Source organism: Diachasma alloeum, unplaced genomic scaffold (assembly GCF_001412515.2).
Source record: "Diachasma alloeum isolate Michigan unplaced genomic scaffold, Dall2.0 Dall_scaffold_00534, whole genome shotgun sequence".
Lineage (NCBI taxonomy): Eukaryota > Metazoa > Arthropoda > Insecta > Hymenoptera > Braconidae > Diachasma > Diachasma alloeum.
Window position 1 is genome coordinate 346025 of NW_021680666.1, and position 64139 is coordinate 410163.

The following is a 64139-nucleotide window of genomic DNA, read 5'->3' on the forward strand; positions in this document are numbered from 1 at the left end:
TGCTCATCGTGGGAGCGTCGGTTATTACTTCCCCCCAGAGAGACACATAAATGTGCGAGGGAGGTCTCGCTTTAAAAAAAATAAAAAATAAAAACAACCCAATGGATTTCTTTGAAAAGGACCGGATCGTAAATCGCGTGACCCTGTGCCACGCACGATGTGCCACAAGTGAATCCTCTCTCTCTCTCTCTCTCTTTCACCGAAGTACGGGTGTGTATTATACGCACGTCGAAGAGGAGCCGCCAGAAAGGAAGCTTGATTATTTTCACTTTTTATTTTTATTTTTTAATTCTCTTAAATCTTTCTTTTACATTTTATTTTTCACTCTTCGTTTTGCTACACCTCTCCGTCCCAAGTACATATCGCAACCGTGAAGCTAATATATATATATAAAAAAAATAAATAAAACAGTTGAGAACGTTAAAGTTTGTAACGAATGGACGGCATTAATCTCTGGCACCTCGTGCTACGCGCACGTGCGAAGTCGCATAATTATTAGTGTATGTGTGTACGATGGGGGGGAAGCATTAAGCGTGGGTGGGGGCGGGGGGGGATACCTTAAATAAAATTCATTTCGACTGGACCCCACTACCGCCACGACAAGCAATCACTTTCTTGCTTGCTATTAAAAAGTTTAACGCCCATGAGAACCTGCGTACGCAACTTTATGCTGGGATTAAAAATAATGGGGCGATAAGTTTCAACTGCGATTTTTTTTCGATTTTTGGAAGAAAAAAGAAGGGGAATTCCCGATTCTAGTGAAATTTCAAGGTATTTTATAACGCAAACGGTTAATTTTAATTCAATTATTTCATGAAAATTTCATGAAATTAAAATGTTTTCAACACTGAAGCTTTCCATGAACAAATCAAATTTGTGATTTTATTGCTAAAAATAATGTTTTGAAATGTTGAAAAATAGAGATATTTCTCAAATGTCCTGATATGAATAGAAATTATCAACCTAGATAGTCTACAATTCTGGAAAGATTAGAGCCGAAGCCATTAGTACTATTTACAATGGGGAATTTTCCTGGATTTTCAAACGCAATGAATCACCCTCATTATTCCAGATAACTTTCCCTTTTCTGTATTTTATCTTATTTTACGTAGGTGAATTTGTTTTGTTTCCGGATAAATTTTAAAAATGACTCAGAATACAAAGAGTAAACACATGAAATGTGAAAAGATTCGGTGAACCCAGGCCCTTTGAAACACAAATAAAACCCGCAGCTATGCAGGAACACGTGCTACAAATTTTCACGAGTCTTTTGAAAATTCCCATTCATACCTCAACTAAACGTTTTTTTCCAGAATTACTGCATGTGAGAGTCATTCACAAGTGTCAGAGTTCCAGTTCGTGACCAGAAGGGAATTTTAAAGATTCAGGAGACGTGGAATTTTTCAATTCGAAGCAATTAGCGACGAAGATCTCGTCTCGTTTTAGATTCAAAAGGTCTTCATCATTAAATAAATTGCATCTTCTATTGGAGGTTTATCATGCTTCATATCCACTCCATATTGGAAACACTCAAGCTGAAGATGTCCTTTCAATAAAAAAAAGAGGAAAAATTAATGTGCAATTAGGAGCCCCAGCTAATTACTCAACTTGTAGTTCGAGATTACCAAAAAGCTATGCGCAACTGAAATTTCCGGCCATTAATTCCCCCAGAAATAGGAAGTGAGACTTACCACTTAATCCAATGAGCCAACTCCATCCCAACCATGAACCAGACCAAAAAGAGTGACTAAAAGTTGAAGAACGAGGGCACAACCACTTCGCCAACTTCTCCAATTTTGATTATGAACTTTATGTAGTCGAGTGTCTGGAGATAATGCTCAACCGTAATAGCGAGAAGAGCTGAGAAGACTAGTTACTCCCTGATTCTCATTTGGCAAGTGGAAGCAGACGAAAAGATAGTGATGCTTCTAATGGAATTCAGAGGGAGAGGGTGAGGGATACACTAGTGACCGAAAGAGACACTTCTGTTATTTCCGGCGCGACATTTCATCCATTATGTCCAACCATACCACCATAAGGTCATCAATTGCAGGAGGAAATTCTTCGAGGTAATTGAAATCTTATGAGCATTGCAAGGGAAATTACTGTGGATTCGATAGTACGAAGAGAAATTTATTAAGAATTATCCCTAAATGAGTGATTTTTTAAAAATAAAAACTAGGAACTTCTTTTCTTTGTTACCCTTTTCAAAAATATTTGATATTGAAAATTCGAATGTTCAGGTAACGAAAAAATATTGTTGAGGATTATTTTGTAACGGATATTGTAATTTTTTGTATGCGGTACATAAGATTATGGTGATTTTCACAATCATAATTTGTGAGAATCGGAAGCAGTTCTACTAACCAAAGGCCAAAAGTAAATACGACTACTTCCGATAATGGGATTCTCTATAACATGATACCATAGTTGCAAAGTCATCTATACTAGGCATTGACATGTGCGAAGAGTGAAATTCAGATGGGAGGAATAATTCAACCGAATGCCCCTTGTGTTTCAAATTGTAGAAAATTTTGCTCAAGTTTTCCGGCATAACGATCGGGAAATTTTTCCAACAAAATCTCATGCAAAATCCCTCTCGTTGCTATGTATGCAACAAAAATATCGAAACATTCTAGACACGTTTGGAGCACTCGGAGCCTTACAGCTGGAAAAATAGAGAAGGATAGAAAGGTCCCAGATAAAAGGATATTTAGCGATCCGGGGATTTTTTGGACCAAAAAAAAAATTGTTTTTTCCCATTTTTGGGGCGGCACACGCGGGGAAGGGAGCGACCGCCATACACATAGAAAACAGTGGATTAGCTTTAGAAACTAGTTCCTAGATTTTAGAAACTCTTGTTCTTAAGCGTTATCCTTGATGGGATCATAAAAACTAACTAATTTGGGGATTGTTTTTAAGAACTAATATTTTCTAAAACCAATGCTCAATTTTTCTCAATTTTAGAAAATTTTCAAATACAGCTAGAAAATTGCGGCCGAGGAATTTAAAGGGCGTAAGTGCCCCATACATAGGAAGGGGTGGCTAAATATCGGGAGTTTCAAATGTGAGGAGGGCGGATTTTGCAAAGGGGGGGATGGTGAGGAGGGGGGATCAAGTACTCACAACCAAAAAAATGGAGTCGGTGAGTTTTTCCAAAATATTTCTGAAACTAAGGGAAATGGCGAATTTTTATGAAAATTTCTCTCCCCAATATTTTGTAAAAATTCGCTATCTCCCTTAGTTTCGAAGATATTTTAGAAAAACTACACCAAGTCCATTTATGAACTCACCGAGTCCATTTTTTTGGTTTTGAATTCCGAATGCACCCCACCTAGATTACAGTTTCCATAGATTTGAATTTCTAATTATGAAAACCACCCCCTTTCCCCCCCAAATTTTCGTAAAAATTCGCTGTCTCCCTTAGTTTCGCAAATATTTTTGAAAAACTCACCGACTTCGTTTTTTTTTGGCTTTGAATTCCGAATGCACCCCACCTAGATTACAGTTGCCATAGATTTGAATTTCTAATTATGAAATCCCTGTGACTAGAATTTCCAACAAGTGTATCGAAAATTTCAGGCATAAATGTTTCACAGTGAAGGAAAAAGCTACATTTTTTTATTCTTTACGTCAAATATTTCAATTTCCACTTAATGCATTATTTTCTAGTTTCGGTTGAAAAAAAATCCATCTTCTAAATTTTTAGAGCCCCCTATACTAGCAATCCCTGAAATTTCCCTGTCAAACGCAACATAATCGACAGGATCGCCTCTATTATTCACATCCCGTGCCCGCATAAACTGCCTGAGGGTAAAAAACGAGAGTGTTCTACTCTTTAGCAACGAAAAAAAATAAGAGAGGCTCGAGTGAAGGTAATTGCCGGGTGGCCCATCGAATATTTCGTGTGGACCATATTTAACACCACTACCCACCCAGCTGCATTGCGTAAACGAGTCAGACGAAATTTGCAATTATGCAATTAGAATTTTTCATGGCTAAATGTATCGACAATTCATGTTTCAATTTCGAAATGAACTCCTCACGTTGGACAGCATCAAATAATTTTATTTATTTACTCTGACTTCAATTTCAACAACTTTATATTTTTCTATTCGTATTCCCGTTGTGTTCTTATCGCCATTCCATTCGTACTTTATTTTTAGTTCCTCCTGCCATAAAATCCCAGCACTTCTATTAAAAATATTCAAATGAATATTTTTTGTTTTCAATGGAAACATGTAAATAGAAGACAAAGGGAATGCATTGTCAAGAGAATACAGAGAATTCTCCATAAAAAGAGAAGTAGAATGTTTAATTTTTTGAAATTCTATCAATTAACAATGCGAACTGAAACAAAAGGTGAATTTTCAGACTTTTTATTTTCCCTCCTATAATGCCAGTACAATTTCTCATAACCGCTCAACAGTACTACTCAAAAGGAGAGTACAAAATGAAGAAGATAGTGAGTAACAGGAGGATGAAAATTGTTAGGAGAAGCAAAGATATATTTAACCTCGAGTTCTCGACCAAACCAAGTAGGAGGAGCACATGCTCACTTAGACTTCTCTTATATTCGAAATATACGACGCACTTGTTCCCCCTGGATTTAAATAAAAAAAAAAATTTTAACGACAGTGGGATCGAATGCCGGTCATTGTTTTGTGAGAGAGAATGAGTCGACTCCTGAGACAAAAAGAAGCGACAAAATTATATAAATAGATCATTAAAAAATAGGCATAAAGGAGTCAGTAGTGACTCATCTTTATTCAGAGAAAATTGTCTGAGAGTCGTTGGACTCATCCTCCTGCTGATACAGGACAATGTCAGTGTTGGAGGGAAATTGTAATGAACAGTAAATTGTGGATGAGAGGTATTTGCAACATGTGGGGTACTATAAATTCACGGTGAGTTTCAATTATACACAACGTATCCAATGCACTGAGGGGAGTCATTAATTTTCCCGATCATAGCCAATGCTTTATTTTCTCTCGATCTTCGTTACCGTTAATTAATTTTCTTTTCGATTGATTGTTGTATTTTGCAAACTAAAAAAACTAATTCCAAGCAAAGTTCAGTCGTAATTTTTAAAGCATTTATGCATGATGAATTGATAATTTATTTCACGTAATCAAAATATTTTCATTGAAATAAATGTGTTGATTAATTACTTTTAAAAAAATGAGTCTAAAAAAAGAGTTTCATTTGACTAAAATGTGTCATTTCGATGAATTGAAATTATTAGTCATTAATTAGTGAATGGAGTAAAACGGTAATGCCAAAAATATTTGATGATTTTTATGTTTCCTCTCCACCTGGAGTGTCATTCCCAAAATCATCAACGGAAGGTTGGAGTACGTTCAAGTGGCATTCGTGTCGAGTGGTTGACCAGGCCAAGAAGCGGATAGCACTCAGACTGATATGGAAAGACCAGAAAAAGACGGAAAAATAGCCGGAAAGAAGAAAAAAATGAGGAAGTTTTTTTTATTCTACTTTTGATTCCTGTGAGAACAGTGGGCTTTATGCCGTTGATTTTTAATTTTAATTTTGACCGTCCCGGCCGTGAGAATTCCCATCATCAGTCATGAGGGTCATAAGGGTCTCAAGGGTCAAAATAGGACATGGATAAGTGTTAAATCAATGTTTTTTTTATTTAAAAAACGACTGTTAACCCCAAGGAATTCTAGATTTCTCTGAAATTCCGAATATTCCTGTCACCCCAGCCGTTCAATTATCACCCGAAAGCCGAATGAATGAGGAATGAACAGTCATTCCTCGAGAAATTTCATTTTCGAGAAAAAAAAAAAGAAGAAAGTCATCCGGATCGTTTCAAAGTTCAACGCCCACCAGTCTTACAAGAAACTTGAGGATAGCCTTGAGAAGTTGAAGACATAAGTTTGAGGATTCATTCATATCTTCATGATGTATTAAAATGAGTAGGTTGAAATATCCACAACAATTCGAATTAATTTTTGAATTGATAAAGTAATATCTCCATTCGCCGAATCATTCCATCGATTTTTAAACGTTTGAGGCCATGATTTATTATCCACCCTTTGATCCCACTGTGCATTACGAAAAATGATATCTCCCTGACATACGAGGAATCTATTTTAACGCTATCGTGCAGGAAGTAGATCAAAGAAATAGAATAAAACTCGACAGTATCGAATTTAGAATTCTTTAAAATACCGTTAAGGGAGTGAATAAAAATAAGGAATTGTTATTTTTTTTTTACTCAACTCATAATATTTTAACCACACAACGAGCCTTAACAAAAAATAATGGTGACGGTAATGACGCTGGTAATGGCAATATACTCCTCGTGAAGAGGATAAAAAGTGCCAGCGACCTCGTTCATCATTCCCTGGACCCAGGATAATTGTCTGACTCGTTAATTGTCCCTTGGTTCATTCTCCGGGAGTTTAACTGCACCATTGAGAAGTTCGGAGTAAGTACGTTAGGGATTATTTTATGCAAAATATCATCAAAGTCATTTTTATTCACTTTAAGATGTTGAAAAAAAATAAACAAGTCCATATCTAGTAAAAAAAACTTATATCTAACTCCACATAACTAACTCCACATGCACTGGGTTCGTTTTCCGGCGATGAAAAAAACTTTCATCACCGGGACTCGAACCTGCGCTACTGGGACGCTTTGGTTTATAGGGCCAGCACGCTGATGACGAGCCCAAAGACGTCCTCAAGTCCATATCGAGTATTTTTTTATCAAAAACTTGAATTTCATTACTTCATCCCGTGAAAAAAAAATTCATGCAACATCTCATCTCGACCAGTTTCATCATCCAGAATCAAAAAATGAATGAGTAATTTCATCCATTAGAACAATCAGAAGAATGTATCGCCTAATGGCCATCAATTACGAATGCCCACTAATTCAGCCTCAAAGATGAAAAAAAAATCCCACAAAATTATGATATGAAATATCTCCCAATTTATCAACGTCACTCCTGAATCCCCTCATTACCCCGAAAAAAACTCCCCATGTGGGTCATCCGAGATTTGATCGAAAGTACGTGGTACCATTTTTATGTAACATATCCCTCTCCATTCCTCATTTCAAGTTTCTACAGTGAAAATAATGATTCTGTAGTCTGGCTTCCACAATGGGGGGTCGATAAACCCGGTAAATATTGACGGTTCTCTCTTTTTCAATTCAACCAGCGTACAACAGGCCTCGAATAACTCGCTCTACCCCTAAAGGAAGCCGAAGAGATGCCTCGCATAAACTTGAATAAAAAATTTGCCAAGTCATTACCCAAAAATCCCATTATGTAATAATTTTAATAATTTTAAAATAAAAACCGTGTTCAATCGACAATATCTCGTTGCCCAAACGATACAATTTCAAAAAATCGCGAATCATTTTGAAGCTTGAAAAATTATTTCGAGAATGGAAAAAAATTGGCAAATTCCACTCAGCCATTTTCGATTTATCGACGATTGAGCAAGCATGAAAATCGACATTCACTCCTCCCCCATCCCACAAGATGCAATCTCGTTCATGAAATACACACTTTGATGTGCATTGTGAGGAGCAGACAATCAATCGGCTTCCACGTCTCTGAAAAAACAAAAGTGATAATGCGCGGGGGGGGGGNCAGGGGAGGGGAGAGGAGGGGTGTGAGATTCATATAACCCGTCTCTGAATAACCAGAGACAATAGGAGAATCGTTGTCTCTCGGGGCGTCCCGGGGATGCTATTCTTTACGAGCACTTCAACGTTTGAGAAATAAAAAAAAATAAAGTCTACGGATATTGCGAGTCTATGGAGGTGTCGAGAGACACTCCCGTGTACGTGGGAAAACATGTAGTATTGGGTAATACCCATGCCATTTTAACATTTATGGAAAAATTATTAATCATGAAAAAACAATTTTTTTTCTTTCATTTTCCTCCCCGAGACGTTTTATTCCGATTTATTCGAAGGAATAGCAGAAAGCGAATGATTAAAATTCTCAACGATGAATGAATAACTTGTTGAATAAAAGAAATTAACATCTCAAAGTTGAATGAAACAGAAAAAAAACAATTAGCACACTAATTTGCCGGGGCAGCCTCAGCAAATGAATTACTGTCAACCAATCAACATATTTTTTTTTCATGCAGCAACAAATATCGATTGTCGTACTGCGACAAGGAGCACTGGGGTTGGCACTGGTTGAGTCAGGCGTTCCCAAGCGCCAGTACAGACCAACCAAGCACACGCTGGAGATCAAATTCACCACTCAGCCCCCCCCCCTCATCCATTGAATTGTCACCAGTGCTCAATTCCAATAGCACGTAATACGATTGGAGTGGCTGGGCGATAATGAACGACTGGCCGTATGGCGGATTTGCCAAAACCTATCCATTTTCAATTCACCCCTCTTCCATCTACCTGTTTCGATTAATACCCCTGCCCGTCACTGACAGATTTCATTTCGAGGGGGACACGGGGCTAGAGTAATAAAATAATTGGCTCTTTCGTCAGGACAAAAGTGTAAAAAAAAATGGAGATTGAAATCAATGCATCGAAATAATAATGAAATATTCTATTAGAAAAAATTAATTGAAACATATTCAACTAGAAAAAAATAATAATGTCTTAATGGAAATGCTTCTTAAGATGATAGAATGATAGATAGATAAAAAATCTCAGACCGTAATTTGTAAATAGAAAGATATTTCAAAATCACAAAGGATCAGAAGAGTCAAAATGTAAAATTTATTGTGATGTCGTAGGTGAATAAATCACTAATCAATTGATGAAAAAATGTTGTCTTAGAAAAATCTACTTCGTATACTGTTGAAACTAATAACAGACTCGAATGTAAACATTACTTCATCTCCAGGCCTTCGTGATTAACACCGGAAGCACGTGGAGATATCGGCCCCTGTGAAGTTCAATTATTTCAACTTCCATTTCTTTTCCTCCTCAACTCTTTTATTTAACCCAGAGGCCCGATCGAAAACACCTGTAATTTATTAGAGCCCTCGTTTACATTTTTTTTTACATTTATTTTCGTTGCTGAGCATACCGTGAAGAAACAGAATAAAAGGGACTCCGAGTCAAGAGAGAAATGTTTCATACACGCAAAGCGGATGCTGGCATACACGCCAACAATTTAATAAATATCGTAATAATAGTTATCGATAACCTACGTTTATTATCCCCTTGAGACTGTCATTCTCATTGAATATAAAATTAAGGGGAGGGGGGGGGGATTTTTTGTGACCTTGGAGATGCAGAAAGCGAGAAGATAGAACGAGGTATTGATAATTCATTTCCAACAATAGTTTCTTTTCAATGGGAAATAAAAGGATAATTATGTGTTGCATAAATGCGGTACTGTGTTTATTGACTCGAATCAGTCACGTAGAATCCACTAGCTGCAATCAACCTCCTAGATCGCTAAACAATTTTTTGAAATTAAGAATTTATTGGGAAATATGGCATTGAGAGTTTGCACCTATTTCCTGCGCAATTTTTTTCACTCGAATCAAGGGAGATTGATAATATTCATCGGTCGTAAATTCTGATTATGTTTTTTTTTTTCAGCTGACTAATGAATGGCTTTGCGTAATTATTCGTGAGAAGTGGTCATTGCTATCATTTAACACAAGAGTTGCAATTTTTATTTCGCAGAATGTTTTCGTAGAAAAATGGTAATTCATGAAATTCGCGATTTTTTTTGGTTCTGCTTTTTGTTTATCTGGGAAACGAGTTGGCTTGGAGGGAAATGTCGGCAGATTAATTAACGGGATAATTCAACATTCAATGACAAAAATGAAAAATTAATTTTCATTGAGTTTTAATCGTTTCCTGTTGCTTCTTTGTTTCAAAAAATAATTTCGGAGCGTAAAAAAGAAGAGTTGAATGTCCTCAGACATTTCTTGGAAATAATTCAATTTCTAATAAAAAGTGTCCCTTGATATTTTTCTATCAAATCCTCCATTATGTAAATAATTACGTATTTAAAAAGTTGCAACAGAGAATCTTCAAAAAAACTGAATTGACAATTATGTATTTATCTTCTAAACTATCGAGTTTTGGAGGAAACGTCTCTTTACCTTTTTTGTAGAGAATTGAATTTCCAACAAAAAATATCTGCTGACATTTTCCCCTCAACCCACTCATTAACGCATTAATTCAACATCAATCAGCGAATCATTAAAAATCACCTTGCATCACGTTTTACTTCCCTGCCATTAAAAAAAATCATTTCGAAGCATAAAAAAGAGAGTTAACCCCCACCAATAGTTATGTGCCAATCGTCTATGCCCGTATCACTTTCCACCCGGTGTACCTCTTCTTTCCAACCTCCAAGTTTGCGAAACCTGCCTCACTACAGTCCAATCATAAACTACTTTTGTTTTCAATCCACCGACAAATCTTCCCAAATCCCCCTGAATCACCTAATCAAGCCCAAAAAAAAAGGAAAACAAAGAGAAAAATTTCCACCGCGAATTCCTCCAGAATCCGCAGCGTCCGTGCGCCCTGTGTAATCGCGCAGCGACACCTGCGCACGTCGACAACTTCGAAAATTTAAACAAAAAACTCGACAACAATAGTCCCTAAACAGTGTTCCAAGCAATTGGCAATTGTCACTCACCATGCAGGCAATTTTTTTCCTCCACTCCAGTGAGAATCCCTCTGGTAAACCAATGATGATCCACGAGTCCACAAAAACCAAAAATATCCCCCCAAGATAACTTGTCTCCCCGTATTTTCCAAATAATAAAAATCACTCCTAATTAAATCTCACGTTCATGCACGGCAAATGCTCCGAAAACAGCCGCTATAAATCCCGAATTTTTTGCTTCACGACACAAAAACGATGACGAACAAAAAAAAAATGAACGAAAAATAAACAAGAACGAGGGGGGAAAAAATCCTTCAACGAATAATCACAGACCACACGATCGTGCGGCGCGCGGGTTCAGCGGCCGACTGAAACACTGAAAGGATGCAAGTTGCTTCAGCGAGTTTTAGCCCGTCCGCCATGGGTATACCGTGGACCTACGTTGCCCCCTCGTGGTGCGCTAGTCTCTCCGCACACATAAGCTTCTCCCTCTCTGCCCCACCCCAAGCAACTCCACAATCAGACAAAGCCGTTGCGCGCGCATACACTTCACACACATACATGCACACGGCGACAAACACCATTGGAGAGATGAATATTTTCTTTTTTTCCCCCTTGGCTCACGGGTTTAGCCTCCCACCGGCAAAGCGCCATCATCGCCACCAACAAAACCCCCCCTGGGTTTATATGCACTCGTGTGTCGGTGTCGTACTGTCGTTTCGCCGGCTTCGAAACCTCTGACAAAAACCCTCCACTTGGCCTCTCTTTACCGAGGGCTTTTCCCTCGCTTATTCTTTTTGTTTTGCGGTTTTTCTTAACCCCTTGTGCTTAGAAAGAGTGTTTACACGTGAGGGGATACCTCTTGGATCGAGGGGGTGTCGTTTGCCCCGGGGGGATAAGGAGAGGATTAATCATGGATTAGTCTGTCTTCAATGGATTTTTCGGTTATTGTTCGAGGGGAGACTGTTGATTGTCTCCACCGACAGGATGGGTTAGGGGAGGGTGGGGTGAAATGAACCTTTCTGTTATCTCCTCAACGAGCGATACGATTCAAACGACTCAACTGGGAAGAAACCTCTAAAGTAAAAAAAAATCGGTAAATTTTCACTGTTGGAAATTCAATGTCACTCGCCTGAGAATTACGAGCCGACTGTCCATGGAATTTCAAATTTTTTTCTAACAGTGCTAGGGACTGAAGAATATCCGTGTTAACACCTATATTGTTAATCCCTTCCTTCTTTCTGAGAAAAATATCCCCGTTTAGCGTTCTCAGTTGTTTATTTTATTGGGACTCTAATCTGTTCATCGACAATAAATCTAAATTTCCCACGACTTCTCTCCATCCCTCAGGAACATCGTCGAGTATTATTGAAACGTCTCCCTTACTCTTTTTTTTATTCAAGGGTTGAAACCATTGCACGTCTCAAAGACCATTTTCCCCAGTGGAGCTATAAACCACTGGCTCTTTGCGATCGTAAAAATGTAATGGTTCTGGCAGGACATGGATATAAAAATTATATTCGTGGGTTTGAGGTATCAATAGAGGACTTCAGGGTTTTTCCTGTTTTTTGACGATTCCATTTTTTTCACCTCAACTGAGTTCAAATAGTACTTTTCAAAATTATCCCGATCAGCATTTATAGGTGCATAAAGTGGCTAGAATTTTATGCTTTGTTCGTAATAATGAAAAATTGTGGAAATTTGTGCATTTACTTCAATGTCAACGATTTGTATTTTATTACAGACTATTTTTTTGCTATTAATCCCCGTGGATTATTCACACTCCAGCTATTTCTGCTAGAATTTTAAACTCTATTTTGATTTATTGCTATTCCCTCCAGTCCCTCATCAAACGTATTTTTCTCTTCACACTGGATAGGAATCCAAACTAACAGGTTCTATACTACTCGAGAAATTTTTCGAAATTCTTCGAGTGGAAAATGGGGGAAACGCTCGACACATGTTGGCAGAATGTTGAGCATGAGCTGTGAGAGCGCGATGATGAGTCTTGGGAAAATTTTACGACTTGAGTGAAGAGAGATATGTACCAAGGGACTACCAAGAAAACAACTTCATCTCCATTATTCCCTTTAGTCACGAATTGTTTCCAAGTTTCTCCGTAAATTAGCAACTGATTTGTCAACAATTTCATCACAAATAACGGCAATTATTCATGGAAGCTTTAGATAATACCTCACCACTCAGGAATTCGTTATATCCGGCAACTGGTGTCAAACGACATCAATTTAGTGTACATCATATGCGTGACAAGTACAGTGAGAAGTTGATTAATTGAGATAATAGCATGGAATAGACTGAGAACGTTGAACGATGACGCTGGGGGGGGGGTATCTATGTTTGAACGTATCTCACTTTCCCCTCGTCTATTACTTCTTATTATAATAGATGTTATTTCAGGAATAATAACTCTATCAGAAACTTAATTTTTTCACGCTTTTCGGGTCTAAATTCACTTGTAAAATACGAAAATTTCTATTCGACCTTTGGTTTTGGTGACTATTTTCAGAATTGTGGGAGATGATGAATTTTTCGCAGGATTTATTTTAGTAGCTATGATTCTTCTTCCCAAGAAAGGTATTCACAAAAATTTCGCTTCCTTTCAGATTAAAAAATATAAAAAAAATAATGATTAATTAGAACTCACTGAGCTTTCAATGTTTTGCATTTTTGTAAAATTTTCACATCTCACTTCAATTCCAAAAATATAGATTTGAAACAATAAAAGTATCCATTTAATTTAAAAAAACCCTCCTCGCACATTTTCTCAATAATAAAAAAAAAAATACAAACAAAGAATTGTAAAAACTCACCGTCAGTTGAACATTGTTGAACCATTGTTGGACACGAGAAGTCGGATGTCCAGGAGACCTGTCGTCCACTCGAGCAAATCATCATCAAGTCCTTGAACCCCTTGGAATCATCCTCAGCAACAGTTCGCAACGCAACACTCGGTACTCGTTCAAAAAACAACACTCGGTAACTCACGCCCCCGCACAAGTCGTTCACATCACTTCCTGGACATCGGACAGTCGATATTTTAGAGAATCCACGGGTTAAAACACTGCACATATCTCCACTGATCGATCACTGACTCGAGAACAAAGGAATCACCACTGTGTTACCAGCCCTCATCCCCACAAACAAAGAAATCCGTTAAAAATACTAATAAACTAATCACCATCACTAAAATCACAAAAGAAAATATTTCACACCCCCCGGGTGACCTTCTGCAGGTCATACCGTCGGTACAGGAGGTGATCCCCCACGTACAGCTTCTCCAGCCGTCCACAGAATCCACCAGTCGATAAATGCATCGAGAACAAAGGAATGAAGATGGCGTCGTGCATGCTGCGCGAGACAGCTGCGCAATGGGAAATGCCTGGCAGATGCTTCCAATCGCCAATAATCGAATAATAATGTAAATACTTGAGAAATTACGGGAAATTAATGTGTAATGAGGCGCGGGGGCACCTCCTGCACACCAGGCCGACGATTTTAACTCGATTTCAGGGGAATTCACGGCTACAACAGCAAAATACGTCCGCTCGAGCCGGCAGTCGGGGAATTGTGCGAGAATCAACATGGCGTCGCACAGGCTGCGCGAGACGGCTGCGCAGTGGGGGACGTGACTGCCGAAGCCTGCGCAATGGACAGAATACTAATAATTAGATGATTTAAGGACAATTGCAGGGATAATTCAGGAAATAAATGTTTACTGAGATGCGGAGTCACTCCCTGGACGCCACGTCGACGGTTTTAACGCGTTTTCAAGGAGATTTCATCGCTACGCGAGCGAAATACGTCCAAACGATGCGAATCGTGCGTCGGACAATGGATCAAGATGGCGGTGAACGGGGTGCGCATGGCAGATGCGCAGTAGGGGAAATCGAGGGCGGGGCATGCGTAGAGGGAAAAATGAATGCTTTACGACCGAAATACGAATAAATAAATGATTAGATACCGATGATTATCGAATAAATACCAATAATTACTTATTAGATATCTTTTAACGATTCTTGAGAAACTTTTTATCAACAATTCATGGTTTTGAACATCACAACAGCTGATTGTCGACGGGAGTTCACAGAATCACTACTACGTGTCTCAACTAGTCTGCAAAACCATCATGGCAGTCAGGATTATCAATCACTCGTGGGTCCACGAGTTCCGCAAACACAATGAGACATTTATTCCTGATATTATCGAGAGCCTCACACAAATCGTCAGTTGTTCTTTCACCTGTTCAGCACACGGTTCGTAACATTTCCTTGCGTTTCGTCTCCAGAAATGACGGGTGTTCTATCAGCAATGGAACAGCATCAGCTGTATTATTCCCTCAAAAAACAGTTTATCGAGGGATTGAGAGGACATTTTCCGTCTCCCCGGCTCTTGGGAAAGTCAAGCAGAAAGCTGACAAGAAAAAATCTGGAAAATCTCAGAATGTCGACATGAACGAACTCTCGGAAGTCATCAATGTTGATAAATTCACGAGGCAGATGGATTATGCCGTTGAGGAGATGAAGAAGAACTTCATGACGTACGTCTCTCTCAGGTCATCCATTGGCTCCATTGAACAGGTTGTTGTTAATTTCGAGGGGGAGGATTTCATGCTCCAGGAGCTAGCGCAAATCTCCAGGAAACCGAAAGTCGTTGTCCTCAACGTCACGACTTTTCCGCAAGCTATTCCCCAGATCCTCGATGCCATCAGCAAGAGTGGATTGAATTTAAATCCTCAACAGGATGGAACGACTGTTTTTGTGCCAATACCAAAGTATGTACAATACAAAACAATTTTTTTTTCAATTCCTCTAGAGTTGAGATTACGTTTTGGAGAATATCTCGAAATCCATACGAAATAGGTAATTTTTTGTTAATATCTTTTTTATAGAACAATTCAAGAGCTACAAAAAAGCTTCTGACAAAAAATTTGATATCGCCCATAGATTTTGATTTATTCACCAAAAACTGTTGGCAAATTCGTGAATTCCACAATTTTCCAATGAAATTTTCAATTTAACAGTTTAAAAATATTATGAATATTCATTTACAGTTTTATTAATTGTTATTTGCAGAATAACAAAAGAACACAGAGAAGGTCTAGCGAAAAATGCAAAAGCCCTCTTCATAAAATGTCGAGACAGTCTCAAAGACGTCAGGAACAAAGAGATAAAAGACCTCAAAAAAATCCCTTCAATCTCCGAGGATCAAGTGCGGAGGGTTCAGAGTCAACTCGAAGCCATCTGCGATAAATACGTGAAGGAAGCTGAAAACCTACTAGACACTAAGCAAAAAGAACTCCTTAGGACCGAATAAATAGACTCGTGTAAATTAATACTCTGGTTTGTACAGTTTTTTTTTATTCCAAAAATATAAGGCGGTGGAGAACTAGGGCTTCTTCATGTGGTTCCTCACGTAGTCCAGCATCCCCTCGCACAACTTCTGAGCTGCATCTCTCAGAGTTTCCACTGGATGGAATGAAAAACTCAGTCTCAGGAAATTTTTAGCCTCTCCAGTGTTGGAGAATCTTGAACCTGGTATTGCAGTTACTTTGTACTTTTCGCTGCACCATTTCATGAATTCAGATGCATCGCATTCTGAAATGAACAACCGATTTATTAGCTTTTGATTCACTGCACTTTTAGGGAAATAATTAAATCATTATTAATAAAATTTGAAGATGAGATTTTGCCAACTAACTTCAATTTTCAATAAAAACATGAATATTCAGTACAAAATTTTGCCGAATTGTAAATTCATTAAAAATTCAAGACTATATTTATCTCTATAACGTGATAAAAATTGTTCTTTAAAATTATGGAAATGTCGAGTCACCTGGTGGAAGTGTAATCCAGACGAAATATCCCCCCTCTGGCTTATCATAACTGCAGCATCGAGGAAGATAACGATCAAACGTGTCACAAACTGCTGCTAAACGTTCCTGAATCACCAAATTTCATCAAAATATCATTTCTCGTGAATTTTAAGCCATTACACAATTTACGATATCACATTTTACGTACTGCATATGTCCTTTGAAGTAAATCCACATGCTCATCTGCATATTTAAGCTCAAGAAGACTAGTAATGACTCCAGAGACATAATGATTAAGTGCTCCTCCACTTTGCAGAACTCCTCTACAAAAAACCACAAACAAAAATAAAAATCCTCTCCAACAATTTCGTATTGTGAACGTGAAGCTCTTACGAAGTTCGTAAAATTTTGATGACTCGTGGAGGTCCTTCGATCCACCCAAGTCGAATAGCTGGTGACAGAATCTTCGAAAATGATCCATTCGATATCACATTGCCTCCTTTGTAATCTGAATCCTCTGGGGAATCATGTGCCAATAATCTTCTAGGTGGGGGGCCCTCTTTGTAGTGAAGAAGATTGTAAACGTCGTCACAGGCAACTGCTATTGAATGTTTTCTAGCTATTTCAACTAGCATTTTACATTTATCTGCAAGTAATCATTGTGATGATTAATCTGTGAATTTAATTCACACGAATATTGCCGTCGATTTAAAAAATTAATTAATTATCGATGAAGACATTAATTCAATTAAACTCACGAGTGAAAAACATTGTAATTAAAATCAATCGATATAAATATTAATAATTAATATTGATAATGAGCACCTCGTGGTAGAACCATCCCAGTGGGATTATGATACGTTGGAATAGTGTAAAATATTCCCCAAAAAATTTTCTGATCGCTCAAGTAATAATTATTCCTCCCTTTCTCCTCCTCAACGATTCTATCGAAAGCCTCGAGATCAACCGTTTTCTCCTTCATAGGGACTAAAATCAAAAGAAAAAAATGTTCAGTCACTCCTCGACGCAACAATAGCACCTGAGAGACGTGAATAATCACTTGTAACGATTCTTATGAGAGGAAACTGTCTGAAGGCGTCTAGAGCGATCATATAAGTAACTTCTTCCACGAATATAACTCCATTCGGTGATAAGATTGTTGTCAATAATAACTGCAATCCGTGAGTCGCGCCACAAGTCAACACTAGGTTCTCTCTTTTAACGGGTGAGTCTTGATAACGTCGAGTTAGAAATTTTGACAGCTCTTCTCGGCATTCCCACAGGCCTGCGGTCAGTCCGTACTGGTAGAGATAATGCATTCCCTCTTTCTCTTCCTCTGCCTGTATTTGTGAATGCGAAGAATTATCTTTCATATATTTTATTTTCCTCGTTTGCAAATGGAAGCGGATCATTTATTGAATGTCTATGAATTCTAATTAAATTCAGAGAATTCAGGAGTCATTTTTTGCATAAGATAATTTGAAGAATTCAATTTATTCGCGAAGAATTATTATTTCTTCACGAAATGACTCGATCTCATTTTTTTAAATGGGCAAATAAATAGTTGGAATTAATTAATGATTATGTGTTAAGAATTAATTCTTGAATTCAAAGAGTTATTATCTATTATTTGTGGAGATCTCGATGAAGACATCACTCAAATTCATGAACAATTATTGCTAGACTGATTATTGAATTTAAAAAAATTTTGAATCGAGAGAAGGGTAAATAACTGATTCAATGGATGGATTGATGCACAAGTCGTTGGAATTGTCTTGTTTACCGTTCGATGTTCAGTCGCCTTCAGCATCATTTTCCCGCAATTCTTGAGTAGGTCAGGTCCCGGCGCTCCCACTGACAAGTTGACAATGTCTTTTTTATAAACATTGAAGGCTGTATTTCCATCGAATAAATGACGGAAATGTGGATCATCTACTTCGTCGCCCTCCATCATCTTATCTGTCACGCAAAACTAACTATAACAATTGTTTCATTAATTGAAAACTTCAGAATAGTCATCATGAATAATTTAAATAATTAAAATAACGTGAACAACGTTATTATTATTGAAACAATGCGAGAAATTAAATAGAAACGCTGGGTTTTTATTTCGTTTCAACGGATTATTATTCAATTATTTCAACCGAAACTTGTGATGTAAGCGAATTATCAATACGAAGTTCTTGAAATTCACCTTGTGAGGTCTCGATGGGAGGACGACCGTCGATGGATTGCGTAGTATGACGCCCCGAGCGCGACTGATTCCCCTGCATACGTTGAACAATGACCCACACATGCTGAAGTAAACACACATGCGTGGATGTAAAATAATCATTCGTTGTCTCAAGAGGATTATTTCCAACAATTCCCCACGCGTAACATTTAAAATCTTTATCAACTCGAATATAAAGTAATAACAATTGCTTATTACTGAAATAAAGCGTAGAATTATCCCTGCGAATGATTTGACGCAAGCTTAAAATAATAATTCATTGTTTCTTCATGTGAAAAACAAAAAGCCCCATCCCAAGAGAATTACGTCAAACAATTCCCCAGACATATAAGTTCATAGCAATTCTTATTTTATTGAAAGAGTGTCACCTTGCAAATAACAATTGCTTATTATTAAAATAAAGTGTAGAATTATCCCTGCGAATGATTTGACGTAAGCTTAAAAAATAACTCATTGTTTCTTCACGTGAAAAACGAAAATCCCCATTCCAAGAGAATTATGTCAAACAATTCCCCAGACATAAATTACTAACAATAATTTTTTTTATTGAAATAAAGTGTAAAATCTCTGCAAAGAATTTGACATTGTCTCTACAATAAATTCTTATTTTATTGAAAGAGGTTCACCTTTCAAATACTCGAGTGGAAATTGCGACAAATACTGGGTTACGATCCCCGTACGACTGAACTGCAGTCTCAATCTGCAATTTCAATCTACTTGGTGGAGGTTCATAGATACGACACAGGCACATGAATAGAAAAAATGATAGTTGATGCAACTTAGTGCCGTTTGAACTTAACTTTATGGAATAATTTACTGAGTTTGATTTTTTTCCTTATCGTTAATCTTCTTTCTGGTTGTATTTACACAGGAGGGGTCGATAGACATTTCATAATACAATATTTAACATGATCTTGGAGATGACATAATCTGCTTTTTTATATTTTCCAATGCTTTTTCGTTGGGATTTTTAATCTAATCAGGGAATTTTATGGTTTTCAACCTTAAAATAAGTTAAGAATGGCATAAAATCGTTAAAACTTCATATTAAAAACCGTAAATTATTCGATTGAATGAAATTTGAAGTGAAACAAGAGTTCCTTGTGGCATTGAGTAAATTATTAAATGATTGAAGATGACGTAATCTTTCGAGTATATTTTTTATTGATTTTTACTTATTATACAACAATAAATTTTGTGGTTTTGAACCTTTTTGATCACTTGCATAAATATAGTTTTTTTAAATCTTAGAAGATGATCTCTTTTTTTAAATCGTTAAAACTTCATCCGAAAAACTGAAAATTAAAGCTCGAATGTGTAAAATAATCGAAAATAATTTCGTAAAAGACAAAAAAATTGGCGACAATTTCGTTGGTAACAGTAAGTTCTTTGTACACTGACAGTCATGAATGATTTTCTTACTATAAATTAACGCTAATAGTTAAAAACGTTTGTATGCAATCAATCATAGCACGTTCGTGAATTTCGCTCTTCGTCAGATGGAAAAGAGTAATATCCTATCACAGTCAGCGGTAAACCGCATTTATACATTTGTGGTCGTAAAATTAGGGAGTAATAATGTTTGCAATTGGTCGTTGTATGAAATTTTCTCATTAAGACATTTTCAGAGGCACAAAAATTAAATGAAAACTATTCGAGACGTTTTTTTTATCTTGAAGACTGATAATTTTAAAAATTCTCCATTATTCATCTAATAAAAAAAATTAATATCTGATATTCTTCATTCATATTTCGTTACACTTGATAATGAAAAAACTCCATAAAATTCCAATTGAAATATATCGAATAAAGACTTACGAATTAATTTTCGCAAAACTATACACATTTTTAAAAACTCTCCATGTCTCCACGTTATGTACAAGCCACATTGTAATGGCACGTTCAGAATATAAGTTTTTGCAGTTGTTTCATTGCACGAAAGATCCAATTGTCACACCCTAAGTACTTCGAAGAAATTCGTGACGACACAGAAACAATTTTTTTACTAAACAGTTGTTTCGTTTTTCTTCAGCGGCTGCAACTCCCGCTCTAGTCGATCGAAATCGTTGTAGTATTCGTGATCAGACTCCTCCTCGGAATTTCTCTGCCGCACTTGTGCACCAAACCCATCATTCGTTACGGCTTTATCGAGATCAGGCGTTGGCATTCCTTCTGATTGAGGACTGATGCTATCGTCCTGGGACATGTACTCTGGGTTGTCTAGGGATGTGTTACCGGTAATCCTGAGGAATTCCAGATTGCGGTAGCCATTTTGCAACCTCTTTGGTTCTGAATCTGGAGAATTAAAACGTAAAATAATTAATTTTGAGTATTGACTGCTGGAAAAATTGAAGAAATTAATGTTTTACCAGTAGATTTAACATCGCCAATGAGATCCATATACTGCGATGCATTGGGTAGTTTAGGTGAAGGCATGAGATAATCGTCTTCATCTAATGGGAGATCAAGCTTAAGATTGCCGACTTGGGCCTGTTGATATTGCGGGTCGAGTTGTACTGTGAAACAATCGTCTGTTGTATCACAATCTGCAGAATAAAGAGAATAATGAGGAATGAATCAATCGAAAGATGAATAAATTTTTGTTCGAATGTAAGAGCACATTAAAAAAAGCAATAGAAGACCTAGAGAATTGGCTAGAAAATTCTATTGGAATTCTCTGGGGTTTTTATAGGATTTCTATTTGAATTCTGTTAAAAAATTCCATTTATTTTTTGCGCTGATTTTATTGGATTTTCGATAAGAAAAAGTCAATAGACTTTGAATTTCTGTTTGAATTTTTCTCTTGAGATTTTTTCTACAAGAATGCTTGGGCATCAATTATCTACGTTTTTTCGACTGGGATTCTGTAATGCAAAACAAAAAAAAATCCAGCGGATTTTTATCGTACGTGAGATGTCTCACCTCTGACATCCATCGTCTTCAGAGGGTCCGAGCAGTACCTGGACCCCTCAGAAGTGCTGCTCTGTTCACAGTGGCCATTCGAATGAGTGTAATTTGAGCTCTGGCCAGAGACACTGGGCTCATGAGAGGTGCTGCTGGCCCCATGTGTTGCATTGTATCTCAGCATCTCCCTGTCGAAGTTCTGTTGGTTCTGAGGGGTGGGGGAGTCAGTCGTGAGGGAAGGAACTCCACTGGGCCAGCAGGATTTTATTGGCGTGCTTCGTGGAGACCCTGAAGTACTGGAGGATGAGACTCCTGGCAGGTGAGGACCTCTTGGTTTCGGTTGGAGGTACTCGTCAGCTTCGAGAACGGCCTCTGTACTGTCCTCGACAGCAGCCAAGTTCCTGATCATCTCTTTTCGGTCTTGGATTGTATACGCAGGAAGTCTCATGTACTTGTCGCCCTCGATAGCGAGGTACCTGCCAGGATCCCTCGACATTTTGGCGAAATTGTCGGCGAGCTCTTTGAAACTCGGTCTCGATTCCGCATCCAGGAACCAGCAGCTAATCATGATCATGTAAACGTCGATTGAACAGATTTTTGGCTGGGGTAGCCTGTCACCTTTCTCTAATAATTCTGGAACATTTCTCGCAGAAATTTGTTCATAGGGCCTCCCACCGTAGGTCAAAATCTCCCAGATGGTGACACCGAACGCCCAAACGTCAGATTTGTGAGTGAAGACCCGGTGCTGAATGCACTCGAGTGCCAGCCACTTGATGGGCATTTTCCCTCCAGCAGCCTTGTACTGATCCTCATTGATGTCCAGCAGTTTCGCTAAACCAAAGTCCGTGATTTTCACGCAACTTGGAGTTTGAACCAGGACGTTCCTTGCTGCAAGATCTCGATGAACGAGTCTTCGCTCCTCCAGATACGACATACCACGTGCTATTTGTGTACACCAATTGAGCATAGGTTTGGATCCAATTTTGTCCTTATAGGTGCGAACAAAATCGAGAAGACAGCCCAGTGGCATCAACTGAGTCACCAGCATCATCTGGGAGGTCATGCAGACCGCAAGGAGTTGAAGTAAATTCGGATGATCAACACTAGCCATGATGTACGCTTCATCCAGAAATTCTTTCGACATATTGGCACCAGTGCTGTCATGAAGTACCTTGATGGCCACTGGAATCTTGACATTCTCACCCTCAGGCACCCAAACCCCTTTGTACACATTCCCAAAGGCACCGTAACCGAGTATCCCACCCTTCCTCATCTCCTCCTCCTTAGTAATCCTCAACTTGGCAAGATTCGGCTTGACACCAGTTGGATGCAGTGGCTCATTGTCGTCCAGCCCAGTCAGTGCCATCGTCATCTTCACTGTATTCTCTTTGGCCTTCGTCCTCAGTCTCCATTGCCACATGATTATAGCGCTCACCACGAAGATCACAGCCAAGATGCTCCCCACGCCCATCAAAACCCCAGGGGGAATTTCCTCCTGTTGATATGCCGAGCCCGCTGCTGCAGCAGAGCAGTACGGCTCCCCCTCGTCCGGATAAATCTTGTGAGAATACTCTGGCGGACACGACCCAGTGCAATTGAACACCGTGGAATTATCCCCAGGGTCACCATTCTCATAAACCCTCAAATTCCTGCACTCATAACACTGATTGGACTCAGGCCCATAACAACTTCGACATTCAGAGGCACAAGGGATACAAAGCTGAGTGCCAGACTCAACATAATGATCAGCTGGACACTCGTCCTCGCAGTGCTCCCCCCGTTTGAACTTGATGCACTCCTGGCACGCCTGCTCATGCACCCCATACCCAGTGCACTTTTTACAACGTGGGTGGCACCTCCTGCAGGCCCCAGTGCCAGCCAGTGCCTTCAACGGTCCCTGCTCCTGCGGATCAATCCACTCGTAGTAGTAACCATCTGGACATGGATCTTGCTTCTGCAAACACTCCCCTGGTACATCGTCATCTATTATGGCTTTCGCACAGGCATTGCAACCCCCTGGCCCTATTTTATTCTCTCGCCCAGTGCATCCGTCAGCACAATTACTGTGGCACGGTCGACACTCCCCATTCTCCTCGTATTTCAATGCTTGACAGTGGGGGACGCAGTACTTGCCATCTCTAAAGTGCTTGCAGGAGGTGCAGTGTTCAGCAGAAGGACCTGAACACGTACCTGCGCATTCTTCGTGGCATTGTTTGCAGAGTTTAGGGCCGGCTTCATAAATTCTAGAGATATTGGAATGACAAATTGATAGTGAACAATGTGGAGAATATTCAATGTGGAGAAAATTAACAAGTGGTACCTTCAATCCTGGATGTTGTTAGCAACAATAGTAATGGAATGAAATGTAATGCAATAGTAATTGAATGAAATAATGAAACTGATATTGATTCATGTTGACCTACCCTGGTAACGCATTGCAGCTCTCAAGGCAAACATTCCCCAGTATGAAGTTCTTGCAGAAGAGGCATTGAGAAGGTCCAGGACCCCAGCATCCCTCACTAGAGCACTGTTCATCGCACACCAATCCCGCCTTGACACATTCGGTCTCATTCCTGTTATTGGACAAGAGATTCCCGTATTCCGCAGACTTTCGTATTCTCGTCCAGTTGATGCTTTGCGCGTAACAAAGCTCCTTGTTTTCGAGAATGGCGAAGCAGCCCGAGGATATCCTCTTGAGGGAACTCAGACCGAGTGAGACCAGCGACGTCTTGACGATGTAGAGGGCTGCGAAGTGCTCCGTCAGAGTTCGTCCGTCGATTATCTCCAGGTTCCTGAAGTACGATAGATTCTTGAAGTCCGGGTGGGCTCCCTGGATGTTCAGGTACCCAGTGATCTCTCTGAGGGTGCTGAACACTTCTAAACGATCCGGATGCATCGGCCCATATCTGGATCCAAAAGTGAAGTCGGGGTTGACGCTTTGGAAGCCGGTGAAGCTCTGCTCTAGGATCGTGATGGAGCCCTCGATGACAGTGCAGTCCTTGAAACTGTCGATGTTGCCGGAGTGCACTTTTTCGACACCTTGACAGGTTTTTGGGCAGGGCCCGTCGCAGGGCACGCACTCGCCGTTTTGCGCTTTTTTCTTTGGGGGACAGGACCTCACGCAGGCCCCGTTATCCTTCAACAGGTGCTCCGGGCATTTCCTCACGCACGTTGCGCCGTAGGCGTACTTTCCGTTGGGATTGGGTTGCCAGGAGTAAGTGTCTGGGTCGTACCTGTGATACAACGAAATGTTTGTGGAATGCATATTTTCAATTATTGAGTGAGTGTCGCTTGTTGGGGCAAAACGTGGAAAAGAGGAGGGGGAAACGTTCCACCAGAAAACGTTTAAGTCTAGAAATATTAGGATTATAATAATAAAATAATGAATGGGAATTTTAGTCAAGCTGAAGACCAATTCTGTAGTGAAGTGGTAAACTAGGATAAGTGCAAATTTTTGGAAATTTTTTTTATTGATTTAAACGACAGTTCTCTTAAACCTGGGAAAATTTTTTAAATCTCCTGAAAAAGTTCCATTTTTGCACTTATTCTAGTTTACCCCTTCGCTACAGAATTGGGGACTGTCCAAACATCGGAGAAGTACGCGGCGTAGTTGAGGGACCGATGACTAGGGTATAAAATCATAAAGAACAGATGATTCGAGTCTGAGGGTGGATGCGGCATTAAGTATATTCAAGAATAAAGAGAGTGATGGAATGAGTGAAAATAGATTGAGAAGGAATGAGTGTAAAATGGAACGAAAGGGACGCAGATAGGACTAGCGCCCTTTCATTATTTAGGGATGAGTGGAAGTGCGAATGAGCCAGTAGATAGTTAAATTTCCAGGAGTAGAGTCGTGGTATTGAAAAGTGGATTGTGTATATATTTTCGATGTATTAGAATATTTTCTTCAAATAAACTTAGTCATATTCTATAACAAAACTATTGTCATAAATCTTACATGTCTGATGGAAAAGAATGAGCACTGATAAAAAAAAGGAGGAGTTGAAATTTACTTTCTCATCAGCGAGAACGGTAGAATGTGGGGATTTTATAAAGTTTTACTCACGTTTGCATTGGTGGGCACTCCTGCGTGCAGACACCATCGTCGAAGAAGTTTTTGCAGGCAATACAGTCACTCTGTTTGGGACCAGTGCAACCGCCGGCGCAAAAGAGGTGACAGCACTCGCGGGGATTTGGCCCGAAGCATCTGCCCTGCCAGCATTGCGGTGAGCAATTGGTTTTAGAGAATTTCTGACAATTCTCTGGTCCCTCGCCCCAGCACCCCTGGACACAAGTTGAATCACACTCTGGGCATGGTCTCTCGGGGTTCGGGAAATTGTATGCGTAGACGTATTTTCCACCGGGGCCCGTTATTATCTCGTCCCAATTGATTGTCTTGATGTGACACAGATTGTAATTGTTGTACATTCCAACGCTCCCATTGAGAATATCCCTGAGTGCTGGCATCTCGAGATCATGCATATTGCACATTGTAACCAGTAGTGCAAAATCGACGTCGTGAATGTTGAGCTTGAAGAGTGTACGTCCTCGGATAATTTGGAGCCTAGGTAGAACGACTTTAATGTCTACATGACTGATGAGCACGTAACCCGTGACTTCTCGAATGTATTGGAGAAAACTGAGGTCAAATGTCTGATTCTGCAGCCACGAAATCTCCAAGTTACCGTCCACGTAAGTACAGTTGGTGTATCTGTCTCGGAGATTTCGGTAGTGATGCTGTCGGTCTGATGGCACTGACATGCGTCCGTTTGTCCCAATGCAGACTGCAACAAAACAGTGAAATTCAACTTAACAATTGATCTCAGAAGAATTTCCAAATTCTCTTACTTATGCCATAGGTGTTGACGCAGGGGCAATGATTCCAGGAATAAATAAAACCGAAAGTTTCATAATTATTTCATTTATTACAGTAACAGTCTATATTTACAATTCACACCGAAAATATAAATTTCTTCAACATACAAAAGACATGATTTTGAGTATATCGCGTAACTATAAAATTTACAATTATCTATATATTTTCGAGAATACAAAATATATTACAAAATATACTTAAAATAGGAATTACATCAGTAATACCTAAGGCAAATGTACAGTGGTTACAATACTCATTAAAAATGCAGTATCAAAAATTTCGTATTGTCCTTCGTGTCAAGAGATTTATAAAACCTGGAGAGCATGGCACTGTCCAATTTTGTCGTAAAAAACTGTGTAAATCCTTTTGCTCGAAAAAAATTCATTTCACGATCCAATTGCATTGGATCCCAAAAATACGTAAAAAATATAAATGGCATGGACACGTAATTTAAGTAGTGCTTCGACTCCTTCGAGTCCTCTTTTTATTGCAAATTTAAAATTTAATTTTTCCTTAAGTCATGATTTTGTTTATCCTATCACAGTCAGCGGTGGCCCGCAAGAGGCTATCTGTACAATTAATTCGTTGTAGAAACCTCTGTTACGTCGATAACATAAAATCATTTCTATGAAATGCAATCTCCACGATTTATTCACTCGTGGTATAAACAGTGTCCAAACACCTCACGAAATGCAAGTATTAGCTCTTCATGATCAATTGCATTTTCGCATTAGAATCCGTATTTACAAGCCACAGGTCCATGGCACATTAAGAAACCCTTCGTTCCCTTTTTTGCACTAAAATTCATCAAAAATAATTTCTCTACATTTTTGTTCGCTTTAAGATTAATCACATTGGCGAGTTGTTTTGTCACTCCTAAGTACTTTGGACCTACACTGTTCAAATTTTTCTACTGAAATTTCCGGTACACTTGGAAGCCTTTATCACATTACAATTCCACCAGAATTTCAAATAATTTCGTTATTAAAAACGTGCTACTTCATGGAAAAATCAATGGAAATTGTAAATTTCAGTTCAATTATTCCATGAAGATCAATGGAGATAAGGAGAATTCAGTATCATTTGGTCCTGAATGTTCATTTTGTTTGAAAATTAGGAATTTCATTGAATTTTCAGTGAAGCCCGAAATTTCACCATTCAATGTCAGTCTCCCGAAAATTACTAATCAATTGTCCCCGAAATTTCAACATTTTTCTAACAATGTAGTCTAAAAAAACTATGCACAAATTTATTAAACAGTTGTTTCGTTCTTTCGCAGTGGTTTGAGTGGCTGGAGTTCTCTCTTCAGTCGATCGAAGTCGTTGTAATACTCGTGATCAGACTCCTCTTCTGAACTCCTCTGCCTCACTTGCCCTCCAAACGCACCGTTAGTCAGGACTTTGTCGAGATCAGGGGTTGGAATTCCGATAGTTTGGGGAGTCAGTGGAGGCTCGTCCTGGGACATTATGTATTCAGGATTGTCCAGGGAGGTTTTTCCAGGAATTGTCAGGAACTCTGGGTACTTCCTGTAGCCATTGGGCAGTTTCTTTGGCTCTGACTCTGAAATGTGCAAGAGAATTTCATTAGAACATGTGTTTAAAGAGTTTTAATTGGGGGATTGATTGAACGGTAATTACCAGTGGGCTTGGCATCGCTGATGAGATCCATGTATTGCGATACATTGGCAGGTAGTTGGGGGGATGGCATTAGGTAATCGTCCTCGTCCAGTGGAAGATCGAGCTTGAGATTGCCTATTTGCGCTTGCTGCTGAACTGGTACTATTTCAGGAGTGAAACAGTCGTCCGTTACGTCGCAATCTGAGGAATGAAAGGGTAATTCATGATCAATTGAAGTTGAATATTTGGGTTGAAGAGAGAGCTTGTGGATTGATGCTTACCTCTGACGCCGACCATCTTCAGAGGGTCCGAGCAATACCTGCGGTTCGAACCATCCGCAGTACTGACTGGTCTGCAGTGACTCGTGGGACGTGAGTAGTGAGGGTGTTGAGCGGAATTGTTGGGCTCGGTGGGTTGTTGACTGGTGGCAGCATGTGCTGCGTTGTACCTCAGTAGTTCTCTGTCCCAGTTCTGCTGGTTCTGAGGGGTCGGTGAGTCGGTTGGCACTGAAGGCATTCCATTCGGCCAACAGGTTTTCAGGGGTGTACTCGGGGGAGATCCAGACAGACTGGAGTTGGAGAGACCAGGGGGCAGTGGGGCTCGTGATTTCGGCTGGAGGTACTCGTCGATGTCGAGAAGGGCCTCTGGACCATCCATGGCGGAAGCCAAGTTCCTGATCATCTCTTTCTCGTCTTGGGGGGTGTAGGAGGGCAGCCGCATGTACATGTCTCCTGCGATGGCGAGATATCTGCCAGGATCCCTCGACATTTTGGCGAAATTGTCGGAGAGGTCTTTGAAACTCGGTCTCGCTTCGGCGTCTAGGAACCAACAACTGACCATGATCATGTAGACATCGATTGAGCAGATTTCTGGCTGGGGTAGTCTGTCGCCTTTCTCTAAGAATTCTGGAACATTTCGCGCAGGAATCTGTTCATAGGGCCTCCCACCGTAGGTCAAAATCTCCCAGATGGTGACACCGAACGCCCAAACATCAGATTTGTGAGTGAAGACCCGGTGCTGAATGCACTCGAGTGCCAGCCACTTGATGGGCATTTTCCCTCCAGCAGCCTTGTACTGATCTTCATTGATGTCTAGCAATTTCGCTAAACCGAAGTCCGTGATTTTCACGCAACTTGGAGTTTGAACCAGGACGTTCCTTGCTGCAAGGTCTCGATGAACGAGTCTTCGCTCCTCCAGATACGACATACCACGCGCTATTTGTGTACACCAATTGAGCATAGGTTTGGATCCAATTTTGTCCTTGTAGGTGCGAACAAAATCGAGAAGACAGCCCAGTGGCATCAACTGAGTCACCAGCATCATCTGGGAGGTCATGCAGACCGCGAGGAGTTGAAGTAAATTCGGATGCTCAACACTAGCCATGATGTACGCTTCATCCAGAAATTCTTTCGACGTATTGGCACCAGTGCTGTCATGAAGTACCTTGATGGCCACTGGAATCTTGACATTCTCACCCTCAGGCACCCAAACCCCTTTGTACACATTCCCAAAGGCACCGTAACCGAGTATCCCACCCTTCCTCATCTCCTCCTCCTTGATAATCCTCAACTTGGCAAGATTCGGCTTGACACCGGTTGGACGCAGTGGCTCATTGTCGTCCAGCCCAGTCAGTGCCATCGTCATCTTCACTGTATTCTCTTTGGCTTTCGTCCTCAGTCTCCACTGCCACATGATTATAGCGCTCACCCCCAAAATCACCGCCAGAATGCTCCCCACCCCCATGAGAATCGCCGGCTGTATCTCATTCTCCAACTGAAACCCGGGGATTGGAGCTGCAGAGCAGTAAGGTTCTCCCTCATCCGGATAAACCTTGTGAGGATACTCCGCTGGGCAGAAGCCAGTGCAGTTAAACAGCGTCGTATTATCCACAGGATGACCAGTGGCATAAAGCCTCAAATTCCTGCACTCATAGCACTGATTCGACTCGGGCCCATAGCAACTTCGACATTCAGAGGCACAAGGGATACAAAGCTGAGTGTCAGACTCAACATAATGATCAGCTGGACACTCGTCCTCGCAGTGCTCCCCCCGTTTGAACTTGACGCACTCCTGGCACGCTTGCTCATGCACCCCATAGCCAGTGCACTTTTTACAACGTGGGTGGCACCTCTTGCAGGCCCCAGTGCCAGCGAGTGCCTTCAACGGCCCCTGCTCCTGCGGATCAATCCACTCGTAGTAGTGACCATCTGGACATGGATCACGCTTCTGCAAACACTCCCCTGGTACATCACCATTTATTATGGCTTTCTCACAGCTATTGCAACCACCTGGTCCAATTTTATTCTCAGGCCCTGTACAACCACCCACACACGTCGGGTGACACGTTTTACATTGTCCATTCTGCTCGTATTTAGTTTGCTGACAGTGGGGAACGCAGTATGGACCGTCTCGGAAGTGCTTGCATGAGGTACAGTGTTCAGCTCGTGGACCCACACAGGTTCCCGCGCATTCCTCGTGGCAGGGCTTGCAGGTCTTTGTGTCTGCTTGGTAAATTCTGTGGACATAAACGAGTTTACCATCAATTATTTAAACATCTACATGGATTTGTCTGAAGACTTTGATATCGAAGGGTGGAAATATATATTTCTCGTCGAGCTTATCATCACGATATTGTCTGAATGAAGATATTTTGAGATTTTTTCATAACGGATTAATTATCCAGTGGAACTTACCCAGGTAGAGCATTGCAGTTCTCCAAGCAAACATTTCCCAGTATAAAGTTTTTGCAGGAGAGGCACTGAGTCGGTCCAGGGCCCCAGCAACCCTCGTGAGAGCACTGTTTATCGCAGATTTGGCCGTCCTTGATGCACAAAGACTCGTTCTTGTTGTTGGATAAGAGGCTCATGTGCTCCTGGGACTTTCTGATCTTCAGCCAGTCGATGCTCTGCGCATAGCACAGATTCTGGTTCTCCAAAATGGCGATTGAGCCTGAGTATATCTTCCTCAAGGACTGGAGGCCCAGTGAGGTGAGCGAGGTCTTGATTATGTAGAGGGATGCGAAGTATTCAGTCAGTGTTCTACCCCCTATGACCTCGAGGTTTCTGAAGTAGGAGAGGTTCTTGAAGTCCGCGTGGTCCCCCTGAATGTTGAGGAATCCAGTGATTTCTCGGAGTGTGCTGAAGACTTCTAGTCTGTCCGGGTGCATGGGCGCGTATTTCTCGCCAGTCGTGAAATTGGAGTAGAAGTCGACGAATCCTTTGAACGTCTGGTCTAAAATAGTGACTGAGCCCTCGATAATCGTGCAGTCCTTGAAGCTGTCGATGTTGCCTGAATGCACTCTGTCGCCACCGCGACATGTCTTTGGACAGGGCCCATCGCAGGGCACGCATTCACCATTTTGTGCCTTCTTCTTTGGTGGACACGATCTGACACATGCCCCATTGTCCTTCAACAGGTGAACTGGACATTTTCTCACGCACGTCGCGCCATAAGCGTACTTCCCATCGGGATTGGGTTCCCATGAGTACGTAGTGGGATTGTATCTATAATAAAACGAAATATTTCATTTGAAAGAATGAGCATTAATAATCCAAACAAGGAGGAGGCGAAATTTAGTTTCTCATCAGTGACAGATTAAATGTGGGGTGAATTGTTTCTTTGGTGAATTCCACTGGCTAAATGTTTTCAAACTGACCCAATCGATTAACGTTCAGTGACCCCCAAGTATCGCGGTGGTTTTTCGGCATGCAGGTGGCAATTTAAGGATAAGCTGAGAAAGATAGAATGTGGGGATGTGAAAAAGTTTTACTCACTTTTGCATTGGTGGACACTCCTGCGTGCAGACACCATCGTCGAAGAAGTTCTTGCAGGCAAGACAGTCACTCTGTTTGGGGCCAGTGCAACCGCCGGCGCAAAAAAGGTGACAGCACTCGCGGGGATTTGGCCCGAAGCATCTGCCCTGCCAGCATTGCGGTGAGCAATTGGTTTTAGAGAATTTCTGACAATTCTCTGGTCCCTCACCCCAGCATCCCTGGTCACAATTCTTATGGCACTCTGGGCATACTCTCTCAGGTGTCGTGAAATTGTATACGTAGACGTATTTTCCACCGATGCCCGTTATTATCTCGTCCCAATTGATTGTCTTGATGTGACACAGATTGTAATTGTTGTACATTCCAACGCTCCCATTGAGAATATCCCTGAGTGCTGGCATCTCGAGATCATGCATATTGCACATTGTAACCAGTAGTGCAAACTCGACGTCGTGAATGTTGAGCTTGAAGAGTGTACGTCCTCGGATAATTTGGAGCCTCGGTAGAACGACTTTAACGTCGACATGACTAATGAGCACGTAACCCGTGACTTCTCGAATGTACTGGAGAAAACTGAGGTCAAATGTTTGATTCTGCAGCCACGTAATCTCCAAATTACCGTCGACGTAGGTACAGTTGGTGTACCTGTCTCGCAGATTGCGGTAGTGATGGTGTTGGCTCGATGGTACCGACATACGTCCATTTGTTCCAATGCATACTGCAACAAAAGAAGTAATCAAACATGTCTTTAGTTGATACTATCACTCAGTTATCCTATCCACTAATGGATCAATTAATTTAATAAACATTTGTTTGAAACTACAACCGTCCAATTAAAATGTTCAACTCCAAATAAGGCGGATCCTTCCAATTGCTCAATCAAGAAAGCCCTCTATTCGGCTGAAAAAATCCACCTCGAGTATCGAATTAATGCTCCTCCGGTTTCTTAAGAGGTCAAATCGGAGACCCCCAGCTTGGTACAACCAGTGAAAACAAGATGAGGAAGAAAAGTTGAATATTTATACCACGTTTAAGGAACCAGTGAAATCCCTAACACCCACAACGTCGAAAGTCTTGATTCCAAGTTGATAGTCTTCATAGGCATTATGGGGACGGGTATGGGACTGCTTGTGGGCGAACCACTTCCCATATACATGAAGTTGACGCGTGTGTCTCTAACTGTGTTGTTGTTGTTGTTGTGCAACTCCACAAGTGACTAGTCATCGCTGTATTTGAATAAAAACTATTTTTATTCATCAAATTTCTGCATTTATATCGCACTCAGTGATTTCTCCACAACGATTAGGGTGAGTATCATTAAGCATTACAAAAAAGCCATTGCGAGCATCATTTTTATTGTTAATATTGTTATAACTTTTGCGTATACTTTTACTTCCGACTTACACACACATTTATGTTTCCGGTGAGAACTTAATCTTCTCTGGAACTCTTCTCTAATTTTTCATCAATCGGCCACTTGGGTTATTTATTCGGGCGTTTAATCCTTGATTTCTCCTGACTGAACGATACGATTTCGATAAATCAAGGCTCATTTTAAAGTTTATAAAAATATCTTGAAAACGAAAAACAAAACTCGTCGAATTTCACTCGGCCGATCTCTCATTATTGACGATTGAAAACAATTCATAAAAATAAAAAATAAAAAATAATCACTTCTGCGTGGGCTCATGAAGAATGAAGTGCATTAATTAAATCTACCGTCATTGGAATGACTGTCATACATCGATTAGCATAAATTCAGAAGCGCACGTGCCAGTACTTGAGTCAAAAACCTGTGCGGTCGTTGAAGTATCGATACATAGCGACATAGCATAATACGACCCACCCCATAAGATAACTTGCAGTTTATACACTGGCGGTTTCTTTCCTTTCGGTCTCGTTACGTTCCTACACGTTCGCTGTACCATTGCCGTGCACTTCTGGGATGCGTTAATCTCGAGCTGCGATCGAAATCATACGCAAAAATAATTGCCCCGGCATGCGCCTCTTCTCCTTCGTTTTTTCCATTTTTTTACTCTAGATGGATTGGCTGGAGATCAAAAAAGGAATCATCGAGGGGATCTGGAATTTAATATCGCGGATATTGTGTGAAAAAGCAGATGTATCTGTCGAGTCGTTCTTCATATTTCAGTTCATACTCTCTTTTTAATTTTTGGTTGATTTATTTGAGACGAATGAAACGATTTTACGAAGTCGATGTGAGAATTTCGGAATTTAAATCTTCTAAATTCCGATGTTCTACTGAAGATCCTCAAACTTCCACGTAACCCATTAAATCGCCTGGCGATAATGACCCCAAAGTGTTCGAGAGTATCAGCAGAGCACAAGTGAAAATGAAGGGGTCGTTTAGTCTCTGGTCAAAGTATAACCTTTGGGAAAAGAAATTTCGCATTTTGAGACACGCAACGTATACATGAAATCACCCCGGGGCGAAAGATGTATGCGAGGCGACTGCCATCATCTTCTATCATGCGAGAAGGTATGATTATCCCTCAGCAACAAACAACAGTGGAAATTACAGCGATGGTTTTCTAAAGTGAGAGGTTTCAGTGTTTCGCTGGATTTACGATTGAAGAACCGAGGGAAGACAATACGTGGAGGTGTCTGGGGGGCGGAGAAATTGGATAGATGGAAAATAATATATTTATATTGCTCAACATTTCTGAGAGAAAAAAAAGCGCAATTTCGTGGAACAAGGGGAGTTCTTGATTTCAGTGGAAATTCCTCTTATTTATGCGAACATTTCCAATTAAAATTCCAAATAAATACGATTTTTAGAAAGTTTATCAACATTATGCGATAAGAAAAGTGCAATTTCGCGGGATTTTTTACTCCATTGAAAATTTCTTTCTTTTTTGTGAAAATTTCCGATTAAAACTCAATTTTTAAAAGAATTTTTATCAAAACTCAGTAAAAAATACTCAAAATTCAGTTTAAATTCCTCAAAAATATAATTTTTATGAGTGTTATAGTATACTTTAAACTATAGTTCATATAAAAAATCATGGAAACCAGTTATCATTCCCGCCAAACCCCAAATTGTCCTGGACTCTCCCCAGGTCTCAATTTTTATGCCGAGGCGACACCCCCAAAGTAATACGACGGAACCGCAGTCTGCGGCGTCGTTTATTCGAGCTCGTAAACATCGATACCTCCTCAAGAGGAATCTACCCAATATTTTTTTTCCTCCCTTTTGTCTCAAGGATACCCGGTGCCCTCAAGTGCCAGCTAAAATATCCTGCCGAAAATAAAAGGCCTCCGGTGTATCGTCAAACGCGCGAAACAACCGTCAGGCGATGGGCTCCAGAGTGAACGAATGGGAGGGAAGAGGAATAATAATAAAATAAAAGGAGAATGATCATGAGGGTGGGTGGGGAGAGAGAGGTAGTAGCACCAGAGGAGAAACAATAATTCACGAGTCGAATGAAAGAATAAAAGGTTATGGAACAATGGCTATACGATTGGCAAACTTGTATTTCAAGTCTCCTCCATTGGGTGCTCTGAATCACGATGACATTGATAACCGTCATAAAATTTATTCCTTGAGAATACATAAAAATCGTAAAATTTGTAACGTGAAACTTACTCACGCTCTCGAGGAATTTTTAGGTAATTGTTTTGATTTCTTTATTTCTTCGAGGGGGAAGAGAAAATTGCATGCAAATTGCTTGGGAGGAGGGTTTTATTGGAGATGGGGGAATTGGAATAAAGGGCTCATGCAGAGGTACAAATGATGGCACGTGGAATGTGCTTTGTTCTCTTCCTATTGAAATTTTTCCATTTTTTTATTTTAGAATGAGATTTCGCTGAGTTTTTTATCGCAGGTTGTTTCTTTGGTCTCGATCTTCTTCAGGAATTTGAGCAGTTGAAGGAACAATGGTAGAATTAGACATTGTTTTAAATTTATTCGGCTTTTTTTCATTAAATTGAGATTTTTCTTCTCCTCAACTAGAAATTGTTGTAAAAAATTAACTCATCTCTTTTATTTCCTCGATCATTTTATTTATTTTCAAAATTTGATCAAGTAGAGACGTTAATCCTCCTCACAGTAATAAATAACCCCGTCTCCTCGGATTTTTCAAAACTTCCCCAATTTTTAATTCAACCCTGCAGTTATGTGTATTCAAATGAATAGAAGCCAAGCGTAGCGGAACGTGGTGCAAGTCGTGCGTGTATGTAAATGACCAAGCGTGACCGTAAATCGTGGAAGGAAGAGCCCAAGGGCCAGAGTATAACCGAAGAAAAATAGAGGGCGATCAAGATCGATCGCTCTTGCCTGAGTGACGACCACCTCTGGCGAAGTTGCACGTCTCCAAGTCCAAACTTCATCCCATGAAGGAATTTTGAGAGGCATCATCCAATGATTTCTCATTGTCCATCACAGCTGGATGATTCTGCAGATTGAGACTATTCAGATGCATAAGATAAATCATATTGATGAATCATGTGAGGGAACAATGACTCGAGTTTCAGGTTTAATTGTACAGTTGGAAGATGAAAGTAATTATCGGGTGAGTTTATGGCCATTGGGTGAAGACACTTTATATGGTGTTGGAATGGAGGCGAGTCGAAGTGATGGGACAATTACAGGGTAATTAAACCATTACCCGAGATACTGAAAGAAGTCTCTGGTGTAGCTGATCGTTGAGATCAAATGGGAATTATTTGAAGAATTCTTTTGATCGATGAAGGGGTACATAATCGGTATTTCTTTCTGGAAATATGACATTAACGGAGGAATAATTGAATCGTTTGATGGTTATCGTGTGAAATCATATTTTCCCAGGGTATTTTTTCAAATTTACGTCCGGTTTTTCGTTGCAAAATAATTCTAGTAGGGAATAAACATATTTAATCCCGTTTAATTATCGTGGGGTTGTTAAATTTCAATAATAAGTAACAAGTATTCAAAATTCTCCAGAGGAATCTTTCCATCCAACTCATAATTTTTTTTCAGGGTCCAAGCATCGCCATCTGGACCCCTGCCACTCGCCATCTGTTGCAATCATTTTTTTCCTCCAAATCATTTCTCAAAACTATTGGAAATTAAATCGAGGAACTGTGCGAAATGATCTGTTTTTACCTATGGAGATTTTTACGGCGGCAGTAAAGTGCGTTTCGCCGACACTCTCGCGCGTGCTGGCCCCAGCTGCTACTCTGGGGGAGGGGGAGAGGCCCAATATGCGAGGAGGAGTGGGGGACAGTGGTGTGTGGGCTCGAGGGTAGACCCGCGGGGAAATTACGAAATCCTTCGTGGAATTGTTATTAATCTGACTTGCTCGAGCTCGTGATTGCTGCATGGGATTGCGGTATATGATTTAATGAGTTTTGTGATCAAATCTTTATGCTCTGGGGGTTAATGAAGTCTGAAGAAGTCTGAAGGTATTTTTTTAGAAGTCCCGAAAATTCTTTTCGTAAAATAAAACGTGTCTTTCAATTGCAAAAAATTAATTTTCTTAATTCTTAATTTTAATCTTCAATCCTCAACAAGAAAAAATTATGGCAATTCAACTGAATCACTCTTCAACAAGTTCCCCAACATTTTTTCAAAAATTAAAAGTTTAGGATTCTTCCTTGAAATATATGAAATGCCATTCGCCGATTGCCCCACCGTCTGGGCATAAGAATTCTGTCACAATGTCATGGATTCAGTCTTCTTACCCATCGGATTGACGAGCGTCTGATACATCTTCCCTCAATATTTTTCATTTCCACCGATAAATGTATTGAATATATGGGGGAGAGCTGGATGGCGAGGGTTTGTGGGCTCGAGGGTAGCCCCGCGGAGAAATTACGAAATCCTTCGTGGAATTGTTATTAATCTGACTTGCTTGAGCTCGTGATTGCTGCATGGGCTTGCGGTATATGATTTGATGAGTTTTGTGATCAAATCTTTATGCTCTGGGGGTTAATGAAGTCTGCGCGTCATAAAAACTAGTCGTTTTGCCACAACATTTTTTTAGAAGTCACAAAAATTATTTTCGGAAAATGAAATGTTTCTCTTAATTCCAAAAAATTGATTTCATCAATTCTTGATTGTATTCTTCAATCCTCAACAAGAAAAAATTATGGAAATTCAACTGAATCACTCTTCAACGAGTTCTGCAACATTTTTTCAAAAATTATAAGTCGAGAATTCTTCCTTGAAATATACGAAATGCCATTCGTCGATACCCCCACCGTCTGGGCATAAGAATTCTGTCACAATGTCATCGATTCAGTGTTCTTACCCATCGGATTGACGAGCGTCTGATACATCTTCCCTCAATATTTTTTATTTCCACCGATAAATGTATTGAATATATCGGGTTAGAGCTGAACGGCGAGGGGTTGAGGGGGTATCGAGTGGTCCCGTGTATGCTCAAACGTCGGGCATAAATAAGTATTGAAAAATCTATGTCGGCGGCATAACCCACACAGTCAGTACATAAATATCTGACGGCATATCCAACGGTTATATTTCATGCTGATGATGAAAAAAAGAGGCTGTACACAGTTGAATATGTCTTGTTGGCTCTTTCTTTTTTTAACGTCTCCTTATTTCTTCTGATAAATTCAACGTCTCAATCCGTCGATGCTGGCCTCGTGTTCCAATATCCCGAGAGCGGTCAATTAAGGCATCCCTCTACAGATGTCTGGGTCCTCCGTTACTCGGTGACGTTACCAAATATGCTGACGAAATATAAATATTACATTTTGTTTTTTAGAGGGACTTTGCATGAATGTTTGATTGTTTCGATTACGAAAATAAAGAATGTTGTAATGATGTCAATAGCTGCCCCAATTGCGGGTGATTCTTCTAATTATTCGAATGTTCATGATGATCTCCGCAGTTTTGTTAATTTTATTCCATTTCAAGCCGATGAAATTATAAGTATTTATTTCAGAATTTCTTTGGAATGAATAAGTATAATGGAAGGAATTCCTTATCACTCTAATGGAAACCTTTTAGGGGACTGCACTTCGTTCCCGGGTGGCAATCAGCACAGGCTCAACCAGTTCGACAATATTTTACGTGTGATAGGTTTACACTGAAAGGATTTGTTTACACTAATTTTCATTCTTTATCAAATTCTGCTTTTTTTATTTTCATTTTTAATGAAGGAGTATAATTCTTTGGTTTTTGAATAAAAAACTGAGTCCATATAAATTATTCGATAGAAATTATGCATATAATATGGATAAATTCACTAATCATTTTGTATAAATATAAAATCACATAAAATAAGTTATTCGAAAATAGCTGCCTTCTTTACAATTTAAATACTCAATTTTTGCATATTTGATATCTAACTACAATTATTAATATCTTTGCTATTCTATTTATTGTTTACAATTGCGAAAATTTCCCTGTAAAATTGGAAAGTCTCAATTATTTTTTCCACCCAAATAATTCGTTTAAAAGTCATAAAATTCAGTGAGAAATTGGAAATTGAAACCCATGCCTCAACCAATTGTAATTCCCCAATTGTTATTCGACGATAGCTGCCTTCTTCACAATTTAAATGCTCAATTCTTCTATATTTGATATCTAACTACAATTATTAATATCTTTGCTATTCTATTCATTGTTTATAATTGCAAAATTTCCCTATAAAATTGGAAAGTCTCAATTACTTTTTCCACCCAAATAATTCGTTTAAAAATCATAAAATTCAATGAGCAAATTGGAAATTGAAACCCATGCCTCAACCAATTGTAATTCCCCAATTGTTAGTCGACGATAGCTGTCTTCTTCACAATTTAAATGCTCAATTCTTCTATATTTGATATCTAACTACAATTATTAATATCTTTGCTATTCTATTCATTGTTTACAATTGCAAAATTTTCCGATAAAATTGTAAAGTCTCAATTCCTTTTTCCACCCAAATAATTCGTTTAAAAATCATAAAATTCAGTGAGAAAATTAGAAATTAAAACCCATGCCTCAACAAATTGTAATTTCCCTCACTCGCATACCCCCTCCGGACAAGAATTTCTCCTAAATTTTCATTATCCACCCAAATAGTCCCCCATAAACTAGAATTCTCCCGTACTCTATTGGACACCAGCATTTCTCCACTCATTCCAAAAGTCACGTCCTTCAGGAGTGAACAGGCATCACTCCACAAGCTATCGATAACTTGAACATTAGCAAGGCCACAATGAATGGCCATTCTGGGAAGTTTTTTGAAAGTTTCGTCGAGTTCTATGAGCTCCTGCCACTTAACTTCGCCAGTACATGTGTCATCAATGTACCAGACCTCTAGGGTATCTTCGGGATCTTCAGGGAGGGTTTTGATGATGGCTCGATGGACTCCGAAGCTGCAGACCCCAACCAACATTCCTACTGTCAAATCTGATGGGTTTAAAGACTTCTTCTGACCCAACTCTTCGTAATATACGGACAGGACTTTCAAGAGGCTCAAATATTTTGAGTGAAGGGCCTTCGGACGGACCCAGATGTCGTTGGGCCCATCAGTACTGAGGATCTGCACTGGAAAGCGATCTCCCAGCGCTTTGAGATCAGTAAAAGGTATCTGAGATGATCCTGAACTGTTCATCGTGCCTTTAATCACTGATTTTTTTTTATCAATTTCGTTTTATTTCTCTGCAATATTGATTTATTCTTTTTATTTATGGAGATTATCGATGATACTACGCTTGATAAATCGTCCACTTGAATTATTTAATTAGTTCAATTGGTTTTAGTGATAAACTACGGGGAAATCACAGTTTTTATCAAATTTTCCCGAATTTGATTGCATGTATCACAGTGGCGTGGAAACCCGACTGACAGCTGGCGTTTCACGCTGTGGGTCGAATATTTTTAGGACCAACCGATGATACCGCGCAGGAGGGGAGATCCCCTATGGATTTTTCCCGGCAGGAAATCGTGGCGGGAAGGGGATTTATCTGACCAATGAAAACTCGGGTTTATTCAACTCGCCATGACGTTTCAAATATTTCTGGTCATTAACATTAATTAGAGGTGAAATTTTTTTCTCTAGCACCGTCATTCCGCGGTCTACAACATCAGGTAGATGGGATTTCAGATAAATATAGAAGGGAACGAACAGGTTCAATGGTGTTAGTCGAATGAGACGAGAAAAAGAACGATTTTTCAAGCTTTAAATTTTTTTAGTGTAACATTTCAAAATTAAAGCAAACAATTTCTGTTCCTGAATTTGACGGTGAATTATCGTATGTAATTCCACGAGAGCTTCAAAATTATTTTGCATTTTCCGATGGGTTCGTTGCAAACAAACGAAGCAATCAATTTTTTCCTGAAAAACTTGACGAGTTCGTTTGTATGTAGGAGAGCTTAAGGAAATTACCTGATTAATTTTGCAGCTCGACTGGTGTTCGGAAGAGAATTTTTCCATCAACATTTCGGTCAAGATAAGTGCACTATGAGATAAAATCCATCTGTCAGTTCCATCGAGGGGCTTACTCGATCAGGAAATCTTTTGTTTTTCATATGTATAGCAACATGAAAAATTACCAGTGGAATTATCAAAAATCATCAGTTGAATACCGTGTTGATTATACAAAATAACAGTCGAATAGTGCAATTCTATTGGCTGAAATTTGGAAGGGAAAAATTCTCGATTAAATCTGCTCTCCAATATAATTTGTTGGGATTTCAGATAAATATAGAAGGGAAGGAATAGATTCAACAGGAGGAGAAAACAACGATTTCTCAAGCTTCAAGTTTTTAGAATGTAAATTTTTTTCAGTTAAATCAGACAATTTCTATTCCCGCATTTTAATTGAGAAAACAGTTCCTAATCAAAATAAATTATCGATTAAATCTGCTCTCATTCCCTTCAATTCCCATTTTTATATTCATCCCCATCGAATGTTGATTAGTGCAATTTCCATGTATTTTCTCCACCCACACATCCAGAGAGATAAATAGAAAGAAGAAAAATCAGTGGTAATTGGTGACTACAAAACGGGCGTGAACGAGTCATCACAAGCAAATCGTGTACTTGGGTGACAAAAAAAAATCGAGTGAAAGGTGAAAAGAGAGAGGTCCAGAGTCAGGCTCACTTCCCAACTGGAGGGAAAATTTTTTTTCCGACTCGTTTTTTATCTCTCCCCCCCTCGAGAAACGGAATTTGTACCTGTGCTTCACAGGTTCCCCTCCCCTCCCTTCCCTCTCTATATTTTTATTCGTTTTATTGTACTTGGAAAAAAGGGGGTCTTCAACCGAGACTCACCTCGCCCACGTGTTATAATCTCGTATGTTTTTCTCGTGTCGCAATGGCGTATCGCAGTTGGACTTTCTACCTTGTTTGTATTACGATTAAATTAGAGGAAAAATTTTTGTTGTTATCGGGGAAAATATTACTATATCTAGTGTCGTTTGGCCGTAATCATCATTAGAAATAAATTAAGAAATGTAATTCGATAAGAATTGAAGATTTTGTAATGGAGAATGATAAAATGGAGAATTTATTCAAAATATCTTTATGAATTCCTATCTTTTCAATATTTTTTAAAAATAATTACTATTCAACAATTAATTTTTCTCTTCATTCTTATAATCTTCAAAATTATCGAATTAATGACAGAAGAGGCGAATGATCTAATCAATTGCCTCTCACCTCTTCAATTGATCACCTAAATCTACAGATAAATAATTCATGTGTTCCTCTGACAAACTCTGAACTTGTTTGCATTACGATTAAATCAGAGGAATAATTTTTTGTTATCGGGAAAAATATTACAGTATCCAGCGTCGTTTGGCCGTAATCATCATTAGAAATAAATTAAGAAATGTAACTCGATAAGAATTCGATAAGATATTTTAATGGAGAATGATAAAATGAAAATTTTTATTCCAAACATCTTCATCAAATTTTTTTCTCCATTCTTATAGTCTTCAAAATTATCGAATTACTACGAGAGGAGGTAATGATCTCTCCCCTCTTCAACTGATTACCTAAACCTAGAAATAGCTAACTCACTTTTTCCTTTGACAAACTCTGAACTGAGATCAGCCGTGACATAGTTGCTACCAACGATAACGATAAAGCCTATCACGAGGCATTTGTAGATTGTTGTCGACAGTGCCTGTGGTGGCTCGTGTCGCTGGTTGAACATGATGAGCTCTCATGCCCCTTCACCACAATCCACCGGCCTCTCAAGATTAATCTCGTGTGCGTAAATATTTCTTTGATCCCTGACCAATGGCGAATTTCTCTCATTAACGTTGTTAAATATATTTTGCTCTCGCATCCCCATGGCTGATTAACTACCAGTAGACGATCATGTCTCTCCACGTTTCCACGTTTTTCTGGAAGAAGAAATTTCAAAATAAAAATTAGAAAAATTAATTTATGGTATTAATGAAATAAATGAGGGAATCGATCGCATATTTTTGACAATGAAAAACCTGTCCAGTGGACATTCCGAGAGTGGATGAACAAATAACATTAGGCGAACGGGGGAGAGGCGCCAGAGACAGTATTTAATTTTGATGGCAACATAAAAATCTGGTATTTTGGCTCTTCCTTCATCCCTCGCTTTTTCACTGGCATAACTGGCCCTCTTCCTTTCCCGATTTCTTCGAATTTCGGGGTTTCGACATTTGTCCATTGATTCGTAATTAACAAAAAATGTAATTAGGATAATTACTTAAAAATTTAGAGGTCTGCAGAGCAAAAAATTGTAGTTATTCGCAATTTTTAATGGCACTGAAGGAATCAAGTTTCACATTTTGATGAAAGAAATTATTTTATGTGACTTAAAAAATTATTAGATAGGGTAATGAATTGGGAGTGAGTAGTGGCTGCAGTGGAAGAGCCTCGGCCTCATACTGTGAAGATAAAGGGTTCGAATCCCCCCAGAATAACTTACCATCACCTACGATTAACTAAAATCCATTTTTAAACTAAATTTTAATCATCAAAACCATTAAACAATGCGAAATTCCTCGGATATGACTGACAATTCCTTTCACGTGCATGCCCGTAAAAACTTTCTCTCCACTAAAATAACAATTTGAACGAGTAAATTCTCATTACTCAGCAAATAAAACAAAAAATCCCTTGCATTCCTCTCTTTATTTTCAAGCATTAAAAAAAAACAAAAAAGCTCTCGAAGAAAGAAATGGATAAAAAAGGTGAACAAAGGGTTAGAACGAAGGGAACGAGGTTCTTCGCATGGCGACATCGCTCGTATTTATCGACACCGTGTCTCCTCTCGTTTATCCCCCCCCCCCTCCCCCCCAAAGCACTAGGTATACAGCGAATCGCGGCATCTTTTGAGGGTATACCTCTGGCAAAAAGCCCCTGCACTGCGGAGACACGTTGTGCCTCCGTGTTAACTGCTCTGCTTATGCATTCATATCCTTGTTCGTGAACATGAGGATCGGGTCTGATTGTTTCCACAAAATGCGACAACGGGTACCTGTGTTTGTCCTGCCTCGAGAAATTATTTTGAGGATTTTGTGAGATTTCGTGTTTTAAAAAATTTTTTTTTCGTTCTATTTTTAATTTCTAGAATTGTTTTCCGTGTCTTTAGATTTGATTTTTAATTAAAACATTAGTTTTTCGCTATCTGATACCGTTTCGATCCCGAAATAGTAAGAAAATTGATTTTTCAAATAAAAGAGAATTCACCTGACAAGTTTTGACATAAATAAGAAGTGTTTTTCACCCCTGGAATATAAATCGCTTCATCGGGTTTCACATTATCCATTGGACTCTCACTCACAGTAATGGACGGTTCGATGTGAGGTAAGAAGCGTCGAAAGAAGTATCAGAAGAAATAGCGATGGAAAGGACACAAAAATCCAGGAATATAATGTCAAGGGGTAACGGTATTAAGTGAGAACGTGAGCGAGGTAACGATGCGAATTGCAATTCTGGCTCGAGTGTGGTCAAGTCGACATCTCCTATGCATTCCAAATTGCATTTCCTCCGTTTCACCTCCACTTGTCATTTTTTCTTTCCCCCTCATAAATTTCAGTATTGGGAGCAAGAAATTCTGCATGAAATTGAACTGCTCGATGGCTTTTTTTATCACTGTTTTCCATTGAGCTATTTTAATTTGCGCACAAGTGAAATCAACAAGCATAATGCGTCGATCCTGAGATCAGCCACATGCGTTAGACATTTTTTTCTCTCATGTGCGTACGAGGCCAACATTACATTGTCGATGTGAAAGCTAGCTTAGGCTGCTTGTCGTAATTCACTCAGTGTGTCAGAGATATATAGAGCTTCCTAGGCGTTTTGTCTCCCGAGATATTTCAAATCCCCTCATTACGCCAATTCAATATTTTTCATTTCAATTGAAGTTAATAACATTCATCATCGGACTGAAATTTCCGTCGACAACTTCACGTTACATGCTTTTACTCATAACTAGGTTAATAAAAATTCCTGTTGGTGAAATAAAAATGTTCTAGTTCATCTGACATATCAAAAATGCTGCGCCTCAAGAGGATATTTGCCCTCCCCGTACCCCCGAGTGAGTCCAATTATGCAAATTATTAAATTATCCCGTATATTAAACCAATCAATTTGAATCGTGATTGAAGGTATTGCGCCACGAGATGAAAAAATCTTGCGGATCTGTTGCTCAAGCCCGAGCTGCGTGAAATATCCTCGCTCGCAGGCCGATCGTGTCCCCGGGGACTCCTGGAGGGACTCCACAGCTCCATTTCACGTCGTTAAACATCTAGATCCAGGCAAAACCCTCGGTACACCTCGTAAACAAAATTTTGACGTGTGTAAGAAAACTCCGGCTTCGCAAAACCCTTTAGGAGCCGATAAAAAAAAACAAAAAGACCCAGAGGAATTAAAAACTTCAGACAAAACATACCCCGAGATCATCAAAGAATACAGCGAGCAAATCGAGTCGAAAATTGCGCAGAACGAGGAAAAAAACCGTTTCACCGGAATTTTCTCCAAGTCGACGATCGAAAGAATTTCTTCACTAGCTGGAATAAAGCAAAAACATGGCGCCAGTTCTCCGAAAAATTCGTCATGGAAATCCCCGGAAAAATCGACGAAAAAAATCGATAAATATTCAAACGAAGATCCCTCCGAAATTTCGGTAATTATCGAGCCCCTCCCCCCGGATTTACATTCACACATGAGTGACATGGGTATAATGATGATTACAGTGTGCGAAAAAATAACTCCAACTCGTTCATTCGGCGCCGTTGACCTTCGGATCAACGGTGTGCCTGTTACACGTGTGAAACAAATTAACACGAGATTCCCTAACCTCAATGTCACGAGTTCATGCGGCAAATGTGAGATTAAAATTCCCATTGCGATGAGGAATAAATCCATGTTGAATTTATCGTTATCGGGTACGAGAGGATCGGAAGCAGAGAATGATGTTCCATTAAAAAGGATGACTGGTGATTCTGGAGGGCATGAAGGAGACCTCATGCGTAAAACTGTCCCCTGGTGGACGACCTTGGAGTCCTTTCGCGCCCTTGAAACCCCTCGCAATCTTAAAATCGAGCTTCAGGTGTTGAAATCATCGCAGACAGTCGCAAATATCCGGAATAATTCCGGAAATTCCGGTGAACAATCCCAAGTGAAAGTTAATCTCAGCCCCGCAAAACCGGTGAAATCGGCGTCCATTAGCGAAATGAGCCACGACAAAGGCGTCAAGCTCCACAAGTCAGACATGAAGAACGTCAACTCCTTGATAAACCACTGGTTAAATTCTAAAATGAAAATTCCCCCGAATCACCGATTTCCCGAGACGCGTTTGCGCTACGCGCCGGCGATAAAATTGTCCGTCTCCTCGATAAAAAATGAAAAAGTGGAGGAGACCAGGAACATGGTACCCTGGGCGAGTGCCAAGTCTTTGTCTCCCACGCGTGTCGCAAAAATCCAGCAAAACAAGAACCCAAAAATCGATACAGCCCCGGGAAAATCGACTGCTGAATTACCCAGCGCAGTGTCTTTAGCGCCAGAATTTCCGGCGATCTCTGGAGAAATTCTGGAGAGGGTGGAAGTGAAGCTGGCGCCGGAGACAATGAGACCTATGAAACGAGGGAAAGGCAGCAGCCTAATTGATTATGGACATCGTTTGCATACGGTGAAGAAGCCTGAGAGGAAATTGCAGCAATTGGATCAGGGCAACCGGATGCTGAAGGAAGGATCGATTGAAGAAGTCATGGCAAAGAAATCGAGGCCTCGTGACGCATCGGTAGAGAGGATCGTTAAAAATCATCGGAAAAACGATAATGATTCGGCAAAACAGACTGATGATCGAGGGATTACGGGGGGTGACACTTTGGTAAAATTAATCACGAAAGATTTGAGATTATGACGACATATATTTTTTTCATTTTCAGAGAAATGTTACTGATTTTCAGTGATTTATCCCTAATTTGTAGTGACATTATCACTAATTTCCAGGGAAATGTCAGTGAATTCAGTAACATGTTCTTGAAAATGAAAAAAACAATTCACTCAACGATAGCAAAGAGTACTTTGATGAATTATTTCCAGTAAAGCCAGATGATCGAGCGAGACCACTGGGACCAGAGAGGATGCGCTCAGGTCATCATCATGCGAAGAGTTCAGATGGCAACAGCCAGGTAACCTTGCAGGGCACGAAGACCCCAGGCGAATCCGGGTACCCCGCCAACACTGTGGAATGCAACAACAAAGTACGCCTCAAGGACGAGAACATCCTAACTACTCCTGGCACGAGATCGATGCGGAAGCTCAAGATGAGACTCCAGAGATCCATGGATCGTGACACAAGACGGAATGCGGATACAAGTGTCGGGGATAGATGGGGAATCAAGTATCCGAGTCATGGGAATTTGAATGATAATGCAGCTAAAAAATTACTGTACTCTGCCTGGTTGAATAATCAACGTGGAGGGGACGACTGAAATTTCTCCGTGGAGATGCTGCATTAGTGCATCAATTTTCATGCAGAAATTTCGTTGTTCACAAATTCTAAATGAGTTCAGGGATATAAATAAAATGACTTTCGACTCAACCAGAATGACTGCCAATTATTCCAAGAAGCAATGGACATGGTAGTGAAAATACACTGTATCCTTTTTTGTTCTTACCCCCAATTTGCAGACGTGCGAGATAACAGGAGGTCCCCGATAACTGGTCATTAACCGTCAGCGTTGGATATTTTAGCTGGAAAAAGGGCCCCGACAGGTAAGAAGCCAAGAAGGATATCACGCTTGCAACGTAACCCATCATTACATGCACGCGTTTTCATGGTTGAAGGGTGGAAGGAGCGGAATAAAACGTGGCAAATGTCTTTCAAAGAAGCCAACTTCAAACTCCGGTGGAATTTAATTGCAATTTTTCAATTGGAGAAAATGGAGAGAAAAAGGAAATTTACCTCTTTAGGGGGGAGGGGTAAAAAAAGTGTTATTCAGGAGAACTAGATATCGAGGATTTGACCTCCGGGCCGACCGGTTCGACCCCCCCTCGAGACCACTTTGATTTATATCACCTTAAGACTTATAAATATATCGCCGTTGAAACGTTGCCACGGAGGTTCATCGTTCATCCCAGGGATAAAAATTTCAATCCTGGGCCCGCAGGTAAGAGATTCCTACGGTAGAGGGATACCCGAGGAGACTCGGTAAATTCCTCAACAACTTGGGGCATAACATTTTTAACATCGACTCCATCATATTTCATCATTTTTACTGTAATTTGCTTTACGTGCGTGCGTTTTTCTCGGCATAAAGATGGGAAACATGATGATTTCGTCTATACAAGAAAACTAGGGGAGTAAATCAACACGTGATTGGGTTCTGGAGGGTCACGACGGTCTTGAGGAAACTTATATTTTGTGACATTAAATTAAGAAAATAATGAAATTTAAAATTTCAATGAAAACTGAGGATAATTTTCATCTGAATTTATCTCATTCCTATTAATTTTCATTGAATAATTAAACTGCAATTTACAATTTCCACGGACATCCTTGAAATTTCAGTGCAACTAAAATGTGATAAAAATATTTAAAAGTGTATTTCACGCGTTTCGTTCCAAATATTACCAAAAAAATAGTCACCAATTATTTTGCACCCGACACACCACATGTTACGTACAAACCCTAGAATTCAATCTGTGCGGTATGCACTAACGAGTGCGTCAGATTATAAGGCAACTCCACCTTAATGACTTCGTGATTTCGAATCGTTAATCCGTGTGTCCGTTTTCAGGAGCAGTTTCTATAACGAGCCGTACCATCGATTTCGTAATTAGTACTCAGTAACGTAAGCAAAGGTGAATCAAGAGCATTGAATTCAAAACATTTGCGAGCATCACGGGGTTTATCGATTAGACCCGATGGGTGTTAACGAATACCTGATGTATGAACTTGTTGGAAAACAGTGCTGAATTAAATTGGACAGTTGATGGACGACGGTTGCAAGGCACTTGTACATTTTTCAAATCCCCCGCCCAGTATTTCACTTATTCATTCCTGACACGTGTGAATCCGTCTCGGCGAATCCCCACCCCAAGGACGACAGGTTCTCCGATCCTCTGGAGATTTTTCCGTTTTGTTTGTTTGTTTTGTTTTTTTTTTTTCATTTATTTTACACGAATGGAACTTGACAATTTCCATTAGACTCCGTGAAAACGCATTTGGGGTACTGCAGGGTGCATCGATCACTGGTATTAATCGCTGACGATGATAATCCCGTTTGAGAGACTCCGAGAATTCCCGCCGAGGTAAAAGCCCAACCGCTCTTTATCAGCCGCTGCTATTTAATCCCGATATTTTTATTTTTTTTATCCCCGGGGATCAATTATTTTCCCAGTCTTTTTATGACTCTCATATTGCGTTGGATCGTCGGGGCTAAAATGCACTCGACGGCTCCATCATACCGTGAAGATGAGGGGTTAAAGAATTAAGGCGCTTAAGCCGATTAAGAGGGCTCATCTGTATCAGCGTATCAAGTCTTTTAAGAAAATACATTTTCAGGAATTTCAATTAATCAAACTGCATTTTGTAAGGAGCTTTTTTAAAGATTAATGCAATGGAAATTCCTTCTCCCCCTGCCATTCCCCGAGCAAGATGTCCCCAGCTGCATTAGGATAATTCAATGGACACGTGAATCGTAAAGTAAATTGCTGTGTGGATTTTACGTCCTGACATTTTCATTACAGATGTCGAAACATTTATTCAGATTTTATGTTTAAATCTTTACGGATTATTTGCATTGGATTGCATTGGATATTTTTTTTTCACTCCATGTTTTGACTTTCTCCTCGAAGTGATTGGAGCTCTGCTAAGAGACAAATGCACCGGCAGTTTGTCTTGTCCGTTCAGCTTGTCCTCTCGAGGTGTGGAAAGCGAAATAATGAATCGAGCATTGTCACGTCGCGGACGCCCGCTGTCTCGCGGCGCTTCACCCCCTTTTTCAATGTCAACAACCCGGTGGTCCTCTCTCTCTCTCTCTTCTTGCCGAGGAAGCAACAGCCCTGCTTAATTATTCATTGACGAGGATTAATTAAGTCCCTTCAGCTCTGGAATTTGACCCAAATCGTGACTTCAGTACGTCATTAATCTATGAAAATAGATGTTAGACCACAAAAATGCACTTCCAACACCCAAAGAATGATTTACGACTCACGTGTTTTATCAGAATAGTGCTTTCGGTCCCCATTTGTGCACCTGTACACGACCAACGAGCAATCGACTCGAGTCGTTATCGTCGCGTTCTTATACCAGCGCGGCTTGCTGGTAAAACGATAATGGCTTCTGTAAACCATAGCCACGCAAAATCCAATCCCACGATGAATCTCAGGAATTCGTGCAAATAATATCGAACAGTTGTTGAACTAACATTTCAGGATTGTTTATAGAATTCTCTCTCTTTCTCTCTCTCTCTCGTGATGGGCCTTTTTTCGGTGGACCACCTCGTTGATGAAACCATCTCCCATCGAATTTACTGTTCCTCGTAGCCATCATTGTGAACTTTCTTGTTTCAGGAGTTTAAATGAGACGAGAGAAAAAGAGAGGAGGGGGACATTGGGCTTTGGCGGAAAGGAAATGTTCCCCTCAAGGAGAACCCACCAGCCTTATTTGGCATCTCATTATGGACATCGTGCCGTATTTTTCGTGAGTCACTGGGTCACGATCATGTAAACACGTAAAAACCGCACACGGGTTGATCGAATTATAGCAGTTCTTTTGATATCGTACCCCACAATCTCCCCTTTTATTCATACGTAATGAATAAATCTGAATGCCCAATAATTTTACGGATTACATAAATCCTTCTGCCTTTTGTCATGTGAGGAATTGAATCATTCAGGTGAGTCTGGCGATTCGATGCATTATAAATTAATGGATTTTGGGTTTTAACGTGCTCATGCTGTATACATCTAGCCTTGGGGTCGTTCCACCGATCATGCTGGTTTTGCATTGGTTTTCTTTCGCTCCATCTAAGTCGTGACGGCATCAGCTGACTTTATACGCTTGCTGATGATGTCACCGGTTGCAGCGGTACGGGTGTGCATTATCCTCTTGGCTTTTTTTTATCCCTTCCTTTGAACACTGAAGCAACAAACGCCTACACCGAAAATGTCAGGAAACTACTAAAACCGGCGGTTACCGTTTTCTGTAATGGTTCAATCTTTCTGCAGGGTTTGACCTTCCCCTGATTGCTTCCTCACACACTGCGCCCACTGGGATTCTTTGATACAGTTCATTGGTATCAACTTGTTGAGGAGAATTTCTTCGCACTGATTGGTGGATTCGACCGATGATTATGGAACTGACGGAGGTGTCAGTGTGGGTGCCTTCTTGAGGAAAATCAGGTGTCGAAACAAATATAAATCGCGGGAAATTGTATTCACTTGGAGGAGCGAAATTACCTGACGCAATAAGCAGAAAGAAGTGGAAATATACATTGTCATGAAAGTCAAGTGGTTGTGGCCGGTTTGATACACCAAAGATCACCAAAAACTTCTCATCCTCACTGATTGATGAATAAATAATAAAAAATTCAATAACTAAACCTCATTTAGTTAATCAGAATTCTTAATAAGATGAGAAAGAAATGATCCCAGACACCTTGGACACATGTCGAAAGACACGAATCGTTTCTCAGCATTCGAGCGAGTAGTTTTCTTTCTCGTCAATTAGAAGCAACATCACCCCTCCTTTGGCTGAAGTTTGTGGAAAAAAAAACCAGACTGGACTAGCTCCGAATTCTGAAGCTCTTCGAGACCTCTCCCTGAATTCACGATGCCGGTGGGATTCGAAAGAATGACATTAACATACCGGTAAAAGTGAGTTTACAAAAGAAACAAATTTCAAGGCAGTTGTTGAAAGAAATGTACGGTTTTTTCATTGTTTTGTAGTGAAACGGTTTCGTAAAATGGAGGGAATTCAATGGTTTTAGCTGGAATCGATCGAGGTTTCTCGCCTTGGAGACCTAAAACGAGCGAAGGACTAATTAACGGATCTCTTAACAAAGTTATATTGAGTTTCAGTGTCTCAATCAGCGCCCGCTCGGACGCTTGGTCACGCTTCGAGACTTTCCAATTTAAATTTTTTGTGGTCTCCTACTTTTTTTTTCTCCGATTTCCGTGATTTATGACCGATGTCTTGTCAACAAGAGCATAAAAAGTGTTTATTGATTTCATGTATGCACATGAGTGGCGCTGAGTGCGCGTATGAGGGACTGGGGACGCCTCCTGTTATGGCTGGCGTTGGGTCTAACGTCTGTTACTAGTAACTCGATGAAGGCCTTGACGGACACCCCACGCAATTTCTTCAGACCATGGGATTGAGTATCGTTTCGCTAATGAACGTTCGATCGGTCCTGCGGAGAATTATTGAATTATGGAATTTTTTTACATTTGCATGATTTATCTCGACGCAATTTGCTTTGTAAAATCAAATTAATGGCAAATTTCACGGAAAAAAATGATTCAATTATCTACACGAATGGAACGTGAAGGGCATTTAATGCTGTAATCAACTTAATTGTGGTTTAATCATTAGTATTTTTTTTCATGCCTCGATCATTAGCCAGTGCATTCACAACATCTTTCACAACTTAATTGAACGATCCTAGGAATTTTTGTAATGAATTATAATTTTTCCCAGATGTAACACAATATCATTTCTTCCACCCGAAATATTTCCACAGCATATAATTTCTCGTAGGACTCTCGGATTACCCGCACGTCTCCTCTCTTTCATTTCTTCTCTTTTCTTTCCAGAGAATAAAAAACACGAAAGGAGGAACAAAAAGTAAACGCAGTAGTGGAAACCAGGTAAGGATATATATCAGTGCAGCGTTGCATTTCTGACGAAGGAGAGGAGAGAAAAAAATGAACATGGTAGGGGGGTAGGTTAAGAAGGTAGATGGTTTGAATTCTAGAGACCCGAGAGAGCCTCGAAAGCCCTCGTAATCTTTAGCCCCGGGGGTCAACCACGAGAGCGGCTTCACGACGTTAAGACCTCGAAAAAAGATCCATGCGAGATAGTCCTCGAGACCAGTACCTGGGACCTGGCTCGAAGTATACATAAACGTGTGGTGGAACGATACTGTTTGTGGACCTCTGGATAATGTACATTATGCTGCAACTCGTGAGAGACAAAGGCATGGATCTCTTCGGGAGATAAATCAAAATTTTGGAAAAGGTGATGCTGAAATGGCTAGTCCAGTTTCCTAGAATGTAATTCAACATTGTCCTTCGATCACGTGATCTAAATAGTCTTCAAGGTGATGAGAAATCGTCGCCATGAAAATTGAAATCGTTTTTCAACGACTTTTGTAAGGAAACTTGAATCCTTTCGTCTTACACTGATGATAAAAATTTTGGAAAGATGAGTTTGAAATGGTTAATTGAAGTGTTGGAGATGGAATTGAATGTTTTCCTTTGATTAGCTAGTCCAAATGCACCTCAAGATGATGAGAAATCGTCGCCATGAAAATTGCAATTGTCTTTTAACAACTTTTGTAAGGAAACTTGAATCCCGTCGTCTTGAGACTGATGATGACAATTTTGGAAAGATGAGTTTGAAATGGTTAATTGGGGTGTTGAAGATGAAATTGAACGTTTTCCTTTGATCAGCTAGTCCAAATGCACCTCAAGATGATGATAAATCGTCGCCATGAAAATTGCAATCGTGTTTCAACAATTTTTGTAAGGAAACTTGAATCCTGTCGTCTTAGACTGATGATGAAAATTTTGCAAAGATGAGTTTGAAATGGTTAATTGAAGTGTTGGGGGTGGAATTGAATGTTTTCCTTTGATCAACTAGTCCAAATGAACCTCAAGGTGACGAGAAATCGTCGCCATGAAAATTGAAATCGTCTTTTAACAACTTTTGTAAGGAAACTTGAGTCCTTTCGTCTTATTTTTTAAACGGTTAATCGAGTTGTTTGGGATGGAATTGGGAATCTTCCTTCCCCTGTTTCAAATATATCTCAAGATGATGAGAGGTCATCGCCATGAAAACTGCAGTCGTCTTCCAACAACTTTTCGTAACGAACCTCGATACCTTTCATCTCGGAATCATGATAACAACTCTGAAGATGATTTTATAGAGTGCGACTAGAGCCACGATTGAACGAACGAGCTCGACTTTACCTTCGTGTTTAACCTCATTCCACCAGGCTGACGTCAGTATTGCCTTTCCCTCGGCTTGAGGACCTTTCCAGCATCCAAGACAGGAAAGATGTACAGACACCTAGCTCGCTGGATTAATGCAACCGGCAATATATTTCTCCCCTCGAGCCCACGTACTTCTAAAGACTCGAGAGAAAGGATTCGCGGATATTAATTAACGAGGAATCTTAATGCTATTCATTACGATCGTGAAAAGAGTTTTTCTTTTTTCAGTCTTAAAAGGGATTATACGTGACACACTTCTTCTGAGGGCATTGTAAAAACATAATTAAATTTTGAAGAAGCTTGGAAAGGATGAAGCCCAGGGGACCACAGACTCGTTGATTTAGGGATGACTTTTTTACGGACGGCCGGCTCAACTTTAGAGCGTGAATTTGAACATTTTAACTCAATCGTAACATTGGAAGGATGAAGGCGATGAGAACGAGCGAAAATTCTAGCTATAAAATCCGAGGCATTTGTTCTGAGGCTTCTGCTGACAGGACTTGAACAATTTTTCCCCAATTTGCAAACAATATTGAATGAAGAATATCCCTGATGAGTGACTGCATCCAATTGGCAGTATCCATCCAACAACAACAAATCTTGCTGTACCCATCCGAGAATCTCGTTGAAACTCAGCCTCGGGCCAAAGTACAGGGTACGCAATGCAACACAATCCAAAGATGGTATTGCGTATACGAAACCCATCTAGCTAGATGATGAAGCGAGAAAAGGTAGAATATATTTCTACGAGGATGAAGAATCATCGTTTTATCCTCACTTGTCTGGCCATACCTGGGGATCTAACTCGATTTGACTGCTCGCCATAACCTCGCCCTCTTTCATTCCTCATCGTTGTGGTCTAGGGTTGGGCCTCTCCTACATCTTGGAGGCCTTCAGCGACAGACTTATGAGATATTCATGATTTTTTATTTCTCATTTAGTTACGTCGAGGGAATAAAAATGTCACGCTTCACTTGTAACCGGCTATTTGTGGGAAAATAAACTCCATTTTTATAACTGTTACTTGTGATACTAATCATCAACTTCATTCAAAATTTACGAAAATCAAAAATACATTGTAAATGCTATCACAATGGCAACTTCTTGCAAAGAATTTTTTTCCAAAATTATGAAAAAAGGAATTCTGAAAGGAAGTCCGGTTCCCTTTATCTCCAGATTCTCCACTCTTTTACCTCAATGCAAAACTACTCTGGGCCTCATATAGACATGGCAGATGTCATCGTTCCCTGAGGTACACGAGTTTTGCAGGAGTCAGGGGAAAAAAGGGCAAGTGAGGATGAAAAGAAAACGAATGAATGTTTTTCGAAATGTACAGATACCGCCAACGCAACGCCTGCCTTCTTACCCCGTCGTTCAAGTCCCCGTATTGTGTACTAACCATTCTGCTTAACATAAGGCCCAAATCCCCCTCTTCTTATTTTTAGTGTTATGGCCCCACTAAAATTCCAGACTTGCGCAATTTCTGTTTGAATTTTTTACTCTTGGGAAATTTCTATTTTCATTTAAATGACCTTTTTCTGAGCGCCATGACATCATTTGGAAATGGAAGAAGGGGAGCACAACGAATGCTGATGATTTTTTAAAAGAATAATAGGGGAAGTTTTGATTGGTGGACAAAAATTAGTGTTCGCAATGGGAATTTAATTTTTCAACGAATATGTAACATGAATTTCCCTCCATGCACGTAACACTCACCGTTTCTACGACGATTGACGGTTTCCGTGTACCCCCAAGTGGAAAGTATCCAATCAAACCAAAATTATGCTCCGAAATTTTAAAAAATCCCAGAATCACTGCACTCACTTGGAATCAATCATGCAAACTTGAACATTCACTCATGAAAAATAGGCAACTGCTGTCATTGCAATGCTGTCATCATGAAAAATGACATCGAAATGTCAACACTAGCATCGAAAAACTACAAAATCCAAAAATTCTCAGTGCATAATGAACAAAAGTCCCCGTTTTATCGAAAAAAATGACAACAACAATCGATGTAAACAAAGTAAACACAAAATCATGGACTCCGCGGAGTGAAAAAAAATGGGTTCCGCGCGCGTCTCACCTTGCGGAGCGAGTCTTTGGGATACGAGCATGGAGTACAGGTCCACGCTGGGCCCTGGTTCCCTCTCCAACCAATCCCACCACCACGATGCTTACCGTCTTTTCCACCTCCAATCGACTCCTCCAAGCCGGCCGCTTCCCCTCCCCACTGTCTTATTCTCTTCTAAAACTCAGGTATGCTACCTTTTCTATATTCTCGGGCCTACGAGGCAACATGATTTTCGAAGATGTTGGGTAAAGTACACTATTGCTCTTTTCGGGTCCAGTTTTGGGCAGGGAAGGGGGAGGGGGGGGGGATTGGCTTTGAGCGAGAGTTTTGAATCTTGGGCGTTTCAAGGTGCATCTGGAGTTGAATAAAAAAGAAAACATGTGTCGCGATTAGATAAAGAACAGGGGTTTGAGGTTTAGGTGGTTCCCAGCATGTTTCAGGAATGTTGGATGCATATTGCGTAAGTGAATTTAAGAAATAGCATTGGTTTCTTCGATGATTTTTGCAGCTGAATTCCTTCATTTCAAAAAATGCAATAATGTTTTGTCTCATGGGCTTTGAGGTTTTAGAAAACATTAATTTTAAGAACAAATTAATTTTTGAATCAATAATGTTAGTTCGTGGGCATGACTTCAAGTGAATGTCGGAACGATATCAATTTCTCATTAAGAAGTGTTTACTTGACTCAAAAAATTATGGTTTTCAGAGTCGAGTGGGGGTTTATTGTTCTCCTTTATTTTTATTTTCATCCTGAAAGAGCCTTGTCTCCACCCCTGACTGTGAAAGGTCGAGGGGTTGTCTCTTCGTCTGCAGCAGGTGCCTTTGTGGGATTCACCCATAGACGCACTCGATAGCTTTGTAATGTGGTCTGACCCCGAAAAATTCCAGTGTACCCTCGACCTTCCTGGGACCCGTCCTCACCCCTGCTGGCTCTCCACCCATTGTACCACTCAAGTGGATTGACCGTTCCTCCTCCCACCCCTCCGACGGTCTCTTACATTGTTTGGTGAGTCCTGCTGTTCGTTCTTTTCCTTTATCTTCGTTTTTTCACTCTTTTCTTTGGGATGTAAGCGCGCGGTAACAGGGATTACACGCACAGAACAATGAGGCAAAATTTTCGACTACAAAAAGAGGCAAAATTCGGTTGTCACTCGTCGAGAGGTGACACTTCACGAGTTGTCATTGTTGGGCGAGGAAAAGGTGAAATTGATACCGTTTCGGGGTAAATTTATTTGACTTTTTTTTTATTTTGAAGTGACAAGAGGAAACACTTCAGTTTTTAAGAGACAAAATTGGACATTATCCGAGGGATTTTCTGTTTGAATTAGAATATGAGAATTACTGATTTTTTTTAATGAATAGAAAATGAAATTAACTGATTTATCCGCGCGGGTAAATAAAAAAATTACAAATGGACATTTTTAATGAACAATAACTGGAGATCGGTAGAGTGAATTTCGACGTTTTTTCTTCAGTTCGCAGGTATTTTTTCAGACTTTGAAATGAAGCTTGACTCGTGCAAATCACGCTATTTGTTTAGGAGATATTGATAATTTAAGGAGGTCCATTTTCCCGCACCTGCTCCAAAAAGTCAGTCTAAAGCGTCAAAACATAATTTGCTCCCTCTCGGGAGTTTCACCTTCGTGCGGTCTTTTCTCACCCGTTTACGAGTGAACTAACGACCCGGATCGGCGATATCGACTCCACTAAAATCCACTCCTCATCTTTATTTTTTTTTTTTTCATCCCGATGTAACCGTGTACTCAGGGATTACGCAATTGTACTCAAGCACTAATGGCATGTTGACTGAAAACAGATCGTTCTGAGAAATTTTAATTTGTTTATTCAGTCCATTTGCGGTTAGTACGTGACTACTCCAGCAATATCCCTGCATTTATGTATAATTCCTTGGGTTGTAGGTGGATGGAGTCTTTCGATATGTCGCGAGGATTTACCCACCCACGGTGGGACAATATTTGAGGACGAGTCAAGTGGTCAATCATCGAAAGAGGAAAAAAATCTGAATTCCGAAAATTTCTCCTGATTTTTTATTCTATTTTCGAGAATAAATGAAATTATTTATAATGAGCATTTAGAAACCACCTCCTATCATTTAAAAATGTAAAGCAACGCAAGATAAATTCAGTTCTTCGTAGAAACGAATTATTTCGCTTTTCGCAATGAAGGATAATTATCTCGTGTTAATTGCCCCACCTGACAACGAAAATTCCATTTTCTATTTTATTTTCCAGAAGAATAAAAATGAGTTTCACAGAAATGAACAGCCGAATCGAATTAATCTTAATCCTCATCAATCGTAATGAGCATTTAAAATCATCCTGCATTATTTCCCAACAAATACGCTCAATTCCTCCATTAAATAAATATCTCCCAACCATTCATTTTTTATCCCCCCTTCCCCCCTTTTAACGATCGCGTACGCGCAGCAAAACCGATTCCCCCAGCGATTTCGTTTCGATTCTAAACTTTATGATATCAAACCGTTTGTGAAGCCCCTCACGACTTTCATGATCTGAAAACCAGTTGTTTATTTCAATTCTCTCCGCAATTGCTTCAATTTTTTTTCCTGTATCGTTGACATGACGAGTGGTACACCTGTCTCTTCAAATTATTTCGCATTTTTTCCCGGACTTTTAACAATTACAAACAAATTCCAAGCAATTTTTCTAATTTTCTCTCCTAATTTCGACTTTCTCCCTCATAAATATCTTTCAAAAAGACCCAAAAAGAATGAACTCTACCTGTATATTACCCCTCCCCCTTCTTCCTCCCAAGAAGAATTTTAAAAGCGAAAAGAAAGAAGAATTATTAACGGCGATTAACAAATTTGTGGCGGCAAAGAGTTCCGTAACCCTGGAATTTATGTGTTAGCGACGCGTCGTCACTCCAGATGCCAACCGAGGGGGCTTAACCTCTCCAAGGAGTACACAATTCCCCCCCCCCCTCACCCCACCCAACGTACAGTAAATGACGAGAGAGAAAAAACGAGAGAAAAATTGTTAGAGAGAGATGAGGTGCGCAGGAGGAGGGTATACGTCACCTTTGCGTGTTTGTCTCCACGCCGACCGGTTTTCCCTGCCCTCCACTCCTCGCTGGTGTCTCCAGGACTACGTTTGTACGCGGTGATATGTGGATAATTCAATGATTTTCTAAGGTGATTCAAATGGCTTGTATCCAATCGAGTTTATATTTTTATTCCAGCCTTTGTTTTTAGTTGGGAAATAAATTCGTTTTAATTAGGAATATTTTTTTAATTTTATTCGTCATTTTGAACCGTTAGAAAATATTTTACGAATCAAAAAATCATTGAACTTCTTCAATAACTGGAAAATTACGTTTTTTAATGTTACGATCTCTTCATAAATAATTTGTTAGTAATTAATATTTTGTTCTGAGAATATTCTTAATATTTAAAATTTGCCAAAGATATAACATGAATAACCCTCTTTATTCATTAATCTCCCGGCATTTCATTGACAAATTAATTCGTTTTAACTAGGGATATCCTTTGAATTTTACTCTTCATTTTGAAGCGTTAGAAAACATTTCACGAATCAAAAAATCATTGAACTTATAAATAAATAATCGGAAAATTACGTCTTTAATGTTGCGATCTCTCCATAAATAATTTGTCAGTAATTAAGCTTTTATCCTGATAATTTTTATTATGAAATATTTTTTAATGTTTCAAATTTTCTAAAAATATAACATGAATAACTCCGATTATTCATTAATCTCCCGCAATTTAATAAATAAATTCCACAATTGAAAATCTAAAATTTTTGTTCTCTCCATTTTGTCTCATTCAGCGAGAATTTTATATTTTCCTCGTCTTCAACTTGATTTAGTACGACGCAGTCCAAAGTAGGTAACACGTGTGACTACATATCGAGAATTGATATGAAAAACGTACGTGTAGTACGATCGTCTCGCTTATCGTCTGATATGGCCCCTCGAGGCGAGAAAACTGTACGATTGGAGCCTGAGGGAAAATACGTCTGCCTCTTGGGTTGATGTTTGCCCTGAGATCCGGGTGATTGATCATGATCTCAAGAGCCCGTCATCCAGTCGACCTTTCGGCATTTTGTTTGAAACATAATTTTCTTTTATCCTCCGATGCCTGCAAATCACTGACGGATGTTGTGAATTTACACGCGATGCGCTCGTTTGAATCCAGGTACATTGGAATTAATCCAGGGGAAAAAATGTCAGAAGATGCCATTGCTAAAGACTCGACGTTTGAATGCGAGGGAAAAATTGTGCCTGCAGCGAAGAGGCTGCGCATTTTTTCAAGTTTCCTTCGAACATTTCGACGCACAATTCAAGGAAAAAACAGAGAGATGTCCGTGAAGATAATTTTCGTTTTTCTTTTAAGGTTCGAAAAATCATTTTCTTTTTTTTACTCCTTAGAAATTTGGCTTTTTCTTCTTGCCTTGCACGGCCCACCCTCACCACAGGCGCCCAACGGATCCTGAATGCGTGTAATGGGACTGACAAAAGGTGAAAAAGTTCTCGTCAGAGAAGAGGGCCTTAAAATAGCTGCGAAAATTCGTTAGGGGGAGCACAGCCATTTCAAGAGAAGCAATTAAGTCTCTTCTTCATCCCTAGACACCTTCAACTCCCATTTAGTTGGGCTAATCCAACGTTTGGAAGCTGAACAATTATTTTTATGTAGAAAAAGAACGAAATAAATATTTTCAGTTCCTGGAAAAATTGGAATGTCAATAGTTTGTTTATTCGTCGATCGGAATTTTCCATATTTCGCAATTGCAGAAAGATTATCAAGTGTTAATTGATCCCCCACATAGCGAGGATAAATTTCCAGCTCATTCGAGACCTGTCGACCTTCCAGCCGCTCATCAACTGTTCGATTGGAATTTCTAATCCCCTCGTTTTCCCATGAAACACGCGTGAATCAATAAAACCGAGAAATAATCGAAGAATTTCAATACGACATAGTGTTTTGCAAACTCGCATGTGCCCTGGAATGTCCACGGTCTATCGTATTTTTTTAATGTTTGTGCTCTGGAATACGAGCGATAAGTGATATAGTGCGCCCTGAGGGGAGTTTAATACCGGCCCTTATCAGACGTTTGTTTACATACGTGCTGTGTCCCGTAATGCAACCCAAACTCGTATGCTATTGTTTTCTCTTATTGACTGGAGTCAGCGAAATATCAGATGCCATTCAATCTCGGTGGAAGGTTTTCTAGCTGTTTTCCATTCAAGGCTGTCTGCAATTCCATCTTCAATAGTCATTTAGCGAGTTTTTATTTTGTATTAAGAAAGGATATCCAAGTAGGGTAAACTGCCCAGTGGATGGACGCCTATGAAAACCGCCCAGTAGATGGACGTTTGTTTTTTAGCAATTGAAAAAAAAAATTAATCGAAAAAAAATCGTCACTCAGGGGTTAAGAATCACAACAGTTAGTGAAAATTCAAAGCAACAATTCACATTTCAGTATTTTTTTGCGTAATTTGCTATCCAAAAGTAGCTCGTCCATCTATAGGACAGTGTCCATCTACTGGGTAGCTTACCCTACTTTGGCAATTATTTCTCTAGTGAAGTACTTTTCTATTTTTGTAGTCAAACGGAGCTTTCATTTGAGCCCGATTCGACGTAGTTTCCGAACATTTTACAATGATTTTATTATTTAAACGTTGCAGGTCTGAATTTTAATCTCGATGTTGAAAAAAATTTTTTTAAACTGAAAAAAATCATAAATTATTGATTATTAATAATTTTAATAATTTTTAAAACTTCAATTATTAATTAATGATTAAAAACTTGCAATTTTCTAAAATTAGGAACATTTTTATAAATAATTTATGCACAATCAATTTTTCACCGTTAAAATCATTTGTTCGGAATCGTAACCAATTTTTCTTAATATTCAGAATTTTACCAGAAATCGATTTCATGCCTAAAAAAAATAGTTTTCCAAAAGTTTAAACAATTCAAATTATTTATTTATAAACAAAAACATGATTCTGAATATTCATGATTTTTTAAAAATTTTCTTACACAATTTAATTGACAAATATGATTATTGAAAAACTGTAAAAGATACTTGGATATCCTCAAAGAAAAAGTTAAACAATTTATAATCTCTATTATTGTTGAATGTCAGGCTTAAGAGTATCATAAGAGAGGATCTCATATCTTTATATATTTAAATAGAAAATTTAAATCAAGTCGTTTTCAATTTTGCTGAATTTTTCAGACAATCAAGTCCTTTATGTGATCCCGTAAGGACTCCACAATATCTCATATGACCTTATACGACCCTCATACACCTCCCAAATATTTTTATTCCTCCAAAATAAGAGTAAAACAATTACATCATGTATTTTTTTCGGTTTTCCTGATTTTTTCCGACGAACAGAGCCCTCATATAACCCTATAAGGCCTCCGTAAGACCTCATACGACCCCACAAGACCTCCATATGACCCTCAATAGTCTCTTTTCTTCTTTTTTACAATCGTCCAAACGCGATTAGACAATAAAATAATAAACAAATGGGATTTTTCTCCATATTAAATCCTGCTGATCTCCTTCGCGTGATGAACAACTCAGACTTGTTTATGATAGGTATGAGAGGAGCCCCTGTGGGTAGAGGCCCACAGCGGGTGTCGTCAGGGTCGAAAGAACTGCAGTTCTTTCGCCAATAATAATCCGCCGAAAGGCATCCGGTATAATTGATCCTGATGGACCACACCGAGAGGCCACTCACTCTCAATGCTAAATTAATCTCTTTGTCTAGAAGAGAAGAAATATCTTTTTTAAAGGTGTAACGCTTGTGTTTGACACCAACCGCAGGTGGCCCTGTGTTTTTCCTCTGGAATTTTCACTCCGGGAGAATATTTCGCATTATTTCCGACTCTTTAATGCGTATTTATGTTCATTTCGGAATTTTTACTCTATTTCTATCGGGATTATTTGTTTTTTTCCTTCCGCAATTTCATTCCGCAACTCATTTTGAATGGAATCCTAATTTTTTTCATTTCAAGTCTTCCTAATTCCGTAGACTTCGGTTCTCACAAGAAGTCGTGGCGAGTCGTTTATTTTTCCAAGCCTAGGTGTTTTTGACGTCTCTCTATAGTTAAGTTCCCTCCTCCCCATTAAAATTGCTAATTTTGGACAAGGGTTTCGGGGTGATAGGTCCTCGGAAAAAAGTGTCTATCTAGATCTTCTCCCTATGCCCTCAGCATTTTCTTTACAAATACCCGAAGAATAAAAAAAACATCGGTGAACTTTTAATAGAAATCGGTTGACCCTTCTCCAGAAGATATTTCCATTTCCCTTCACACTGTTCCTCTATCTCCGTTCTTTTAAACACAAACGGGAGATGATTCCCAGGTAATTATGGCGGTTTTGGCTGAAGAAATATCTCCATTCGAGATAAATAAAAATCCGCGCCATTACCGATTCACCCTCGACACATCTGTCGGCAATAAAACACCATCTGATCGGTATCCAGCCATTATTATCTACCACTTTGGTATGATCGGTATGTGCGGCGTACATAAACGATATATTTTCCACTTGTGTCTGTACCCCAATGAAACTTCTCCTCTCTTCCATCTCCCCCCCCCCCCCCCCC

At 39.7% G+C, this 64139-nt stretch overlaps 3 protein-coding genes across 7 annotated transcripts; 1 reads left to right on the forward strand and 2 right to left on the reverse strand.

Moving 5' to 3' along the window:
- Positions 1-14727: 14727 nt before the first annotated feature.
- On the forward strand, positions 14728-15997 carry LOC107042892 (ribosome-recycling factor, mitochondrial). The gene is made up of 2 exons (XM_015264132.1): positions 14728-15380; positions 15682-15997. The coding sequence occupies exons 1-2, from the start codon at positions 14788-14790 to the stop codon at positions 15920-15922; spliced, it is 834 nt and encodes a 277-aa protein (XP_015119618.1). The 5' UTR covers positions 14728-14787; the 3' UTR covers positions 15923-15997.
- Positions 15938-19474, reverse strand: LOC107042891 (2-aminoadipate transaminase). Of its 4 annotated transcripts, none has more exons than XM_015264127.1 (9): positions 19281-19474; positions 18616-18718; positions 18205-18393; positions 17482-17761; positions 17247-17408; positions 16815-17067; positions 16630-16744; positions 16442-16547; positions 15938-16203 (listed from the first exon to the last, which is right to left on the reverse strand). In XM_015264127.1, the coding sequence occupies exons 1-9, from the start codon at positions 19403-19405 to the stop codon at positions 15995-15997; spliced, it is 1542 nt and encodes a 513-aa protein (XP_015119613.1). In that variant the 5' UTR covers positions 19406-19474; the 3' UTR covers positions 15938-15994. The 4 variants fall into 4 exon arrangements, with proteins under 4 accessions (XP_015119613.1, XP_015119614.1, XP_015119615.1 ...); XM_015264128.1 differs by having other exon boundaries at positions 18205-18380; positions 19281-19347; XM_015264129.1 differs by lacking the exon at positions 19281-19474 and having other exon boundaries at positions 18205-18380; positions 18616-18882.
- Positions 19475-20637: 1163 nt separating this feature from the next.
- On the reverse strand, positions 20638-56522 carry LOC107042890 (epidermal growth factor receptor). 2 transcript variants are annotated; one of them, XM_015264125.1, is made up of 7 exons: positions 56156-56522; positions 42803-43131; positions 25625-26342; positions 23982-24791; positions 21577-23801; positions 21024-21200; positions 20638-20949 (listed from the first exon to the last, which is right to left on the reverse strand). In XM_015264125.1, the coding sequence occupies exons 2-7, from the start codon at positions 42936-42938 to the stop codon at positions 20660-20662; spliced, it is 4356 nt and encodes a 1451-aa protein (XP_015119611.1). In that variant the 5' UTR covers positions 42939-43131; positions 56156-56522; the 3' UTR covers positions 20638-20659. The 2 variants fall into 2 exon arrangements, with proteins under 2 accessions (XP_015119611.1, XP_015119610.1); XM_015264124.1 differs by lacking the exons at positions 20638-20949; positions 21024-21200; positions 21577-23801; positions 23982-24791; positions 25625-26342 and adding exons at positions 26470-27994; positions 28072-28251; positions 28332-30565; positions 30744-31553; positions 31824-32541.
- Positions 56523-64139: the final 7617 nt, after the last annotated feature.

Coding starts and splice junctions, on each gene's coding strand:
- LOC107042890 (XM_015264124.1), bottom strand. CDS start 42,938: ATGTTCAACCAGCGACACGAGCCACCACAGGCACTGTCGACAACAATC. Junction 30,566..30,743: donor AACTGCAATGCTCTACCTGG/GTAAGTTCCACT, acceptor TTATGTCCACAG/AATTTACCAAGCAGACACAA. Junction 28,252..28,331: donor GAAGATGGTCGGCGTCAGAG/GTAAGCATCAAT, acceptor TTCATTCCTCAG/ATTGCGACGTAACGGACGAC.
- LOC107042891 (XM_015264127.1), bottom strand. CDS start 19,405: ATGTGCCTGTGTCGTATCTATGAACCTCCACCAAGTAGATTGAAATTG. Junction 18,719..19,280: donor TCCACTCGAGTATTTGAAAG/GTGAACCTCTTT, acceptor TGTTTACTTCAG/CATGTGTGGGTCATTGTTCA. Junction 16,745..16,814: donor ATCAAAATTTTACGAACTTC/GTAAGAGCTTCA, acceptor GGTTTTTTGTAG/AGGAGTTCTGCAAAGTGGAG.
- LOC107042892 (XM_015264132.1), top strand. CDS start 14,788: ATGAGACATTTATTCCTGATATTATCGAGAGCCTCACACAAATCGTCA. Junction 15,381..15,681: donor GTTTTTGTGCCAATACCAAA/GTATGTACAATA, acceptor TGTTATTTGCAG/AATAACAAAAGAACACAGAG.